Source organism: Mugil cephalus, chromosome 22, assembly GCF_022458985.1.
Source record: "Mugil cephalus isolate CIBA_MC_2020 chromosome 22, CIBA_Mcephalus_1.1, whole genome shotgun sequence".
In the NCBI taxonomy this organism is placed as follows: Eukaryota; Metazoa; Chordata; class Actinopteri; order Mugiliformes; family Mugilidae; genus Mugil; species Mugil cephalus.
The window spans coordinates 19,961,751-20,033,839 of NC_061791.1; the positions used below are offsets into that span (position 1 = coordinate 19,961,751).

General features: G+C 40.8%; 1 protein-coding gene across 4 annotated transcripts; it reads left to right on the top strand.

Moving 5' to 3' along the window:
* The first annotated feature begins 12,295 nt into the window (after positions 1-12,295).
* tmbim4 (transmembrane BAX inhibitor motif containing 4) lies at positions 12,296-49,692 on the top strand. Of its 4 annotated transcripts, none has more exons than XM_047575414.1 (8): positions 12,296-12,423; positions 13,001-13,115; positions 23,713-23,821; positions 35,379-35,484; positions 36,332-36,365; positions 36,450-36,567; positions 37,078-37,123; positions 49,175-49,692. In XM_047575414.1, the coding sequence occupies exons 2-8, from the start codon at positions 13,025-13,027 to the stop codon at positions 49,379-49,381; spliced, it is 711 nt and encodes a 236-aa protein (XP_047431370.1). In that variant the 5' UTR covers positions 12,296-12,423; positions 13,001-13,024; the 3' UTR covers positions 49,382-49,692. The 4 variants fall into 4 exon arrangements, with proteins under 4 accessions (XP_047431370.1, XP_047431371.1, XP_047431372.1 ...); XM_047575415.1 differs by having other exon boundaries at positions 12,383-12,415; XM_047575413.1 differs by lacking the exon at positions 12,296-12,423 and adding an exon at positions 12,538-12,825.
* Positions 49,693-72,089: the final 22,397 nt, after the last annotated feature.

The window sequence follows — 72,089 nt, forward strand, 5'->3', positions numbered from 1 at the left end:
CACTTTCAGCTCTGTATTTTGACACATTTTGAAAATCAAAGTGTTTTCTTGGGATCTAAAAATGGTTATCTCGCACTTATCTAGCATTAAATGTGTGGCTTTGTTGCAAAACAACATACTCTAACGTATCACTGCTGAAACCTATATATAGGTTTCAGCAGTGATACGTTAGAGGTATCACTAGGTATAATATATATTATAACTATAATATATTTGTGTGTATATAATAGGTTGTGACATCTTATCCTGTGTAATAATGAATGCTAAAGCTGGCTAGTGACTGCTGTGAACAGTTCAGCTGACGACTAGGGAAACACTTCGTGAGAGCATGGAAAGACAGCTGACAGGAGGGAACAGTCCCCACTGGGGCTACAATGGGTTAGTACCTCACTGTAGCAGTAGCCAAGGCTTTGCTAAGCCATGGACTACACGCTATATAGCTACAAATCTGAACAGCAATAAATTCCCCTGAGAGCTGGGGAAGAAGATGACTCATCATTGGCTAACACAGGACAATGAGAAGGCGAAACACTTAGTGGACACTAGTAGTTGAGATGGAGATGGGAAGAAGCAACAGGTTTGCTTGTGTGGCTGGTAGAAAGTAACCACAGTAAAGACACTCAGCATCCATCAAGGGAGGAAAAAGTGCTTAGTAGAGTGACCACAGGGACCCTGCATTGATAGTTACTTTTTAAGAAGTGTGTCAAGTCAGTTGGTTGAAGTCCAGCGACAGGAAGTAACTCACAGTTTGAACGAGAGTGCAGCCAGCTAAGCAGGGAGAAGAACAGTGGTTAGAAACCAAGGGTTAAGTGGTCAGGTGCAGATGAACCTAGGAAGTGGGAGGACGTCAATAATGACTTGACTAGTTTACTAGGTAAGCTGATGGAGAGTGAGATGGAGAAAATGGAAGATCTTATTCTGGGTTAAGGTAAGGAAAAACTTTGCGCTATTAAGAAACGGAAGAAACCAGAAGGAGAGGTAGTTAAGGTCTCACCAGGAGACCAATAGACTTATAGAGGAGAGGAGATTGCTTAAGAAGGAGCGGAAGAAAGGTACTGAGGAGGAGAAGAAATGGGAAAAGGAAAGTGCAAGCTAGAGTAGAATTCTGTGAGGATCCGTTCAGGTTTGTGAAGTTGCAATTTGGTAAGGAGAAGAATGGCAGCCTGATGGTGCTGAAGCAGGAACTGGAGGAGTATGTGGAGGAGGTACAAAAAGATTAGGAAGGGTTTACGAAGATGGCCTTCCGATCTGATATTCCACCAGCTGGGGAAATAGGTGATCAGTGCAATGACGGTCCACCAAGGTAGAAAGAGATTCAGGAAGTGGTGAGGCACCTAAGAGCCTCTTTAGCCCCGGAACCTAATGGAGTCCCTTATCGGCTGTATAAGAGTGTGCCAGATGTATTGAGATTTCTTTGGAAGTTGATGAAGGTAGTACGGAAGAAACAGGTTATTCCCAAGGCATGGTGCAGAGCAGGGGGAAGGTTTATTTGCAAAAAGAGGGGTCCTTTAGAGATAAATCAGTGTAGACCAATCAGCGTGCTTGATGTTGAGGGAAAAGTTTTCATCAGTGTTGTGGCACAGAGGTTCAATTCAATTCAATTTTATTTATATAGCACCAATAACAATACAAATCATCTCAAGACACTCTACAAAAACCAGCCTGAAACCTCCAGAGCAAGCCTGAGGGCGAAGATGGCGAGGAAAAACTCCCTTTCAACAGGACGAAACCTTAAGCAGAACCCAGCTCATATGGAGGGACATCTGCAGAAGGCCAGCCAGGTACAAACAGAGAAGATAGAGAGAAAAGAGCAGGAGAAACGAGATAAACAAACTTCTGTCATAGATAGAAGATGTAGATAAATCGAGCTGAAGAAAACACATAGAATCTAATAATACAACATATAGCTGATGGTCATATGTGACAGTTTGAGAGTATGAGAGTATTCATGGGCAGGTTGGTGAATTGTTCATCCAGGTGCGAGTGGACAACTGGAGGATGCCATGAAGTCTGAGGCAGATGTAGTTTATGGAGCTCCGCAGGTCTGATACACAGCACTCCAGGCCATGAAGGTTGAGAGGTCAGTTTCCTGACAGCCTGGTGGATGAAGCTGTCCCTCAGTCTGCTGGTCCTGGCCCGCAGACTCTGCAGTCTCCTCCCTGAAAGCACCAGACTCAGGAAGCTGTATGATGGGTGGGTGGCATCACCCGCAATGCAGAGGCTTTTGTGCATGAGCCGGGTGCAATAAATGTCCAGGAGGGATGGGAGAGAGGCACCAATTATTCTTTCAGCTGCTCTCACTGTGCACTGGACGGTCTTACGGCAAGATGCGGTACAGGCTCCATACCAAACAGTGATGTAGCTGGTCAGGATGCTCTTGATGGTGCCTCTGTAGAAGGTGCACATGAGGAATTAGAGGCGCTGTTGAGGCTTCTTGGCCAGTGATGCCATGTTGTTATCCCAAGAGAGGTTCTCTGTGACGTGCACTCCCAGGAACTTGGTGCTGCTCACCCTCTCCACAGTAGCATCGCTGATGGACAGAGGAGCATGCTGGGTGTGCGCTCACCTGAAGTCCACAACAATCTCTTTTGTCTTGTCCACATTCAGAGAGAGATTGTTGTGTGTCCACCGCATGGCCATGTGACTCATATAACTCCTGTAGTTAACCTTGTACCTGTTGCTGATGAGACCCACCACAATCGTGTCATCCGCAAAGTTGATGAGAATGTTGGAGTTGGAGTGCATTGCTGTGCAGTTGTGGGTCAGCAGGGTGAAGAGGAGGGGGCTCAAAACACATCCCTGGGGGGCCCCTGGTTCAGGGTGATGGTGCTGGATGTGTTGCTGCCAACCCATACTGCCTGTGGTCTTGCAGTCAGGAAGTCCAGCAGCCAGTTACACAGCGAGGTGTTGAGCCCCAGCCGGTCCAGGTTGTAGATCAGCTGTTGGGGGATGACTGTGGTGAATGCTGAGCTAAAGTCTATAAACAGCATTCTAACGTATGCGTCCTTAGTGTCCAGGTGTGTGAGTGCTGAGTGGAGGGCGGTGGAAATGGTGTCGTCGGTTAATCGGCTGGACCGATATGCAAACTGAAGGGGGTCCAGGGAGGGGGGAAGGGAAGACTTGATGTGATGTATGATTAGCCACTCAAAGCACTTCATCAGGATGAGGTGAGTGCTACCGTGCCAGTCATTGAAGCAGGAGGGGGGCGACTTCTTCGGGACTGGGATGATGATGATAATAGATGTGAAGACATCTGTGAGTTCAGGTACACAGTCTCTCAGTACATGACCAGGTATGTTGTCTGGGGCCGGAGCTTTGTGTGCGTTGATCCTGCTGAGGGATCTCCTTACACTGTCTGGGCTTAGCAGCAGCACCTGATCACTTGGAGGGGATGGAGTCTTGTGTGCAGGGGTGTTGTTTTCTGCCTCAAATTGAGCGAAGAAATTGTTCAGCTCATTCAGCAGGGAGGTGATATGTGGAACTGTCACAGATCTGTGCTTATAGTCCATAATGGTCTGTATTCCTCGCCACATACTCCTGGTGTCACTGGAGCTATGGATGATCCTCCTAGAGTGCTGCCTCTCTGCCTCACTGATGCCACGGGAGAGGTTGGCCCTTGCTGTCCTCAGCCCTTCCTCATCCTCAGATGACGAGTGTTTACTGACCAAGACAGCATCACGGCACCAGGCACACTGATGTAAACATAGAGCCCGCCGCCGGGGTCTTACATACCTCAACGATAGCTCTGTCTGCTCGGTAGCATGTTAGCTGGTCAAGCTGTATAGCGCCATCTGGGATGCTGCTGTTTAGTCGTATTTCACAAAAACACAGCACTCTCTCACAGTCCTTTGAATAGAATGGAGTAGTCTGATGTAGTCTAGTTTGTTGTCCAATGACCGTATGTTGACCAGAACGATAGTGGGAATCGCTGGCTTGTGTGGTCTGACTGCTAGCCTTGCTCGGATACCTCCGTGCGCACCCCTCTTCTGCTTCTTCATACACCGTGCGTGGTGCAGGAGTGGGTGTCGGTGTTGTTGAAGGCCTCCGGAGCAGACCACAGTTCCGTAGCTCCTCAACGTGAGTGGACTTTAACACCGTAAAAGTGGTTCTGCCAATGCCGAGCAGAAACCCACTGCTGGACGGACAAAAACACTTTAACAAACTTGACGAAAAACACGAATACACTATTTGGTCAGGACAGAGAACAGCCATCTTGAAAAGCATGCTATAAATAATGAGGTGGTTCCTACAGTACTAGAGAAGTCAGTGAAGAGTTTGGGAAGGTCATATGATGCAAGTCTTAGTGATAAAATGCAGTTGGAAGAATTAAGGTTCTGAAATGCTTAGCAGTTACAAGTGAGGAAAAACAGGTAGAAGAATTTCTCATGTGCTAGAAAGGGGAATATGCTTATGTTTGTACAGGAGGGAGAAATGGCCAGACCGGCGAGGATCAGGCATAGCAGAGGGCAGCTAAGGGTAGGCGGAGCCTGGGAGCTGAAGCCCAACTTAAACGAGCAGCTGATTATCTCAGCAGAGATAGTCAGCACCCGACTACGGCCGGACCTGTTGTTGTGGTCGGAACCAGAGAAAGTAGTGCATTTTATCGAGCTTACTGTCCCATGGGAAGACAGAGTTGAGGAGGCTAATGAGCGCAAGAAAGCTACATATACAAAGATGGCAGCAGAAGCTGAGCAGCCCGGTTGTGTGGTGACGGCATGACTCTGGACACTGGAACTCACTGTTAAGCCTTCTTTAGGTGTCGTTGGCCTAACTTAACAAAACATCGGTGAAGGGAGGTGGTGACTTGAAAACCCCAATGATGTGCTGTATACCACCTACTGCTGTTGGCTAGGCTAGCTGGTGTCTTCTTGTTGGTTGCCATTGGTAGCTGACGACTAGCCTACTGGCTGGCTTTTTTTTTCAGATCTTCTTTCTTAGAATGCTGAAATGGACTGGACTCTCCACTCAGCTGCTCATTAACTTTTACAGGGCCACAATCAAGAGCAGCAAGGTGGGCGGAACGAGGCCAAAGAGATACTTTTCTGGGTACTTTTTAGTACCTCCTCTGTGGTCAGTCCGAAGTAGGTGAACTGGAACCGAAAATGTGATGTAGAATGCAGCTTACTACTGATTGGTCAGAAGAAAATCACCACAATGCAGCGCCAGGTTCAAGCAACATGTTTTGGTTTTGACTAGAGAGATGAGTGTTTTTGACCAGTAGTAAGCTGCTCACTTTCAACTTTCTGCTTTCGTGTTGGTACATTTTTTTTTAAACAATGACTGGAAAAAAACAGCATTCTGGACCAACCCGGAGGCTTTTCTGTCCTTTTTGGGAGAAGAGAGTTGGACGCGGAACGACAAGGTTTTCCTGCGGATTGCGGCTGAGATGGCCAAACTTGGCTTTATCAGGACAGTAAAACAAATGAAGGAGAAGCTTAAAAAAGCCCGATTATCGGGCAGCCAAGGGGCACAACAAACCTGAGCAGTGCTGCAATCTATGGCACCTTGAACACACTACAGCTCCCCTTCAAAGGCCGCACTTAGGATTTTGTGGTCTTAAGAACAAGAGAAGCCATCTAGTATAGGGACTCCGGGGACCCCAAGATAGCATCAGGTGGAATCGAGGTCTCCATTGGCAGGAAGTGGAGTGCCAGGGAAGAGCTACTGATGGTAGAGTCTTGTGTCAGGCAGAAGTACCTATCTGGGACCACTGCAACTGGATGACCAGCCCTGGGCCCTTTTCCCAGCCACCGTGCCAGCAATACCATTGGGAAGGAGAGGCTGGAAGAAGAACAGGTCAGTGGGGCAGCTGGGCTTGGCTAACAAGAGCCAACAAGGAGACGAGGTGAGAGAAAGTGGTGTAAAGAAAGATTGCCTGGTCAAACCTCTGGTGCTATGACTTCCACCACATCCCATTTTTGGTCCATGCTCTATATGACATCTTACCAAGCCCCTCCAACCTCCACAGATGGGGCAAAATTGTGATCCCCATCTGTCCACAGTGTGGTGGGAGGGGGACCCTGAAACACCTACTCAGCAGCTGTCCTAAAGCCCTGACTGAGGGTTGCTATCAGTGAGGCCATGACCAGGTGCTTAAGACGGTTGTTGATGTGTTCAACAGAACCATTAAGAACAACAAATTCCACCCTGGGAAGAGTTCCATCAACTTCCTTAAACTTGGCGGGAATCCCCCACCATGACAGACAAGAACATCTGTGCTCTCTGCAGCCCGCGACTGGCAGCGGATGGTAGACCTAATATTTCCAGAACATATCGCACACACATAACTCTGCAGCAACCTGTTAATCTTTTCAGACTCCATTAACAATATCATCTTGTGGGAACTCACTGTGCCTTGGGCAGAGCACATTGAAGAGGCCCACGAGAGAAAGATAGGCAAGTACCAAGGATTGGTGGAGGAGTGCAGGAACCATGAGTGGCAGACACTTTGCTAAGGAATTAAAATGGGCTGCTGAGACTTTTTGGGAACTTCCCGCTACGCTACGTCATAGCTGGGTGTGTCAGGAGCAACAAAGAGAAGGGGCACATGGTCAATCACAGAAGCATCAATGAAGATGCATTACAGTGCATCAGAGAGATTTATCTTCAAACCACACATTTTTAGCTTTGGCTGATACCAAACATTACCACGGGCAGCTCCTACTAGCCGGACACTCCATTTTCAGTAAAGTTTTGCAATACCATCAAAATAGAATTGTAGTTGTCATCACTAACTAAAGCATTGGTGGTCACAAATAACAGCATCTATATGTGTTTTGGAGGGAACCTTGAAGGAAGGGGAATGGGATTTTTTAATGTTTCATGGTTTGACAATCCAGTGTATTTGTTCTGATGTGTGGAATCCTTCATAGTCTTGTTTTAACTGTACACTAAGGAAATGAAAGATCTAGTAAAAAGAAAACAAGCAGATTTAGTTGGGGCAGTGATGGCAATAGATCTACACACATTTCACTCAGTGAAAGATCCATTAATGGTTAAAAATGTCTGTTCCACGTGTCTCTGCAGCACCCTTACAAACACACTTAGGAAAACAGTGTTGTCAGGCAGAGGGTCTTGTGCTGTCATATTGAGACTGACCTGCGGAGTAACAAGTTGACTTTTACATTTATTTATGCCCACACACTGCATCCTCACTGGCCTCTGTTTTTCCATTCTGTATTTCCAATAGAATAGTCCCTGTGATGATTAAGCATTAATCCAAGCTACCATATTATATATAGTATGGCACTATTGGTTTTGTTTCCAAGAACTATATAGCAAACTAACATCACTGAACAAGCTCCCACTTGTAAGACTGTGTTCTAAGGTTCCTTTCTCCAGACACACCAAACATGTCTGTTCTCTGTGGGTTTGACCGAAGGGCTCTTCTTCCCTGTTGTCAATACTGTTCCAAGGTCAGTAGCCGGGGGTCCTGTCTGTGAGTCATGTTCCACCCCTGCTCTCACTGACTTTTGAGTAGTGCTTTTTTGGGATTTGTGGCTTTAAAATAGTTCTGCCTGTCACTTTGTCTTTGCCTTTGCCTTCATTTTATTCAAGCCACAAACAAATGCCAAGAAATCTGAACAAACAAAAACACATTGCATTACTAATATCAGAATAAGAATTATCTTTATTGCAGCATATGTACGTACATATGAGGACTTTGTTCTGGTTGTTAATATCTCTTGGAATTGATAAAGTATCTATCCATCTATCATGAAAACTGATATATCAGAAAGTGAGCATTAATTAACAAACAAGGCAAGTTAATATAACGCATTAGGCTTAAAAATTAGAGAGAATGTGCGTGTGGGGATTTTTTCAGCCTTAATTCAATTCAATTCAGTTCAGTTCATCTCATCTTCTGCTACCACTTATCCTCATTAGGGTCGCAGGGGGTTGCTGGAGCCTATCCCAGCTGTCATTGGGCAAGAGGCGGGGGTACACCCTGTACAAGTCACCACAGGGCTAACACAGAGACAAACAACCATTCGCACTCACACTCACACCTAGGATCAATTTAGATTTAGGGTCACCAATTAGCCTAACAAGCATGTCTTTGGAGGTGGGAGGAGAAAACCGACTCAGACCCAGACCTTTTTGCTGGGAGGCATCAGTGCTAACCACCAAGTCACTGTGCCGCTCCAGTTCAATTTAATTCAATTCAATTCAATTTTATACAGCATCAACATAGTACATGTCAAGACACTTTAGAAAATTAATTGTTAAAACCCTCAGAGCGAGCATTAAGGCAATGGTAGCAAGAAAAAACTAAATTTTAACAGGAAGAAAACTTGAGAAGATCCCAGCTAGGTAGAGACATAAAAGGAGAAGGGAGGAACAGAAGGAATAGGAGGAACAATCTGTTATAGAACATATCTGACTAAAGCATACGTGTAGAATCTGATGGTGACACAAATACAAGACTTAGCTTATTATGTTACATAGCAGATTGATAATGACTATAAATAATAATATTAGTTGCTGTAATGACCGGATATAGCTCAGGAGGTAGAGTGGTTGTTCAATAACCGAAAGATTGGCAGTTCTATCCCTAGTCTGTCCATTTTGTCCTTGGGCAAGACACTTAATCCAACTTGCCCCCAGGTGTATGATCCTGGTATATGATTGCGAGTTAGTGATGTTGGTGGTGGTCGGGGAGGGCATAGGCACACATTGACAGCCACGTTTCCATCAGCCTGCCCCAGGGCAGCTGTGACTACTGAGGTAGTTTACCACCACCAGGGTGTGACTGTGTGAGCGAATGAATAATGCATTCAATGTAAAGCAGCTTTGAGTGTCTATGATAAAGCTCTATATAAAATCAATGCATTATATTGTTATTATTGTTATTATTATTATTATTATTGTTATTGTTATTGTTATTGTTATTGTTATTATTTAGTTCAGTTGGTTCCTCCCAGGGAGACGCTGTAGAGTCTTATGGCCTGAGGGACAAACGACCTCCTCAAACTGTCAATGGGCCAGGACAAAGCAGCCTGGCACTGAACGAGCTTCTCTGCCCGACTATGGTGTTGTGTCCTTTGCAGAGTGCATGCACAGGAACATTTTCATAATAATAATGGATAACATGATTATAAGACTAAATGTAGTAGTAATCTAAGTAACTATTAGTAAAGGCATTATATTGTAAGGGCATAATAATCGGTAAGGGATAGGTGAATATACAGAGACATGCACATATACATACATGGTTACACAATACACATGCACATATACACAACAACAATACAACAAATAGTAATCATTTTTATTACCATTATTACAATGTGACATGTTCTTGCCAATACTGCTTTTGTTACCAATAAAAATAAGGTTAATACACCACCACTACCACAACCACAACACGACTCTGCAGGTGTGTGGATAAGAGACATAAGAGATATTCCAAGGCTTTAGATACAGGTGTCTGAATTGAGTTAAGAATGGGTTCCACATATCAGGTTGCAAATTTGTATTAGAAATCATACAAATTGTCCATCAACCAGATCATTGACCATCAAGAATCGTCGTCTTTGGCAGGCTGAACTTTTTGAGCTAAACAGTTTTCTATTTTATTGTCATATGGTTGCAGTCTTAGTCTTAATTGAATTCTAGGTGATTCTAGCGTGGCCTTCTCTGGTTTGTGATCAGTTTGAAGTTTAAACTTGCCCCCCACAAGAAGGTTCTGAAATGAATAGTGCCTTAGGAGTCAGTGAATGCCTTACATATGCTACTGGTTTATTCTAACCGTCTGCCTGTTCCTGTACTAAGACGGTTCCAAGTCCTATTGAACTTGTGTCACTTATGACTACATGCGCCAATCTTATAATAAGCTGAGCATGTTTTACTCTCTAGTACTGTTTTCATAGCCTCAAATGAGTTTTCCGTCTCTGTTGCCCACTCACATTTCTTACCTTTCCGAGTAAATCTTGTGAGTGGTTCTGAGATGTTGGCATAATTTTGTATGAATTTCATCAGAAATTCACAAGTGCCAAGAAATGAGTCTCAGGTCTTAATTCATTACTAATTGCCTCTATTCTCCAAAGATTCAGTTTTATCCCATCCTTGTCTGCAATATGTTGTAGAGCCCAATAAATAAGCAGTCTTGAATTTTAATTGAACTGCTTTATTTTATTTTAACTGATTCCCGTCCTCTAATCACTTCACATAGATATCGCAAGATGCTCTACTATACTACAGGCAGGAAGAGGTCAATGGTGAGTTGTGGATTGGCTGTCTGGGGGTGGTGTAAAGACTGGATTGGTGGGGATACTTTATTTATCCCAAGGGATTTTAAATTAAATACTAGTTGCATAAAAAAAATGGACCTATGGTAGTTCTATGCTTACTAAACTGGGTTACCCTGATATTCTGATGTCCTTTGTGTGGGTATATTTTGTTGTGTTGATTAACCTTTTTAACTCTAGACAAAGATATGTAGCCATTTTAATACATAAAAACATCTCGTTTTCTCATAACAACATCATTACAGGCCCTGGAGGAAGGCTTATTATCATAAACAGAACAATACTGTCAAGGGTGTGTAAGTTGAGGTGATGACCCAAATGCAGGACCAAAGATGAGGCACGGGGGTTCGAACAAAAAGTATTTAATGATTAAACAAAAACAAACAAAAAGTGCTATAAACAACAAAGCAGGGCTATAAATACACAAGAGGGCTCAGGGATGACAAGACACAGGTGAGACAGATCAGGGCAATGACAAGGGGCAAAAACCAATTAACAATCAAGGGACACACAAGGACACAGACATGAGAGCCAAAACTTAACAAAATAAAACAGAAAACACAACATGACACAGACAGACAAAAACCACAAGAAGGCTAGACAGACAGGAAACTAAGAAACATGAAAAAATAAAACAGGAAACTCCAAAACATGATCACAAAATAAAAGACAGACACAGAACCTTGAAAAAATGTGTCCTGGTCTGACGAATCTTGATTTCAGCTGCCACATTCGGTTCGCAGGGTCAGAATTTGGCATAAACAATATGAAAGCATGGATCCATCCTGCCTTGTATCAACGGTTCAGGCTGGTGATGGTGTAATGGTGTGGGGGATATTTTCTTGGCACAGTTTGGGCCCCTTTGTACAAACTGAGAATCTAAAATGCATTTAAATGCCACAGCCTAACCTTAGTATTGTTGCTGACTATCTCTATCCCTTTATGACCACAGTGTGTCATGATTATGTCTGTATTGTGTTTCAAGTTTCCTGTTTTATTTTATTTTTTTAAGTTTCTTTGTTTCCTGTCTGTCGTGTCTCCTTGTGTTTCTGTCATGATTATGTCTGTGTCATGTTTTGAGTTTCCTGTTTTATTTGGTTAAGTTTCTTTATTTCCTGATGTGTTTCCTCACGTGTCCTTGATTACTCATTGGTTTCTCCCTGTGTGATTGCCCTGATTTGTCTCACCTGTGTCTCGTCATCCCTCTGCCCCTGTGTGTATTTGTAGTCGTGCCTTCCCTTTAATCCATATCACGTCGTTGTGTTACTTTCATGCCATGCTTTTGTTCCCATGGTCCTGTGGTTTTTGTCCTTGAGCTATATTCATGTTCTAGTTTTGCTTTTCTTGGATTTACGTGCCCTGACTGCAGCGCCTTTTGTTACCTTATGTTGGTTTTCAGTTTGTTATTAAATACCCTTTTCCCCCGATCCCCTGCCTCATCATTTGCCATCCTGCATCTGGGTCCTCCCCTTAAAACCTACATACCTGACACAGTGTACCCATCTTCTGACGGCTACTTCCAGCAGGATAATGCACCATGTCACAAAGCTCATATCATCTCAAACTGGTTTCTTTACTGTACTCCAATGGCTTCCACAGTCACCAGATCTCAAGGCATTAGAGCACCTTTGGGATGTGGTGGAACAAGAGATTTGCGTCACAGATGTGCAGCTGACAAATCTGCAGCAACTGTGTGATGCTATCATGTCAATATGGACCAAAATCTCTGAGGAATGTTTGAACTTTGTTCAAAGTATGCCACAAAGAATTAAGTCTTTTGTTCCAGTCTTTTACTAGCAAGGTGTACCTAATAAAGTGGCCTGTGAGTGTATATTCAGTTCAGTTTATTCGGGGGGGGGGGTGCAGAATTCTTAGTAAACCCTGCAACAACATTTGTATTGGATTAAGGTCAGGACTTCTTGTTTAACCATTCTTCTAGAATGACTGGCGTGCTTGTGTTCTTTGTCTTGCTGCAAGGCCTACCTTCTTTTAAGATTGAGGTCACGGACAGAAAACCGTGTTCCGTAATGTGGACGTTTATCCTGTGGAGGGCAGTAATACCCCAAGTAACGTCAAGACTACTAAATGTTTCAGAAGAAGAAGAAAAAGCAGAAGCAGGAAGAGGAAGAAGAAGAATCGCTGTTTATTGATACCACGGTACCACGGCACCACGGTACGGAGCAAAAGATTCTGTAATAACTACAGGTTGGGTAGTAGGGTAACTATTTAGTGAACGTCGGATTCACTGTTACTAATTGGGCGGCGGAGGGGATCACTGTTACCTAGGGGTTTAAAAAAAGAAATTGAGAATTTTTAGGCCCGTGTATAGGATAGTACTATTCATGGTTAGCATGACAAAGTGACAAGGCAAATGAGTTTAAGTAAGATGTAGGGATGCTAAGATTAGGGCAAACAAAACAAACGCGGAAAGAAAACAGATTTCAAGTGAAAGAGTGCAAAGACGAAAATAAGTGTTTCTCGTGACAATTGTATTGTTAAGGACATTTAGAAGTTTTGTCTGATGCACCTAATTCCAGACGGTGGCAGCAATGCAACAACACGAATACCAAATGCGGTAAAAAAAAACAAAAAAACAAAAAAACAAAAAACAAACGTACGTGTGTGTGTGTGTGTATATATATATGTATGTATGTATATATATATATATATATATATATATATATATATATATATATATATATATATATACATATGAATAAACAAGAGCTCATTCATCTTTCTTTGTCTAGGTGAGGAAACGTCACAGTAACACGATGAGCAGTGAAAAATACCCCAGATCTTCAATTGAAGATGACTTTAACTACGGTACCAACGTGGCTACAGCGAGTATCCAGATACGTATGGGTAAGTCAAGTAATATGTCAGTGTTGACCTCGCCAGTAAGAAATTAAGATAGCTTTTTAGCTTTAATTAACCTACAGCGACATAGATAGATAGATAGATAGATAGATAGATAGATAGATAGATAGGTCAGTAAAGTGCTGGCAGAGTGAGTAAAGTGCAAACAACTTGTGTAAAAAAAAATGCTCTCCAGTGAGGGGAAAGGGACAACCGGTCTTTTCTGTGGAGTGTGTTAATCGCTTCAGTGCCTTTTTCTCTTTTCCCAGTACAGCTGGAATACCACGCTGTGATGCAATATGTAAGAAGAATGCTTTCTATAGCAGTGTGATAGAAGGCTACCAGCACCTTCTCCGTCAAGTTATTCCTCTTTAGCAGCTTCAGGAAGTGCGGCCACTGCTGAGATTTTGATAGTAGTGGTGATAAAACCATGACAGTTCATCAGAAATGAGTACTCTGAAGAATCTAAAAGTGTGGACTGTTTCCACATGGACCCCATTTTTAACAAGTGGAGGAGGTTCCGTCTGCCTCTTCCTTCTGAAGTCGAGGATCAGCTTCTTGGTCTCAGTAGTGTTCAGTTCAAGGTTTTGTTTTTGACACCACGTTGTCAGTCTCCCTTTAATATGTTTCATTTATTCACCCTCTGTAATGAGACCAATTACCCCTGTGTCATCAGAAAATGTAATGATGATATGTTGGGTGAGCTGAAGTACAGTCATAGGTATAGAGGGAACAGAGTAAAGGGCTGAGAACACAACCTTGCGGTGCTCCAGAGTCTAATGGTGGTGGAGAGGTGGGGCCCCTGTCTGACTACCTCAGAGCTGTTGGTAAGGAAGTCTCCAATCCAGGTTCAGATGGGAGTGGAGAAACCCAGGTGGAACAGCTTTTTTGTGAGGATGTTGTGACAATTGTATGTGTAGCTGTAATCCACAAAGAGAATCCTCACATAGGTTCTGCAGTGCTCCAGGTGTGCGCAGCGTGTGTTGCTATGACGATGGCATCCTCGGTGGACCTGTTTGGTCAATATGTGAACTGGTGGGAGTCGAAAGAGGCTAGAAGGCTGGATTTTATGTGAAACTAATTTCTCAAGGCATTTCACTATGGCAGGGGTCAACACTACTGGCCTGTAGTTGTTGAGGTGCTTTGGAACTGCCATTTTTGGCACAGGGATGTTCACAGGCTAACAAAAATTCCTACGTTTTTATGTAGTTTTTATCTCTGTACCTCAAAAAATGTGGCCACCAGAGAACTTTGAACACCTTTTTTTTTTGTTGTTGTTAAAAACAGAGAACTCGTCACACCAGCGTGGGAGTTTATTGTGAAACAATACACACTCATGTAAAATGAGATTTTTCACCAAAATGTAGACCGCAACCAAACCGTAGAGGTATCAAAACGCCGTTTTGTGTAACACTTGTAACACACTTGTCGTGTCTCGTAATCTTTTTTTTCTAATCTAAAGCATGGCATCTTTTAGCAAAACAAGTGAGGCGATTTAGAAATGTTCACACTTTTTTCTGGCTTCTCCCTTCATTTTAATGGGACAAATCCCTCATTTTTTTGTGGTTTATTCCCCTTAGAAAAGTCATAGCACACCTGTCCCAATCGAGATGCATGTTTTGATATCATGTCCATATCACTTCAAAGCCAATGAGTTGCATTGCCTCCCTAGAATAAACGCGGTGGAGAGTAATATAGGAGCCAATGCGTTTGCTTCCCTAGAATAAATGCGAGCATTGCATTGTCTCCCTAGAATAAATAAATGAACAAAATAAATGGTCTTTACACTGCAAAAATTAATATAAGAAATAAGTACTTGGTTTGTGCAGATATAGACTACAATTAAGTGAAATAATCTGTCAGTGCAGTAAGATAATCACACTTGGTAAGATTTCTTAAAAGAAGAAAAAATAAATACCTGCCAATCACTGGAAAGTACACATTTCATCCACATCTGCAAACCTGGAAATATATTTGTTACAAGGGTAAATATTATGCAAAATTTTAAAATGAATGTCCCACACCTTATTTAAAAGACAAAACTGAAAAGGACACAACCAGGTCTTGCGCCAGTTTATACCAACAAACTTTACTCTGGGTGAAATCTTATTACGACTTTGTAGTACTTTCCTTAGATGTTTGTTTGTACTTTTTCTGTTCATTATGTCAATTCTGTCAACCTTAAGATGTTAAATGGTCTTGCTCTTATATAGCGCTTTTCTACCTACTCAAAGTGCTTTTAACTTCAATCATACCAGTGGGAATCGCGCTTGTAATAAAAACAAACTTTCTGTATTTGACTGGAAAGGTTTTAACTTTCAGAAAGTCTTCAAAACTGTAAAGACCACCATTATCATCAAATAAGGCTGTCACAAATATTGTGTCAATCCAGCTCTCTTTGTATATGCTTTTGTTTTTAATTGTAATATGACCATTGTTCCAAAGCAGTTCCTTGTGTGGAGAAAAGTTGTGAGCATAAAATAATTTCCAAGAGAGTAAAGCTTGCTAATAAAACCTTGAGAGTTTCAGAGGCAATTTAGAGACCGTGTAGTTGCAGCTCAATAAAAAATTTAAGCCTCCTACTTTTTAAAATATATTGTGTGGAATAAAATTCCATAGTGACTCTCGTTGCTCCAAACATTTTTTAAGTCATTTAACTTTAAGGGTGGAATTTAAATGAAAAAAATTCAAAATCTCCAAACCTCCTTCTGCTGTCTCTAAACTGAGGATTTCTTTCTTAAGATGGTGGTGTCTATTTTTTCCTTTTTTTTTTTTTTTTTTTTTTTTTCTCATTTGTCTGCATTTGTCTGCATAGTTGAACACCACAGGGTGTCAACATTATATGAGGTTGATGCAGTTATATTCTTGCAGCTGAAAGCTTTATTACTTCAGTGCGTGAGTGTGACCATCACCAGCCTTCCCTGAGAACTGTCCTGTTGATCTTTATTGAGTGTAGTGACCTTGTGTGGCAGGGAGGGCAGTGCTACACCTCAGTGAATAGAGGGGGAGAACAAAGGACAGAAAAGATGTAGAAGGATGGACAGTGGAGGAGATGCATGTGGTGCTAGTAGGAACTAGTGGAGTGTAGGGTTCTGTGCTTCCCAAGTCACCTCACTCAAGTATGACTGGATACAGTCATCTCTGGAGAGATGAGAGTCCAGGGGGGTAAGGGTGTCCCAATGGAAGGAGAGAAGTCTGCCATAGGGCACGTAGTGATAGAGTGAAAACAATAATCCAGCCCTTAATAGCCGGGACTCATCAATTTTTCTTGATGTGATCCAGCACGGGCTGGCAGGTGACAACACACATGCATGTGGGCATTCCCTAAATATGAGTGAGACCATTACCAGGGCCTAGAGTCAGGTCAGAAGCCCCAGCGCCCGAGAACCTCCACCCCAGTGTGGCGACGACCAACACCCCCAGACCGACCAAGCGAGCACAAGTCGGTGCAGGCCAGAGCAGCCCCCTATACCCCCCTATACCCCCCTATACCCCCCACACCCCCCAGCCACCGCAGCCCGTCCACCCACCGCCGCCAACATCCCCCCCAAAGACCCCACCCCCCGCCCGCAGGGCAGCCATGGACACCCCTCCAGCCGAGAGGACTCCCCCAGGAGCCCAGCAAAGCCCCCGCAGACGGGCACCGGCCCAGCGCCCAACCAGGGACGGGCCATCCGAGCAGAGGGGCCAAGGTGCCAGCCCCATGCCCCTGGCGCACCCAGGCCAGGGAGACCACAGGAAGAGGGAACCCCCACCCGCCAGGGAGAGACCCCAGCCCCCCATGGAAGGGAGAGGGGAAACACCAAGCCACCACCCGAACCAGTCAATACCGGAACAACGGGGTACCCAAGGGAGCCGCCACGAACCCGTCGCCACGCAGCACCGGGAGACAAAGCCAGGCCAAGAGGACACCAGAGAACCCAGGTAGGTACCCCTACCAACCGCCGTGGGGCCACAGACCGCCAGCCCAAGATGCCCCTGCTAGCGGAGGACCAGGCCCCCCAAGCCGTGCCAAGGGATAATGAAAAGTGACAGTGTCCCTATTACTGTGCTTCCTCAGTCCCTGATGAGGAAGCAAGCCCTACACCGTGACCCTGTGACCCTGGTGTGGTGCATTAAGACAGGGGGCAAACAGGAGGGTCAGGTGGGTCAGAGGACTGCAGCACACTACTGTCCTGCAGCCTGCCCTGACCCTGACCGATCCTGGGTGGACCCCTAAGGTGAGGTGCATTAAAAACTTGGGATGGGTGTGTGTGGTGTACCTAGCCTTGGTTGTAATGGGCGACATAGTGTATGGTGGAGTGTGAGGTGAGTGCAATTTAGGAGGCAGGCAAGTGAGGGCCAAGTCCCCAGCAGCACGGCCAAGGCGCAACCGCAGCCCATGGGACCCACAGACGGGGCGAGGGCCCCCAGGACTCAGGAAGTCCCCTGACCAGACCCCGCCCCCAGCCCAGCACAGCAACCAGGATGCGACAGACCCCCAGGAAACCCCGAAGAACCAACACCGACCAGCCGAGCAATGGCATCACCTACCCCCCCATCCACCCCCCGGGGTGGCAGGGGTGCCCCCAAGGCGGACGGAGACCCCACCCCCCGCAGCTCCCCCAGCCCCAGCGCGACAGAGCGACTGGACACGCCGAGGGTGGTATTCACGCAGCCCCCCACACCCTCAGGCTCCGACCCCAAGGCGCCGGGCGTGGCCCCGACTGCCGGGGCCCCCCGGACCCCAGGAAGGCCCCCCACGGCCAGCGAGGACCCAGCCACTGGCGGAAGGAAGGAGGGGCCGGAGGAGGAGCCGGGCGGAGGGCGCCGCAGAGGGGAGGGAGAGGAGGGGACAGGGAGCCCGCCAGCCCAGACCGCCAAGGCCCACCAGGAGATCCAGGGAGAGTCGGTCACCGATACACCACGACCCCAGGAAAGTGAGCAAGCGCCGAAGCCACAGGGAACCCCAGGCAAGTCTCCAGTGCCACCCCACGTGGGGGAGAGGGAGGCCAGCCGGGTAAACCGCTCAGGGCCGGAAGTCAACCCAGGGGTGAGAAGGAGTAGGGCACCCCTAATGCTTGCTCAAGGTGTTGTGGTCCGGGGATCCTCCTTAGTGAACCTGGATGAAGAGGGCAATAAAATCTTTTCCATAACGACAGTCATCACTGTAAGAGAAATATTATTATAGCATTACAGTAAGTGGAACAGAAGTGGCAAAAGCTAGCAGGCAAAGTCAAGATGTAAATTAAGGTTGAGGGAGTCGCAGAATACAGACCATTTTTTGGCAGAGTCAACTGATTTTTTCGAGTAGCAGATATTTTCTCCAATGATATATAATCGGAAAGAAGGTTCAACCACTGGGAAATGTTTAGTGACTGTTTGTTCTTCTAGTTCATAAGGATTGTTTTCTTGGCGATGGTGAGAGCTACAAGGACAGATTGTGATAGATGGTGAGGAAGACTGATTGTTTCCAGGTCACCAATGAGGCACAAGTTAGGGGTTAATGGGATTCTGCAGTCCAAAATTAAGGCGAGTTTCTGTGTTACAAGTGACCAGAAGTGCTGTACCGGAGAACAGAGCCAGAGAGCGTGGAAATAAGAATCTGAATAGTTTTGGGTGCATTGCGTACATTTGTTGGATTGGGAGAAGCCCATTCTATACATCTTGTATTGAGTTGTGTGTGATCTGTGGAGTACTTTAAACTGGATCAGCTGATCAGCTGTTTTTGTCATTTTAAATATATTTTGGCAGATCTGAGACCAGAAATCAAAGTCTGTAGACAGGGAAAGATCGTCTTCCCATTTTGATATTGGTACATGTATTAAATGTGTGGTTGATAGCCGCTTATATATTAAAGACAGGGTTTTCTTCTTTTTCGGTGTGAGTTTTTTAATGTTGGTGACAAATTGTGGTGGCTGTATGCAGTTCTGGAGCACTGGGATTTTCTTTTTGATTGTCTTGGTCACCTGTAGGTATTGGAGGAAGTTTCCATTTCTTATTTCAAACGTATCAAATAAATCTGTGTGATTCATAAGTAAGTTCCCCTGGAAGAGGTGATGGAGGTGGGTTATTCCTTTATGCTTCCAAGTGCTGAGGTGAAGAGGGACTTTGTTATTCAAAGGGGGGTGTTCAAAGGGTTTGTATAATGAAGGAGTGTTCAATTGAATCAAATGCCTTGTAGAAGTCAGGGAAGACCATTAATGCTTCAGAATTACATAATCAGAATAGTCAATTAGATCCAATATTAATCCGATATTAGCACTAATATGACGTTTTGCCATGAAGCCATTTTGGTTTTCACTTATTATCTCTTCTAAATTATTTTTTAGCGTAAACTTAAGCTAAGATTTTATAATCTGTATTTAAAAGTGAAACCAGGTCTCCAGTTTTCTATTATTAAAGGATCTTTTCCTGGCTTAGGAATCAAGGTCATCAAGCCTTGCTTCATGGTTGCTGTCATGTCTTGTTTGTTTATACATTCATTATACATTAATAAAAGGTGATCTTTGATTATATCCCAAAAACTTAAACTTAAAACTTAAATTTAAAGAATTTCCATTTTTGAACTGAATCCATTTCTTTTCTATTAAATATATCTAAATTATATATAAATTTACACCCTCATTAATTTTTTATCATCTAATATATCATTGTTCAATTTCCAATAACCTCTAATGTTTGATTTTTCTTTAGAACCCCTCAGTTTCAGACAAAGGAGCATGAGAATGTGAGATATCTGAAAGAAACTGTAAACTCTGTGATGACATTAACTAAAAGTCAATCCTTGACCATAAACTCCTGATGGAGTTAGACCATGTATAGTCTGTGACAGTGGGTTTCATAAATCTCCACACATCTGTCAGTAGAAAATGATCACTTATGAGTGAGGTAGGTTTGAAGCTCGATAACCCTGTTAGTAGATAGTAGAATCTTTGTACTTCCCCTTTAAGATGTCCAGCTTTAAAGAAAGTTCAAAAAACATTTTCTTTTGCTTGAGTAGTTCTGTTTGGTTCATAAACATTGCAGATAATAAACAGGAAGTTGTCTACTTTCAAAACTAAAATAATCCACCGGCCTTCATTTGAAACAGTGGACTCCAGAATATCACCATTAAATCTGTTTAACAATATTGCAACTCCAGCTGAGTGATTTGAGCCATGAGAAAAATAGATTGCATCCCCCCATTGTGATTTCTACAATTTTTCATCATCAATATCTGAATGAATTTCTTGTTAGAAAACAATCAGTATTGCAACTTCTGCAAAATAAAAATACTGCCTTTCTTTTCGCGTAAGCCCCTTACATTAATAGAACACAAATTCAGTGCCTTAAAATTAAAACATTCTATATTTAACAAAATATATATCTAATGTCAGAAAAACAAATGAACTTTACACTATATCAGAGAACAAACAATAAAGTAGATACTTAAAAACCATGAACTTCAACTATAAGTACCGTTTCTCTTAATAGTGGATTTTAAACCATTTAACATTTACTGCTAGGCCTGTTTTGTACCGCTGTGTCACACTTGATAAGAGCTTTTGTAATGAGTGATTTTAACGAGTCATCTTTTTTCCTTCGATGTAAGCATTGGGACGTCGGAAACCAGCACGTTTCCCTTGCTTTCTGGCTGCTTCCACAAGAGGCCACAGCCGGCTTCTTTCCATCCTGTCAGCATGTGTTGAATCCTCCCTTTTCTTTCAAGATCAGATTTTCACGGAAGACTTTCCAGATTTTATTCCTGAAGTTTCTCATCATGAATTGGATCATGATGGGGCGTTTTGTGTCGTCACGGGGCGCTCCTACCCTGTGCACCGTGTCGACAAGAAAGCTGATTTTCTCCTTTTCCACTCGTGTGAGCGCTTCAAAAAGCTTCATGATGTCGACCCTGATGTTTTCTGCAGGTGTCTCCTTCATCCCGTACAGCCTTAGGTTCCAGCGCCGACTCGGCATCATCACTTCTCTGCTGCAGTCTGGAGACTTGATCCGATAACTCTTTCACTTGCTTCTCGTTCTTTTGAACCTGGATTTCCACACCTTTCAGCTGGTCACACACTACGGTAATAGCATCGGTGTTGCTGGACAGCTTTTGCTCAAGAGTGATGAAGCGGTTTGTTAATTCCACCACCGCTTTCAGGATGTCTTCATTTAAAGTGCCTCCAGTAACTATTTCCAAGGATCTTTGTTTTTTAGGTCCGGACTCTTTGTTGATGTTAACGGTAACGGTGTGAACAAAGTTGCGATTATATTGATCAATTAAAGAAGCTCTGTCCTTATCTCTAGCTCCTCTTTTTGTGGCCATGCTGATTTAAGCTAACTCAAATAAGCTAGAGGTTAGCAGTCACGTTGTTGTTCTTCTCTCTGTCTTTCTTTCATTTATCTTTTTTTTTTTTTTTTTTACTCACAATGCTCATTTTCTTCTCCATGTTGGTTCAGCGGTAAAAATTTTCGGTTTAATTGCCATTTTTTGTCGTGGTACAACTTAGAGCCTCGGAGCTCCTCACTACCCAACCGCCCTGCCCTATTACAGTTATTATTGTATTGCTGTAGTACAGTGATGTCATTCAGTACGTTTACATGCACGTGTATTCTTTCCTTTAATTACATTACTCTGACTAAAATCGGAGTTCTCTTTATCCGATTAAGACGCCCAGCTAATGCAATTGTAATTCAGTTTTCTCCGGCATGTATACACTTAATCGGACAACTAACAGGATAGTGCATGTGCGCATTCTCCACAACCGCTGTGCTGGCGTGTGATCCCGGAATAAAAACTTCCAAGAAAGAAGAAGGTAAACAGAGCCGGTAGAAGAACCGTCTGAGCGATAGCGTGTATCTTCTCTGCACCAGAAGTAGCGTGTACATTACGTACAAGATTAAAAAAAAAAAGTACTCTTTTTTTTTTAAATGTTGGTCTGCCACATGAACGACTCTTGTTTAGTATATGACGTAATAGGTCAACCAGAAAGCAGGCCATATTAGCATGGTTATGTTATTCAATTCTCTCCCATGAAACTGGGACAAGGACTGTAGTCAGAAAGTCGAATTTCAGGCATAGCTTGATTAAGCTGTATGTAAATGCACTGTTGGTCATGTTCAAGAAATCAGTTTGAGATGATATGAGCTTTGTGACATGGAGCATTATCCTGCTGGAAGTAGCTGGAAGAAAATGGGTACACTATGGTTATAAAGGGATGGAGATGACCCCCAGCAACAATACTATTGCTGCCCGATCCACACAGCTCTGGACCCTTCCTGCTCCTCCAACCCCAGATTGGTAACCCTTCGGGCTGGATACATGGACTGTGTTTTTCTTCTGCATTTAGGGTCTTTTGAACCGTTCTTTATTTGACCCTTCGCCTAGGACCAGGAAAGCCCCCTTTCTGATTTTATTTTTTTAGCACACTTAAGTGTTCCAAATCATCAAGCACATTTAAATGTAAAAAGTAACACAAATAAACACAAAATGCTGTTTTTAAATGAAGGTTTTTATTGTTAATCCAAACCTACATGCCCCCTGTGGCCCCCTAATCATAGTCCCTGGTTGGGCCACCCTTAATCAATCACCCTGCAATCAAGTGTTTTCCAATAACTTGCAATGAGTCTTACAGCGATGTGGAGTAATTTTGGCTCACTAATCTTTGCCACATTGCAGAGGTTGCTAACATTTAAGTCAGATGTTAATACACGTTCCAGAAAGTTCAACTTTTGTCTTGTCAGTCCACAGAGTATTTTCCCAAAGGTCAAGATGTTTTCGGCTGAACTGAGACAAGTCTTTATGTTCTTTTTCGCTCACCAATGGTTTTCATCTCGGAACTCTGTCATGCAGGCCATTTTTGTCCGGTCTCTTTCTTATGGTGGTGTAATGAATAGGGATGAACATTGTTAAGGTTTTGTCTGATACTGATACCATATTGGTATTTTTGAAACAGTGCCGGTGCTTAAAACATGAACTAGCTTACTAGCTAGACCAAGCTAGCAGAGTTAAATCAAATATCAGATGTTTACCATACATTTTTCTTATTCACTGATTTTATTCGTACATAAGACTAAGATATGCATTTTCTGTCTCTGGTTCATAAATCCACTGATCAGCCACGACATTAAAACCACAGATCGATCGATCTTTCTTTCTTTCTCTCTGTCTCTCTGTCTGTCTGTCTCTTTTGTGACAATGTAATGTTCTACTGAGGAACTGTTGGACCTGGCATTTGCGTGGGTGGATGTTACTTAGATAGGTACCTCTCGCCTACACCAGACCAGCAATGACACTGCTTAATGGCAGCAGTCATCCCCAACAGGATGCAGCCACACACACACAGTTTAGGAACAACTCAAAACACATTGACTGGAACAAACCTGATCCACAGAGGACCCTCCCCGCAAACCATGGGACCCAAAGGTTCCCATTCCCAATATCCGGTTTGCCAGAACCACAGGACACACTCAGAAAGCCCATGTCCATTCTCTGATGTGTCAAAACTATTTTGCACAAGCGAGGCCTATACAGTATCTGGTGGTTGTCAAAATGTTGTGCCTGATCGGGGTATGTGAACACATATAGATGAGAAATGGGAAACTATAATGTGGTGTCTCTTCTGCTGTCTTTGTTTATCAGACTTCCTAAGGAAGGTGTACACCCTTCTGAGCTTGCAGATCATCTTGACCACAGGCATCTCTGCTCTCTTCATGTTCTGTCAACCCATCAAAGATTTTGTCCACAGCAGGTGAGTGTTTTGGCTCATGATATTATAAAAATGAGACAAACAATCAGACAGACCTGATCAGTAAACGCCACCAGTGGAGCACACAACGGAACACACTGCATGCTTACAGACTCCTTTTTGTACTGGAAAAGTATAACCTGCAAGCAATGAAACAACATCTATTCTCTTCCCCTTCTTTTGTTTTTTGTTGAACAATTATGTGAATGTTAGAGCAGTATTTATTCTGTCTCTTTTTTTGCTTTGTTTTTGCTGCTACACTAGCTCTATTACTAATAATGCATGTGAGCTTACCATTTTAATCTCTTGCAAAGCTTACTTGATGGAGAATTGGACAGCATATATATCTAAGTTCTTTGAGCCAGAAACATGCTTGCTCTTGAACCTCCAAGAGTCTTCCGACAAAGAATGTGTCGCGTTCAGTAATTTTAAGGGTTATTTCATAACTGGGTGCTTTTTCTGAAACCAGGAGCATTTATTCCTCAGGTTGGTTCATTTGGGCTGATGTGGACACAGCAGTTGCACTCTTTTCTGGAACAGATTCACAATAGTCGTCTGGCTTGTTCTGTTGACAATGGAGTTAATATTAGCAACTCTAACAGAGGCCTTTAGATGCTGTGGTGGCTTGTCTCAGTCTCCTCAAATCATCAGTCATATGAAATCTTCTTACACTCTGACTCACTGTGGATTCCAAACTCTTTAGAGATAGTTTTGCAACTTTTTCTAGCCTGCAGAAGCACCCCTTTTTCATCCATCCTCTTAAAGCTCCTTATTTGTGTGATCATACACTTTCATAAAACATGTTGAGAAGATCAGATTTTGACAAAGACCTGATTTATTTTAGTAGTAGTAGTATTTATTCAGCCACAGTTAATACATATCAGTATAAATAAATATAGGCTGAAGCAAATAATGCTTATAAAGGCCTAACCAAGACTCTAAACCATTTAAGCTACCTTTCAAAAAATAAATAAATCATTCACATTTGTAGCTCTCAAAAATAGCCTCACAAACCATTCTTTTATAAACAAAAAATTAGTTGGACATTTTTAAATTTATACTTCCATCATTCCAAAATTTAACTCCAGTTACAGAAATACATCTCCTTTTTATGCCTTTTTTTGCTTTTGGTACAAAATATTTGCAATAATCTCTCAGAACATAGTTACTCTCCCGTGTTAAAAAGAACTTTTGTATAGGATCTGGGAGTGATTTTGATTTTGCTCTAAACATTATTTGCATTACTTTATAATGTTCATTTAATATCATGATAATTTAGAAACAATCAATTTGTGTGAGCATAATAATCAGTTTTATTGGTGATACGTATGGCTCTCTTTTGCAGTAGGACTATTGGATTTATAATTGTTTTATAGGTTGATCCCCACAATTCTATGCAGCACAACATGTAAGGTTGTATTAATAAACAATAAATTAAACGTAGTGCTTTATAATTCAATACATTTCTACATTTATGCAGGATTGCTACCGACTTAGATATTTTTCGTTCAATATAATCAATATGTTGTTTCTATGATAATTTATGATCAATTATAACACAGAGGAACTTCGTCTCAAAAACTCTTTCTGTATTTATATTCCAGATTTTTAATTCAGTATCACTACTGATTTTTTGTTGATTTCCAAAAGCCATACATTTGGTTTTCTCAATATTTAGAGACAATTTATTAACGTCAAACCAAATTTTAAGGATTTTTAACTCCCATTCAGCTTCATTCAGAAGTTCCTTTAAATTTTTACCAGAACAAAATAAATTTGTATCATCTGCAAAAATAAATAACACATTTTAACAAATCAGTAACATAATAACAATTTTATCTTTAATTTGCACACACTGATGTCTTCCTTCTAAGTAGCTTTCCAACTAAGAATTTGCAGGACCTCTTATCCTATATGTCTCAATTGTTTTTTTGCAAATCTATTGTGATCTATAGTATCAAAAGCCTTCTTTAAATCAGTATAAATACCCATTGAACATTCATTATTTTCACTTGCCGCTGCTGTTTCTTCTACCGTTTGCATCACTGCAAATGTAGTAATTCTGTTTTCTCTAAAACCATACTGATTTTCACTTAGTAACTTATGTTTATCAATGAAAGAATCCAATTGTTTCACAATTTCTCAAATATTTTTGAAAACTGAGGGAGTATGGATACTACTGCTGTGCGTAGCCAAAGTACCTACAACCACAAAATAATTATTAAAATCTTCAACAATACTTTGTAAATTGTCTACTGTAATATTTGAGGCATTACAAAAGTAATTGGGGAATTCAGATGTAAAACATATATTTCCTGTAACATTATATATTACTTTCCAAGTCCTTTGAATATTATTTTACAATCTTCCAATATCTTATTGCACTGTAAAAAAAATAATCCTAAAAAAACGGTAAATTTCTGGCAGCAGGGGCGTCATAAAATAACAGAAAATTAAGTTATCGTAAAACTACAGCTATTTTCCGTAATTTAATTAATTTGTACTTTTAATTTTTGCCTTATTTTCAGGTTTGTTTTAAAATTTAATAAGAAACATTTTCACATTTTAAAACAATTAAATTACCTAGATATATGGTAAATAAATAATAATGCTTAAATTTACAGAAATGTGCTGTTATTAGTTGGTTTTAATGACATTATTTTATGGGAAGAGATTGTATATTTGATGTAATACAACAGTATATGACACAGAATAATGAGATTCATCTTTCAAACCACGTCAAAAAACTTGCAAAACTATATATTTGGTTGGTTATATTTGGTTGTTAATTTTAGAAAACATCAAATGGTTATTTAATTGTTTTACATTGTTTTTAACGTTTAATTACAAACATTTTACATTTTAAAATAATGAAATTACCTATAAAGATGGCAAATTAACATTGTAATATGAATAATAATGCTTAAAGTTACAGAAATGTGGCCTTATTAGTTGGTTTTAATGGCATTATTTTATTTAAAAAGGCTGTAGGCTATATTAGATTAGGTATAATATATACATATATATATGTAATATAAGAGTATACAACAATAATTTGATCTTTTCAAAACATGTCCAAAAAAAAATAAATAAAAATGAGACCAAGTTGAACAAGAACAGCTACAATTTCCCATTCTCTGTATTTTTATTCAACTGTAACAGGTAACCATTATTACAGCAATATTCAAAAATCTATTCAATTAAAATGACTGGTTCTGAAACAAAAACAATAAAATTCAGCTAAACTGGTAATGAAGGAAAAAAGTTAAAAAAAAAAAAAAATAGTTGAGTTACCAATTTACATAATAGGCATCCATAACCTGGTCACCATACATTCACAACACTGATTAGAAACTTCGTCAAACCTCACTGAATGAATCCATACTCTATCCAGACAGTTGACGAGGGGTGGTGTCCATACTTGAACTACTTGTTGACCGTGGCGAAGTTGCAGTTTCTGAGCAGTAACCACCTGAAGAGAGCACAGAAAAAATTTGCTGTTATTAAATAATAAAAGCTGAAAACAGTTTAAGAGGCAGGACCAGGATAAAGGTGCAAGATACAGCCTTTTCCAACACCACAGCAGTCACACGAGTCCCACTATAGATGACACCGTTGCTTTGGGACAGACAAGCTTAAATGAACAACATATTCTTGTGGGGAACTATTGCTACTGCTGGATACAAAAGTCATATTTTCCTGTAACAAAATATCCTGTGTTTATCCCATTATCCCATCCCATCATTAGTTGTGTGTCATTTGCTACCAAATCAGAATCTAGAGAAGATAGACCCAACTGAATATACTGATTTATAAGCACACTGTCAATTCACTGCTGCTGATTGTACTATATTACAGTAAGTTACAAGTTGATTCTATTATTTTTCAACCCATCTAACCCAAAAGAGTAATTGTGTGCAACAGATGCAAATACTCACCAGAGAGGGGCATCTGGTCAGACTGTGTTACTGGACTTGTACTGGTACTGGCTCTGCTGAACTGTTGTTTGCTCTGGCTACTTGGAGGACTGTCCAAGACATGTTGTTGGCCTTATTAAAGGACAGATAGATAATATTTAAACACAAACATCACATAGCTCAATCTGCTGTATATTAATACCTAACATAATTCTATCCTCAGTAGCCATTGATATATTTTAAACTGTTCCTTTCTCAATATAATGCAGTACACCACCACTAAGACCCACTATGAAATCAATGAAGAACAAGGTGTAGTGTGTAGTCATCACCTTTTTCAAAACATCAACAAAAATGTAGAGAAGATTCTTTGAAGTATAATTCATAGTAGAACTGCTGTATTGGACTGCATTGATTAGAACAGGTGGACCTAATAAGTACATTTTGACTATGCACATTTTTTTAATGTGAAAGTTTATTCTGTACAAATTGAAACAGATACTTGTCTTTTTGAACAGTAACAGACGTTTCTTGGCTATTGTTGATTGCTGCAGCTCTAAACAAATGTTGTTCCTATTTCTCTCCGCCTGTGTCAGTTAGTTCACAAAAGCAAACGTAATGACTCACTGTTACGTGATAAGCTAACGTTAGTGTAAATAAAATAAAAAGTGGTTGGTCTGGCTGACTCCTGACACTCATAGATATATATCTATGACTAACACTGGCAGACGCCACTTGAAGACCCTGCTGGCCATACTGTTGTCATCATAGTTAGCTAAATTTCAGTTGACGACATGCTAGCGCTTTTGACGACTGAGTAAAGTTGGAGGCATGGTGGTAAATAAAGCTAATACTACTTAGCTTCAGTTTGATACTTGGTTCTCGCCTTCGTCCTTGCTCCAGCCTCGACATTAGCTACTGTTCGCTTCAAGTTTCTGTGACCAAACAGGAACAGCCTTGTTAAGCGTAATGTCAAAAACGGATGTTCAGTGTCCCAACAGCCAATGGCATGTCTTCTTCTTCTTCTTCTTCCTCTTCTCCTTCTCCAACCGTTTCTGTCGACCAATCCAAACAGTCCAAACGGTACCCGCGGTTTTCAAAGCACGCACTCCAATGACATGTCGCCTTCACGTTATTTTTCTTTTGTGTTTGTGCAGGGAGACATTGCAGCAGTAAAATGTCTCCTGATTACACGTGTTTTGTTCAGACATGCTGTGAAATACTTCAAGATGTTGTGATTTACATTGGATTTTATATAGCCTACAGTGTTAAATAGTTATTTTACTATTAATTTCTCAGTAATTTTAAATGTTTTTTTTAACTTTTTAAAAGTTTTAAAGTTGAATTTTACAGTTTATTCCATTAAATAACAGACAAATATTGTAAAATTATGATATATTTGTGAACATATTTTAACAATAAATATCTGTATTTCTAATGTTTTCTTTGTAAAATAACATAAATGTCGTGGTTTCACAGTTACAGTGATTTCATGTTATTTTTACTGACTGTAAAATCACAGTCTCTTTGTGTAAATTATATGGTATTTTAAAAATACAGAAACGATCTGTATATTATATATATATATATATATATTGTATGTTGTGTGTATGTATATATATATATATATATATACAGTGGGGGAAATAAGTATTTGATCCCCTGCTGAATTTGTAAGTTTGCCCACTTCCATAGAAATGATCAGACTCTGGTTTTTATGGTTGTTTACTGGTTATGGGTATAAACAGAATATCAATCGAAAATGCATAAAAAACACACAATCTAAAAGTTATAAATTGTTATGTATTTTATTAAGGGAAATAAGTATTTGATCCCCAAGCACAACACAAGTCAGTACTTTGTAGAGAAACCTTTGTTGGCAAGCACAGCGATGAGACGTTTCTTGTAGTTGGTCACCAGGTTTGCACACAGCGCAGGAGGGATTTTGGCCCATTCATCTTTACAGACAGTCTCTAAATCCTTCAAGTTTCTTGGCTGCCTCTTGGAAACTCGGAGCTTCAGCTCCCTCCACAGGTTTTCGATCGGGTTAAGGTCTGGAGACTGACTAGGCCACTCCATGACCTTAATATGCTTCTTCTTGAGCCACTCCTTTGTTGTCCTGGCAGTATGTTTTGGGTCATTGTCATGTTGGAAAACTCACCCACGAGGCATCTTCAGTGTTCTTGCTGAGGAAAGAAGGTTTTTGTCCAAGATGTTACAGTACATGGCTGCATTCATTGGCCCCATAATGCGGTGAAGTTGCCCTGTACCCTTTGCTGAAAAAAAGCCCCAAAACATGATGTTTCCACCTCCATGCTTAACCGTGGGTATGGTGTTCTTTGGGTCATACTCACGTTTTTTCATCCTCCAAACACGGCGGGTCGAGTTAATGCCAAATAGCTCAACTTTGGTTTCGTCAGACCACAGCACTTTCTCCCAAGCCTTCTCTGAGTCATTTAGATGTTCACTGGCAAACTTAAGGCGGGCCTGTACATGTGCCTTCTTGAGCAGGGGGACCTTGCGGGCACTGCAAGAGTTCAATCCATAACAGCGCAGTGTGTTGCCAACTGTTTTCTTGGTGACGGAGGTCCCAACTGCTTCCAGATCATTAACAAGCTCCTGCCGTGTTGTTTTAGGCTGCTCCCTCACCTTTCTCATCATCATCCTCACTCCATGAGGCGAGATTTTGCGGGGAGCTCCAGACCGAGGACAGTTGATGGTCCTTTTATGGGTCTTCCACTTGCGAATAATGGCACCAATATATGTCACCTTCTCACCAAGCCTTTTGCTGATGGTTTTGTAACCTATACCAGCCTTGTGCAGGTCTACAATCTTGTCCCTGACATCTTTTGACAGCTCTTTGGTCTTGCCCATGGTGCTGTAGAAGTTGGAATGTAAGAAACTGATTCTTAGAGCAGGTGTGCTTTATATACATGACGAGTTAAGATCAGGAGTATTGGTAATTAGTTGACTGAGCACAGCTGTGTGCCACATGCGCACCAGCCAATCTGTAGGAGCCTGAATTCTAAGTGAATTGTTGGGGATCAAATACTTATTTCCCTTAATAAAATACATAACAATTTATAACTTTTAGATTGTGTGTTTTTTATGCATTTTCGACTGATATTCTGTCTATACCCATAACCAGTAAACAACCATAAAAACCAGAGTCTGATCATTTCTATGGAAGTGGGCAAACTTACAAATTCAGCAGGGGATCAAATACTTATTTCCCCCACTGTGTATATATATATATATATATATATATATATATATATATATATATATATTAATCAGTGCAAGTAATTCATTTCAAAGGTGAGTGAGTTGTTTTCAGCATCTGGTGCCACAATAACAACAAATAATATTTACACAGTATATACAGTTTCAAGAAAAAATATGTGAACCCTTTATTTGGAGTTCTGCATAATTGGTCATAAAATGTGTTCTGATTTTCATCTCAGTCGCAACAATAGACAAACAGAGTCTGCTGAAAATAATATTGCACAAAGACTATGTTTTTGTTGAACACAATATGTTTACATTCTCAGTGCAGGGTGGAAAAAGTATGTGAACCCCTAGACTAATAACGTCTCCAAGAGGAATACGGTGTGATGAGGTTTCGAGGTGTTGGTTAAACCTGCCCTGTCCTATAATAAATGCACACCAGTTTTGAGTTTGCTGTCCTTAGGAAGCATTGTCTGATGTGAACCATACCTTGCATAAAAGAGCTCTGAAGCTGGAATGGGTTACAAAAGTCTAAAGCCTTGATGTTCATGTATCCATGGTTCATGTATCCATGGATCTGTCAGGTTCCTGATGGAGGCTGGACACACCCCCTTGACAGCATTGGAAATATAAAATTAATACATGAGGAAGAGCAGTACAAAACCATATCATTCCTGGACATAAAAATACATCAGAGATGATGCCAGCACATCGGCAGTACATCAGAACGAATGAGAGAAGGAATCTACTCACAACAACACAAGAAGAAAAAGCAGAAGAACAACAACAAAAAAAAAAAATGTAAATATTTTGTTTGTATGAAGCAGTAGGGATGAACTGCCATTTTCTTTTGATCACTGTCTTTCTCCTGTTTTATTTAGACTAGGCAGTCAAGTTTCTAAAATATCTTTTCCTTTCTTCTTTTTGAATTTAAGGTTTATGTAGTGTTTCTTGGGAGTGAGATAGCTGGATTTTTGTTTGTTGTTTTGGCCTTAGTTCACCCTGAAGCCATTGATAATGGGCATTGATAAGATTTTATTGATACCAATGCCATTATCGATTCTTCTTATCGATCCAATTCTATAGTGATTCCTTATCAATTCCTCCTGTGAATTTTTGGTCTAGAAAAAATAGGCGTTCATGGTTTTGTGTAAACAACAGCAATTTTATCAAGTTTCTGCATAAGTTGCACATTGCGCTGTTCCAATTCCTTCTGGTGAAGTGAAGCCACACTTTTGACCATTTTAATCTCTGCCATTGCGTCTTCCTTGTAGCCACTTGATGTAAATGATGTGTGGCATATCGCAGTTGGCAAACTCATTTTAGGTGCATTACTGCCACCGTCTGGACTGTTGTGTAAAGATTTGGCATGAAAAGTATTGATAAGAGGAATTGATAAGCATGAAGGCTAATGATATTGATGAATTGAACCAGTTGGAATCGTTTCTTTAAAAAAAATCAATCAATGCCCATCCCTAATTAGGACTGGACAATATATCAATATAAATAATATATCGATATAATTTTCAACGTGATATGGAATGAGATCAAATCATTTATATCGATATAGATGTCTGTTGTGTCCGTTTGTGTATTCCAGAGATGGAGTGGTTTTCGTCTTGGAGCTCTGCCATGCAGGCCATTTTTGCCCAACACTAGCCATCCGCTACAGTCAGCTGCTTTGGGAGACCCATAGACCAGCTGTGACCTGTAAGACCTCCCCCAGCAGTACAATGGAATCCCCACTCAGGGCACAATCCAGCATCTAGGGCCTCCAAAAACGTAATAGTACTCTGAATCTGTTTGCCGCATAAGCGCAGACAAAAGTCTGGACCCTTCATCCACCAAAAGGTACAGGGAACCGACTCTTTCGTCCACCTAGAAAAACCTTGGTGGTAAGCCTCACTGGTTAGTGGTTTTCCTAAGGCTACACAGCTGTTCAGTCCCAATCCCTTGAGTTCCCTTTGCATTGTACGTTTGGAAATGTTCTCATGCGTAATTTATACTACTGAGCTAAATTGAAACAGAGGCTGCTCAATAAACAATCTGTAAGGTTATCTGAGGTGGTGTGGAGGTGCCATTGTGATTTGTATTGCTGCCATTGTTGAAAGTAAAGCAGGAAGTAGAAACAAAAATTAACCCAACAAAAAAGACAATTGTGTATCGCAAAAGTGCAGTGGAAACACTTTTTTTCACAATTCCCTGTCACCAGGGCATCATGTGAGCAGTTCATTTGTAGTCCGTCTTCCTCAAAGAGAAGTCTCGTGTGACGAGAATTTAAGAGAATAATGGGATATCATGAGATGAGACTTTACAAGAGTTACAACAAAACACCTTTCAATGGAAACATGTACAAAGTGCAATTGTCCTTGTGTCCTCTTAACACAACACACAATGTTTCTGATGAAGTAGTGTCTGATCATGTTCCTGCAATAAAAACAAAGTAAATGATAACTGACTTCAGACAGACAACACTCAACATTAAGGCAGTGTTATACACGATGAAGACGTTCAGACTATTGAGTCTTACAAATCTTGAAACAGGATTTGACTGTCATCTGAGGTTTGAGATTGGCACTCTTGGGTCATGGCAATCCAAACTTAATGTAACTTATTGTGTGGTATTCAAGTGAACTGATATGGTGAAATTGTTTTACTTTGACAGTCTCACTTCTGGTCACTGAAGCAGTAAAACTGAATCCACCTGGAGTGCCCACTGAGCTCCTGTGACAGAACCGTAGAGCTCAGTTTTTCTCTCTCTTTTCCTCTCTTCTCTTTGCCACTCTCCATATATTGTGTTTTCATTTATTCTATTTTTAATAAATGCTTGAATATATGGACTGGTTTGTGCAGTGTTGCACAGGACTGCATGTTGCCAACCTATACTGTGTAGAACTCTAAATCATTCAATCTGTACTACCGATTTGGTAATTTGATGAGAGTTGTAATTTAACTATTAATCAGATTTCCAAATTAATAGTTAAGACTGTTTTATTTATTTTTACTTTTAACCAGAGTCATGACTATTGATTATTGCCAATAACCAATATTTGCCCCAGAGAATCTGGGATGAAAAAGTTGAAGTTGAAAAAAGAAAACACACACACATACTCTCTCTCTCTCTCTCTCTCTCTCTCTCTCTCTCTCTCTCTCTCTCTCTCTCTCTCTTTTCCAGTTATTTATTGCAATTCAAGTCATGCAAGCCCAATGAATAGCTTGAAATGGTACAAAGGTAAGTACTGAACAGCCAGAGGTTATATAAAAAAGGTTTTGTTACCCAAAACTGAAAAATAATGTACATTTCAGAATTATACAAAAAGGCCTTTTTCCAGGGAACATGAAGTGGGTTAACAATTTAAAGCTGTTCTGCAGCAATGGAGGTTGAATCAGCCTTGAAAGCTGGTGCTACTTATTCCTACAGGTTTTCCAACTTTTCTGGATTACTTACAACCTGTCTGCATAAAAAGCAGTGTTGGAACACACTGTGGTACCAGACCCTCATGTGCATCAGGTGAACAGTACTTCACTGCAGAAAGTAGTGTGTTGCTACAAAAATGGTGAGAAAAAGGCAATTAACAACGGAAGAGAGAGAGAGACACTTAAGAATGTAGGTCTTTCCTACAGGGAAATTGCAAAGAAAGTCAAGGTGTCAGTGAGTACAGTTTTCTTCACCATCAAAAGGCACTCAGAAACTGGAGGAAACTCTGACAGACCCAAAGCCACAACTGAATCAGAAGACAAGTTTCTGAGAATTAATAGCTTGCGTGATAGGCGGCTCACAGGACAACAGCTTCAAGCACAGCTTAATAGTAGTCGTAGTAAACAAGTCTCCGTTTCGACCGTGAAGAGGAGACTTTGAGCTGCAGGTTTGACAGGACGAGTTGCAGCAAGAAAGACATTGCTAAGATGTCAGAATAAGACAAAGAGGCTCTCCTGGGCCACAAAACACCGTCACTGGACTACTGAAGCCTGGAAGAAGGTATCATGGACTGATGAATGAAAATTTCAAATCTTTGTTTCATCATAGAGGATCTTTGTACGCCGCCGAGTAGGCGAGCAGATGGTTCCACAGTGTGTGACATCAACTGTCAAACATGGAGGAGGAAGTGTAATGGTCTGGGGCTGTTTTGCTGGGTCCAGGGTCGTTGACTTGTACAGAGTGACCCAAAACGGCTACCACAGCATTCTGCAGCTCCATGCAATACCCTCCGAAAAAAAAATGGAAAAAGTGTGATGTTCTAAAACTTTTGTGTCGGTGTGTGTCCGTGCATCCGTGCGTGCAAGTTTTTAAATGACTGTGCCCTTAGATAGAAACGGGCAACTTCTGTTTATTATCGATTCTATTGTAATACTCAAGTGCAAATTAATGTTGTTGTTGTTGACCAAATTATCTAACTCTCTCATTTATTTTTCAGTCCTGCTGTGGTTATGGTTTCGGCTCTGCTTTCTCTGGTTCTTTTGCTGATGCTGGCCATATATAGGCAGCAACATCCATTCAATCTCTACCTGCTACTAGCATTTGTAAGCTTTCCTGTTTTTTTGACTACATTTACTACATTTAGTTTGCCTGTGGGTAACTGTTAACTGTTAAGATGGTTGCACAACCACAATAAATACTGTCCAGCGGTACAAGTAATGGGATAGTATGCAATTGTACAACTTTACTTTATTTCCTTATTCACCACTTTAATTTTGTGATATTAAATTGGATCTGGGCATCCCTGTTAAAAACAAACAAACAAAAAAAGCAGGACTTTTGATGTTAACACATTTCGGCAGAAAGTAATCTAAATTTAAATACATTCTGCACTAAACCTACTTACAATTAAACAGTTATTGTGAGTATGTTGCACTGTATAATAATTACACTTATATAATAAATAAAAATAAAAGAATAATTTTGTGTATGATGTGGTGCATTTAGGAATTCATTTAAACTGAGTTAACATCACAAAAGATTAGCATACAACAGTGATTAACTTGTTATATTATGTGTGACAAAGAGACTCTGTTTTTAGCTGACAAACTCCAAAACTAGATGTACATCATGGGCTCTTGTATGCTTTCAATGAAGGAGTAGGACAAAGGAATGTTAATGAGTTAGTTCTGCAGCTCAAAAAAAGCACACCTGAGGTATGATAAGAGTCTGTGATATGTAATCTGCCAATGTCTTGTGTTGGTCATTTTGTATCTGTGCAGTAAACTCCGACAGCCTGTAATCAGCGCTGGCGCTGTTCATTTTCCTCAGAGTTTTCCTGCCAATATGGTGGTGTCAACACCACACCATGTTTTATAACAGGATTTTCTATTCTTTTTATATCCACTGCACAGTAGACAGTATGTGCTGCTAATTATATGATTTTTACAGACTCTGCTGGAAGCAGTTTCCATGGCAACAGCTTGTAAGTTATTTTTTGAAAATCAGTTTTTACCCATTGAGTCTATTGGCAAGCTTGCATTAAGTTTTTTTTTTTTTCTGTCCACAGTGACCTTCTATGAATACTCTACAGTACTGCAAGCCTTGTTTTTGACCTGTGCTGTATTTATTGGACTAACAGCCTACACCTTTCAGTCAAAGAGAGACCTGAGCAAAATGGGAGCATGGTGAGTGCTTGTTTGTTATGATGTCTCAGGACTAGTTCTTTAGATATATTTTCCGACCGTGTCGGAAATCAAATATGCAATCCAATCACTATGCAGATATACCCACATCGTTGGGTTTGGAAAGTTACATGAAACAAACAATTCAGACACACCCATATGATAATGCCAAATGTTTTTGTATATTCTTTGTGTATTTTTTCATAATTTCTAATTCTGGAAATTTTTTTATTACACTTTTTTATTTTACTTTAATCTCATTTTATCTTTTTTGTGTTTACTTTTATATGAAACGAAGCTACGGTGACAAAGTAATTTCCCTTGCGGATCATTAAAATCTGTCTTAGTCTAACTCTAATGTATGGAGCCAGGCAGGCTGGATAGGATAGGATATCCTCGGATAGCACTGGCAAGACAGATTATGTTTTGCCAAAGTTGCTTGCTGCAACCATCAGACTGATGGCTCCCACTACAGAAAAAACAAGTGATACAGGATCTGTTCTGTCCTATCAGGCTTTTCACCTGCCTGTGGATCCTCATCATAGCAAGCTTCATGAGGGTGAGTGGAATTGCCTATCATTGTGTGTATTACATAAAAAGAGAAAAAGGCTCTTATTAATATAGCCTAGATAATTTTGATATATTTTTGTTTATTTTGGAGCGAAAATGCCAAATGTGGTACATATATAATTATTCACTAATACACAGGACGAGATGTTACAATCCCTTGTGCCATGATCTGAGGCAAAACTCCTTTAGAAGCCTGGTTCAAACTGGAGAACTGGCAGCAGACCAGCGGTCAGCTACTAACTAGCCTAGCCAGCAGCTTATAATATAGTTTATAATATTAAGAAGAAATATTTCTGGTTTACTTTTTGCCTAGGCTGCTTCCCTACCACAAAGTTCCTTGTACTATTTTCACACTGGGCACTTCACATTATTGAAATCGCAAATGACTCACTGTGCAAATGAGAACTGAGATGTGGGAAGAATGACTTTTAGTTATATTCATCAAACATCTTCACACCTGGGGAAGTCTTCCAGGTTTATTCAATTAAATTTTATCTTTATACTGTCATAACAATACAAATTGTCTTAAGACATATTACAAAACCTGTCTCGAATCCATTAGAGCAAGCACAAAGACGACAATGGCAAGGAAAAAGTCCCTTGTATAGATGGATAGAAAGAGATGCTTTATTCATTCCTACACACAGCAGCCTAGGCCTATAGCAGCACAACTAAGGGATGGTTCAGTGTTAACTGAGCCAGGCCTACCGTAACCTTTATTGAAGAGGATAGTCTTAAGACTGACCTTAAACATTGACAGTGTATTTGCCTGCAAAATCCAAACTGTTTTCTGCACTTTGAGATCTATTAAGATGATGTGGTACAATGAGGTCTTTACCAGGGGTAGACTTTGAAGTGCCTTGTGGATGGGGATTTTAATATTTTATTCTAGATTTTACTAGGAGCTAGTGAAAAGACACATATCATTAAACACCCCCTCACGTTGGCTTGGTGCAATGTAGGATGAACATAACATCATCAGTTAGGATCTTCTGAGATGGAGAGAAAATGCAAAGGAAGTGCAGAGAAACTGAGTAAAAAAGGAGCCTTCATCAGTTCCCGTGGCTGATGACGGTGGTGGTTCTGGCAGTGGAACATGTAGTAGGACCTGTGATAAGCTGGACTTCTTATTTGGATAAAATGATAAAATGTCAATAAAATAATTTTAGCCAATGTTCTATGGGCAAGTTAGTTTGTATTCTAAAACCAAGTGAAGTTAGCTAATGTCCTTACTGCTAGTGGAGAAAGAAACTGTGTCCACTGACTAGATGAGAAAATTTGGTGGCACAGTCGTTAGTTGACTCACAGTAACAAGCTCCTGGGTTCAAGTCCCCGTAGTGTTGATCAAACTGTTACTTTAACCAATCAAACTTTGAGTTGAGGACGTCAGCATATTCACACCCTTTGATTGGTTAGTCAGAGAGAGAGTGTGCTAGCCAGTGCTAGCAAACTGCACCTGTTGTGAGCTGGACAAGCAAAAATATAGTTGTGTTGATTTAATCAAATCAGACTTTATTTATGTAGCACTTTTCCTATGAAAAATGCAACCCAAAGTGCTTCACACAAATAAAAACATAAGACATTACAAAATGAACCTAAATCAAGAGCTCCCACCCACACTGTATATACTAGGGGTGCAGATTCATCCACTACATCATTGAATCGATTTATTTTCGTACGATCCAACTACATCGATCTGTGCTTGGCAAGTTGGCTGCCCAGACGACATACATTGATCCAATATCGAGATAAAAGGTAATCAACAAATTGTATCGATACTAGGAAATAATGCATTAGTTTAAGCACGTCAGACGATCTGCTTAGAGTATTTACTTGAGAAACCCTGTAAAACTGGACAAACAAAATTTACAAATTGGTTTTATATACCGAAAACACCGTCATACAAATATACGTTAGCTTCCGTATAACATCAATGGCAAAATTAATGTATATGCTAATACTAACATTCGTCTTCATGTATCCTTGCCTCTCCGCCTATTTCCAGCAGTGACACACAGTGACCTGAGCAAAAAGAAAACAACTCGATGAAACGTCGGATAATTTAACGTGCAGCGTCGGTCACCACAATCATGTGATACTGTCAACAGACCAGCGTGTAGTGAGAACGTTAGCGCTCAAAAGAAGAGATAATAACCAGAAACGTGCATTTGGTGTTAAACTTCTGGGCCATAATAACCTCAGACCCATAAGCAAACCGACACACATATGTGCACGCACACACTACACATTCGCAGGCATACACCAAAAGTTGTTGACAAGACACGGCAGGACACTGAGGCTTGAAGCAAGGAGGACGCTACCTTTGTGGGGGCCCGTTCACACATACACTACCGGTCAAAGATTTTAAAACACCCTACTTTTTCCAGTTATTTGCAATAAGACCTGGATCCTTCCAGTGGCACTGACACCCTGTGACTCCTGCATGTGACGCTCACTGGCATTCACTGACACCTTGTGACTCCTCCCTGACACTCGCTGGCACCTACTGACACACTGTGACTTCATGTCAGGATCTTGTCAGTGGCACTGACGCCTTGTGACCACTCGGGTAAATCCTGACACTGATGTTGAGGCCTTGGCTCGACTGACACTGACGCCCCGTGTCAGGCTGGCAATGGCTGCCTCTCTTTCAAGAGATAACGTTGCTCTTTCTGCATTTGAAAAGGTTTATCAAGCGTGTCTTTATCTGGATCAATGTTGTCCCAGAACAAAAATTTCCTTCTAGTAAGTGTCTATACCAAATTTTACACTACAGATCTATTTAAAATCTCTAAATAGCTATTCTTCTTCTTATTATTATTATTGTTGTTGTTATTGTTGTTATTTTTATTATTATAGTTTTGATCTACCAGTGTTGCTCAAAGCAAAGAAAAAAATAGTCTTTTTTTTTTAGGGGACAGTAGTGACAAAGTTCAAGGGGGAGTTTGACACTGTTCTCCCACAGAGGTCGACACCTGCTGGTCTTTGAAGGGAGATGGGGAACCGCAAACTGGAGAAACAGTAAAACAGAGCACACTATTTGCTACTTCTTAGGTTGCTTTTTTACATTACAGGTGCTTGTGTCAATTTGGGGGGACTCCTCTTCCCACCCTAAAACTAAAGTTTACAAATTCTTTTTCTGAACAAAAGCTTTTGATAATCAAGTAAAGACATCATCACTATATACTACAAAGGCTCACTGAAGCTTACATCTTTGCTGCATATTGCATATGTAATTGCATATGACATATTGCATTGTTTTTTTTGTTTTTTTTTTTCATTTGCAGCAACTTAGTTTTGAACAACAAACTACTCTGAATGAGTAAAATGACCATTTCTGCTTCAGTCAACTGGATTTTAATTACGATTTTAATTGAAATCACCCACGTTTTTAGGCAATTAACATATTAATTCATTCTGAAAGAAAACAACAAAAATAATGACGTTACCTAGCTGTAAGCATATGCCACAAAAAAGTTAACTGCCTTAACATTTTTAAAAGCATATTATCAAATCTACAAAAGCTTCATAGTGTTGTTTAGTTTGCAATGTCATATATTATAAAACTTTTGTAAACAGTCTGTAAAACTACAATAAAGATCCTCCAATGTAGTGCTCATTAAACATACACATTAACATTGTTAACAGTTATTAAAAATGATACACTCAACGAATTTTGAAGTACCTGAAGAAACAGATCAATCCTAAAAGGTTTTTACTGATCCTGGGTGCAGCCCAATTTGGGAGGGAGGGGGTGAGTACCCATCCTGACATAGTAATGGTCTTTTCAATAAAAGCACCACCCCCAACAAGCAAGCCACTTTACCAATTCCCCTGACACCATACAGTTTCAGAATCACATCATGGCAGGTAAGGAACAATAACTTTCTACCTAAATGCTGTAAAAATGTTAATTTATTGTTGTCCTTTTTTTTCCAATTAAAGAAATCTAAGCAACATATTGCATTGCTATTGTTAACCAATTGAACCAGCAAATTGAACTCTTGTGTTTGGATTTGCATGATGATGTTGCTTTAATAAATAAATTAACCAAATGTTTAGCCAATTAACAGATTATTTCATTATTTTACTAGAGCATTAAAGAATGTTAATTCTTAAGTTTTGAAAAACTGTTCAAATAAGGGCATTTCCTAGAAAATATGCCACAACAGTCTTCATAGCCTCATCATAATTTTAAACGCATGGTATCAAATGTACAAAAGCCACATACTGTCTGTCATGTCCCATTGCAGCCCTTTTACATAAGGCTAGTGGATACATTTTAGACTGCTTTCATAAAAAATATTTTCAATGCATAAAGTCAGCATAATAATCATCCCTGGGGTCAATTTGGATGTATTTAGTGTTTATAATTAAAAATGTATTGTTTTTTGGTTTCATATTTCATGACTTTTCCTAATTTGATCAGGACAACTGATATAAAACGATATTTTTTCAGTGTGCTGATCACATATTGCATGCATTGGTGTTCCCCTGGGGTCAGTTTGACCCCAAGCTGGGGTTAGTTGTGTAAAGCTTGTCTGTGTGTGACCTAACAACCCCACACTTGCAGGTCTAGAGTTGATACTTAACAGGAGAGTGGACAGACAGATTTTGACTGTGGTCGCACCAAACAAAACAAACCCAACATTTAAGTGCCATGTAATGATACCACCCACTTATAAATAATCTGACCATGATTGTTATTCCTACAATACACTACCACTAGTACCTTTTTCATAAATGTTCAGACCATTATGACATCCATAGTTATGAAGAAATCAAATAATGTTAGCTAAGTTACTATGCTGGATCCTAACCTAAATGATGGTAATGGTTATATACAGTGTAGACAAATACACTACAGAGTTCAAGAAGTGGGTTTTGGTGGTTGTGTAAACATTTTTGCAGTGTCACCAGTAAGAATATCATAGAGTCAACAGGGGTTCAGAACGTACTGACTGACCAACAGATAAAGGTATGAATAGTATGAATACACTACAAAAATATATTAGGAATGAAGTACCATATCTACCCCAAAAACTGTCATTTGTGGAATTAGGAGTGAATCATGATTGATCATGAATATTTTTAAAATGTAGTCTTTCATAAAGGTCAAATTTCATCAGCTCGTTGGTGCAGGAACAACGCCTTCAAGGGAACAGCTAGTGAGGACCAGCTTCAAGTCATGACAGACCTTGACAATGAGGAGGACGAGGAGGAGGATGGCGAGGAGGTCATACCAGCACAACAGATGTTTATGTTTTGGTTCCAATACAAAACTTTTGAAGTGTTTTGTCAAGAATTCATTGACAAGGGCTACAAGGTGGATGCCTGCTTCGAAGACCATAGTGGCTGAGGTGTTCTGTGTGCATACTGTGTAAATATCTTATCCCATTCTCTTTTTGTAACCCTTTATCCTAAATATGGTGGCGGGTCCTGGAGCCTATCCAAGCTAATTTGTAAATATGAAAATACAAATAAAATGAAATAAAATAAAATTAACGTTGGATCATATTGTCCAGTATCCATGATGTGGTTTGAACAACAAAACAAAACGGAGGCAAGGTGCGCAACCTGAGTGCCACGGAGTGTTTGTCACATATAAATAGATCTATATAAGAATAAATCAATGTAAGCTTGACCAAATGCAAAGAGAGTGACAGTCTGTCAACAGAGTGGCTCAGCCGTCACAATAGGAATAGAGGAGTTGATTGTCATTACTGTTAATGTTTGTCTTAAGTATAATGATAATAATAACAATAATAACGAAATATAATAATAGGTGCAGAATAACATATTACAGTTTGATATGACAAAAGTAATAAATAAATACATTAGTGGCGTTCATCGTTAATCTGTATTGAATATAAACGTGCAAACGAAACGGAACCGGGTCTTTCCGTTCCCAGTTGCTTTTTCATTTTATCGAATCTTATTGAAAGACAACACGAAGAAAGAAGATGCGCTTGATAAACTGTCAACTGCAGAAAGAGCGATGGCACGGGGCACCAGTGTTAGTCGAGCCAAGGCGTCAGCATCAGGATTTACCCTAGTGGTCACAAGGCGTCAGTGCCACTGACAAGATCCTGACATGTGGTCACAGTGTGTCAGTAGGTGCCAGTGAGCGTCAGGGAGGTTGCCAGTGTGCGTTGCATGCAGGAGTCACAGTGTGTCAGTAGGTGCCAGCGAGCGTCAGGGAGGAGTCAGAAGATGTCAGTGATTGCCAGTGAGTGTCACATGCAGGAGTCACAGGGTGTCAGTGCCACTGGAAAGATCCAGGTGTCTCTTGTTATTTGTTGCAGTTCAAGTCATGCAAGCCCAATGATTAGCTTAAAATGGTACAAAGGTGAGTATTGAACAGCCAGAGGTTAAAGAAAAAAGGTTTGGTCACCCAAAACTGAAAAATAATGTACATTTCAGAATTAAACAAAAAGGCCTTTTATCAGGGAACCAAAGTGGGTTAACAATTTAAAACTTCTACAGCAATGAAGGTTGAATCAGCCTTGAAAGCTGGTGCTACTTATTCCTACATGTGTTCCAACTTTTCTGGATTACTTACTTCTACCCCTCTGTCTGCATAAAAGTAGTGTAGGAACACACTTACCAGACCCTCATGTGCATCAGGTGAACAGTACTGTACTGCAGAAAGTAGTGTGTTGCTACAAAAATGGCTAGAAAAAGGCAATTAACAATGGAAGAGAGACAGACCATCATAACACCTATCTTTCCTACAGGGAAATTGCAAAGAAAGTCAAGATGTCAGTGAGTACAGTTTTCTTCACCATCAAAAGGCACTCAGAAACTTGAGGAAACTCTGACAGGAAGCGGTCTGACAGACCCAAAGCCACAACTGAATCAGAAGACAAGTTTCTGAGAGTTAATAGCTTGCGTGATAGGCGGCTCACAGGACAACAGCTTCAAGCACAGCTTAATAGTAGTTGTAGTAAACAAATCTCCATTTCGACTGTGAAGAGAAGACTTTGAGCTGCAGGTTTGACAGGACGAGTTGCAGCAAGAAAGACATTGTTAAGATGTCAGAATAAGACAAAGAGGCTCTCCTGGGCCACGAAACACCACCATTGGACTACTGAAGACTGGAAGAAGGTATAATGGACTGATGAATCAATATTTCAAATCTTTGGTTCGTCACACAGGATCTTTGTACGCCGTCGAGTAGGCGAGCAGATGGTTCCACAGTGTGTGACATCAACTGTCAAACATGGAGGAGGAAGTGTGATGGTCTGGGGCTGTTTTGCTGGATCCAGGGTTGGTGACTTGTACAGAGTGAGCGGCACCCTGAACCAAAACGGCTACCACAGCATTGTGCAGCGCCATGCAGTACCCTCTGGTATGCGCCTAGTTGGTCAGGGGTTCATCCAGCAAGATAATGACCCAAAACACAAGTCCAAGCTATGTCAGAACTACCTCAGGAAAAAAGAACAAGATGGTAAGCTTGAAAACATGGAGTGGCCAGCACATTCTCCAGACTTAAACCCCATCGAGCTGGTTTGGGATTAACAGGACACAAGAGTGAAAGCCAAGCAACCTACAAGTGCCACACATTTATGGAAACCTCTGCAACAGACTTGGGAAGAACTTTATAAAGCATATTTGATTTGTATTGTAGAAAGAATGCCACAAGTGTGTTCAGCTGTTATATCTGCCAAAGGTGGCTACTTTGATGAGTTGAAAGTTTAGAATACATTTTGGTCTATAAATTGATTCCATGATTTCTTGTTCAACTCAAATTGCGTGTGCAATGCCACAATAAACTGAATAATTTTCAGTAAAAATCTGGAACAAGTGTGGTGTTCTAAAACTTTTGACCGGTAGTGTAAAGTGCGGAGCATCCAACCACCCAAGCGGAGGGAACCCAACGGATGGCACCCAAACAGGCCCACTGGCAGGCCCCCATGACTAAACAGTGGAGAAGTAAAAGACTAAAATAGCAAGATGTGGTAAGATGTTAAAATAAATAAGTTAAAACACCCTTTACCTGGTAAAAAATAGGTTATAAAAGTAAATACATCAACCATGTAAAAGTAAGCCATGTAAAACACATAACATAAATAAAAATAAAGAATCAAGAAGAATTAAAATAATCAAATGTGATAAAATAGAATTAATAAGAATTAAAATTATAGCGATAATTGGACTTTTCTATATCAGGTACTTGAAAAATGTGGACATAATGACAAAGCCGTCAGATGTATTAAAACAATTTACCAAACTCCAACTGCAAGGATAAGAATAAACGGCAGTCTGACTGAGAGCTTAACTTTACAACGATCTGCTAGACGGGGCTGTTGTCTTTCACCTAACTTGTTTGCAATCTTCATAGTCTCTGGCACAAGCAATCAGGCTGAATGAAGATCTTAAAGGAATAAAGGTTGGGGGAGAAGAACACACCATTGGACTTTTTGCTGATGATGTGACTTAATGATTTGTTCACCAAGTAAACCAGTACACTGCAGGTCTCGAGTCAGCCTCAGTGTCAGTACCAACACAGAGGCCGAGATGCCGGAAGCCCCGCCAGTTGTAAGAGCATTTGTAAGGAATCAATTTAACGAATCATTTTAATGAACTGATTCTAACTGTGGATCCCATCACTACACCCTAAAGCCCCACATCCTCGCCTTTACCTAGGTGACCAGTTAATTCTGTGGATTCTGGACTTTCTTAACAATGGATCAACAATTCAGTGCAATTTCATTTATATAGCATCAATAACAATGCATATCGTCTCAAGATGCTTTACAAAATCTACTTCAAACCTCCAGAGCAAGTCAGTGGCAAGGAAAAACTCCTTTTTTAACAGGAAGAAACAAAGCCGAGACCAAGTCATTAATCAGGGACTTCTCTGATATCTCTGCTGTTAATGCTGCTGACCCCTGTCCCATACATTTATGTTACAACAACCCACACCAACACACACTCCTCTACCACACACACACAACACAGGTAACTTTGTGATTACAGTTACACGCGTATGCGCACCCTTCTCATGCACACACGCGCACTACTCTCTCAGACTGGTTGCTATGGCAACATAATTCTGAGTCACCCAAACCGCCAAAACATTATGGAAATCTCAGCCATGGGTTTGATTCCCATGTTGACAGAGATGGTATCGCTGGCAGTAGCCCCCCGTGGCCCTTTCAAAATTTCCCAAAGAGAATTTTCTAGTTTCTGTTTTCATTTGCATTTTACTCATACAGTCATGTTTACATCCATGATAAAACATTTTGTTCATGCAATGGTGGAAAAAAGTTTTCAGACCCCCTTAAAATTTTACACAATCTCAAATATTATCATGAAATATTTGTGGAAAAATCTTTATTGTGTTTCAAAAGACGTGGCTGCGTTAGACAGACAAACAAATACAAATTGCTTATTTTGTTTGTTTACAAGATGAATTAAATTCTTGACAGTTTTAATATGTCAGTTCTCAACATTATCAGAGTCAACAAATAACAGAGAATATGTTCAAAACTGAACAAAAAATAAATGAACCTTCACATCATGAAATGAATATTTAGTACTCCTGCCATGAGCATGCAGTAGAGTTTTAATCCTGGCTGACATGTTCCCCACAAGCCTTTCACACTGTTGAGAGGTAATGCGATTCTTTTTGAATTACTACCTTTAATTCTTCTAAATTCTTTAGTTTACGCTTTGAAACAGACCTTTTGATAATCCACCACAGATTTTCTGCCCCCCACACATTAGCAGGAGGAAGATAAAGCTGGAAACTCGACTCATCTGACCACAAAATCTTCTTCCAGTTCCTGACTTTCCAGTTCTTGTGTGCTTGTGCCCAGCAATGTTGGCCTAACCTCTGTCTCTCATTGATCCGGGGCTTCTTGACAGCCTTGTAGGACCTTAAGCCATGATCTAAAAGTCGACCGCATACAGTGCAAGTGGCACACTGGATACCAGTTTGTTTTGACCACTGCTATTGGAGCTCCTGTGAGGTCATTTGGCAGTTTTCCCTGCACATGCGGAACAGGATGCAGTCATTTCTTGCTGAAGAAACCCTTGGATGCCCAGATCTTGGTTTGTCTTCCAAGCTGTCGGTTCGTCCAAATTTGTTGGAGTGTATCCAACTGCTAAAGGACTGCATCTACACTTCCTGGTGATCTGGCGGCAGCTGTACCCTTCCTGGCTGAGAATCTGTATCTTCAGGCGTGTTTCCTATGTTAGGTTCCTTGTTTTAGCCATTTCTGTATCTGAAGAATTTTCAAATGTACTGGCTTTATATAAGGACTAAGCATGGCAACAGAAAAATGTGTCTCTTCATAAAAAGCACGGCCTTCATTAATGGATCAGTGGTAGGGCTGGGCGATATACCCATATAATATATATATATATATACACATATATATGGAATTGGAGATATGGAATTGGACCATATCGCATATATCGATATACGTAGCTCAAATTTGCGCTGTGATTCTTGTTCCGGGCAAGCTGCTGAGCCGGAGCTCTCTGCACTGTTCCCCGTGCCCCTGCCCCTCCTCTTTCACGCACAGTGGGGGGAGAGGCTGGAGCAGACACTCCGGCAGTCTTCAACAAACATGGAAGAAGAAACAATGTCTGCGGAGCGTGCCGAGGAAGAATTGGTTGGTACAAGAAAAGTAATGGCTCAGTAATATGGAGATGGTTCGGATTCAAAGTATCTGATGAGCAACAAAATGATGCTGTATGTAATAGGCCATTTATAGTTGTCAAAATGTTGATGCTTTTCCCATATAAATATATTTATTTCAGAAGATGTTTGGCCTTTTTTACTTTATGGGCTATTCTTATTTAAGATATATTTTTCATTTAGATGTGCAATTCATGGAGCTTTGATTTCAAAAAAGGTACTCCTGTACTCCAGTATTTATGTTTACATTTTATTGTTCTTTGAACAGCTGAGCGTTATTTTATCGGGCCTGTTTAAATAAAACTACTTGTGACATGTCATATTTGGCTTTGACTGTGATTAAACATTTTCTCTCACTTTGCGATAAAAATATCGGGATATATATTGTATATCGTTATTCAGCCTAAATATATTGGGATATGACTTTTGGTCCATATCGACCAGCCCTAATCACCGGTAACAAAATGACCCAATCCTCAAACTTTCTTCTGTATTTTAATGGAACCAATCAATTCAATTCAAACCAATCAAAGTTTTGAATCGGTGTTTTAGGATTTGTTTTGTATTTTTCCTGTGACTTGTCATGACCTGGCTCAAAGGCAATGACAAATACTGAAAGTCACAGTGCCAAAATATGTTAAATAAAGAAAGAACTAAAGAAAAAAATACAAGTATGAGATGTGTTAGTCTGTATCATCAGTAATGTACAGGTGAGTGTGTGGAATATGAAGTGTGTGGTGTTGTATAGACAAACTAAACAGAACGACAAACAAAATATGCAAATGCTGGTGAGAGAGCCACCGAACCAAGCAGCGACGAACCAAGGTGAGAATCATCATCCATTCCATGCGGGCCCAGGTGCTCGCAATGAGTAATTATCTGGGTGGATCAGCTGATCACCTTGGAAGAAAACATTGTTATATACCATTGGTCAGTTATCCCAAGTGGACAGCAGGGGCCGTAACAGACTGTACTAAAAGAAATTGCACTTGAAGAGGTGGGGTGTCTGAAAACTTTTTTTTTTCCACAACTGTATATTGTATTGTTCTATTCTTTTGTTTTTGTTCCTTAAAAGTATCTTGTACTTGTATGTTATGCTGCTCACTGCGCCTTAAATTGCCTCCTCGGGACAAATAAGATTTTCTGAATCAGAATTGCTTGTAATTTTGGGTGCATTACAAAAATAGGCAACAGAGTATTTGAAGGAGTAAGTGAAACTCTGACAGTTACAGTACTATTTGAACAATCTGAGCAATTACCCAGTACAGGTGAAGATTAGGGTCTTTCACCTACAGTACATGTGGGCTTTTAACGAAAAACACTGGAATTGCTTACAGTCATTCCGCCCCTATCAGATGTTGCTCACATCACTGTCTCTGTTCTTTCTAGTTTTTCTTCAACACTAATAGTACGGAATTGGTCCTGGCTGGTGCTGGGGCACTTGTCTTCTGTGGCTTCATCATCTATGATACCAACATGCTGATGAAGCAGCTCTCCCCTGAGGAACACATCTTGGCCTCCATCAACCTCTACCTGGACATTGTCAACCTCTTCCTGCATATCCTGCGTGTTCTTGACTATATGAAGAAGCACTGAGAGCTGTAGCATCACAGCCAACGGCTTTACTAGTACTGTACTAACATATTGTTGTCAATTCTAAAATCCTCGCATCCTCAAAATTCACGTTATGCCTGTGCTGGGATTACTGCCTCTTTGTGTGAGTGTTAAACTACAGAGTAGCATTTTAGTGATGTAATAATAATGATAATGATGCCAACACCCTCTGTGTTTAATGTATCTAATGTGCTTGGTAATTAGTAGTTTCTGGCTGCATTGCATATTCCTTTAATGAAAGCTTTAAGTGCAATATCTGTGATTGTACACATTAAAATTTATGTTGGATATTAGTTTGTTTCTCAAGGACTATCTTTATCTGGACTATCAAAGACTATCTCAAGGACTATCTATTTATTCTGGTTCTTTTTTTAAATTATAAATCTTCATTAGTGCATAATCAGACGCTGCAGTCTCGACATTGTTAACACACTGGAGAATGAACATCATTTGTCGTGTTGCAACTAGTTGCACTAATGGAGCATCCCAGTTATAGTTGGCATATGAGAAATTGTTCTATTTATTAGGTTGTTGTGAATAACTCTTTTGTTTCTTGATTTAAAGAATCTCGGAGCAGTTTGGGGAGTTTTGGGTGACAGCCTTAGGGAAGTTGCAGAGAAGTGTGTAAGACTACAACTCTTCGTCCTGGCCTCAATTCTGGGTTGGCATGGTTTTGGAAGACTAATAAAATCGTCCAGATTCCTATGTAAGAGCTGTACCCACCACAGTGCAATGGATGTCATCTACCCTAATCAGACCAGGCTTTCCTCGCCTAGGGGAGGTTTTATTATTTGCCACAGGGATAGACAGAGTTCCATGGAATTTCTCCACATACATTGAGAAGAAAATCATGTTTTCCCAAAGGCTAGGTTGTGCACTGATTATTAAGACTCCTCTTCACTGAACTTATGAGGACTTAAGTGAAAGAATGATTTCAGGAATTGTCCAATCCCCACATTTTGGAGCAGCTTCAGATGTGAATATGTTGATGTGAAAGTTTTTTTTTCTCTCACTTCATCATTTTTTAAATTATTTTTTCTTAAGAAAAACAACTAAAGCACTTACAGATAAGGGCAACAGTTGGTGCAGGACATTGAACAATATAGAAGGTTATATGCTATGTCTGGGCTGTGTTGTGTGTGAATGTATGTTTATAAATGAGAGATTAAATGATAAAAACAAAATGAAACAAGGACATAAAAACAAAAAGTTCAGTCGGGTAGACCACTGAGGGCCAGAAATCTACCCAGGGGTGTAAAAGAGGAGTGCACCCCTAATGCATGCTTCAAGGTGTTGTGTTCCGGAGATCCGACATTGTGAACCCGGGTGTGGAGGGCAGTAAAATATTTTCCATAACCGTTATCTCATCTCACCTTCCGTACCGCTTAATCCTGCACTAGGGTCGCGGGGGTTGCTGGAGCCTATCCCAGCTGGCATCGGGTGAGAGGCGGGGTACACCCTGGACAAGTCGCCAGCCTATCGCAGATAACAGGTATCACTGTAGAGAAATATTAATATTGCATTGCAATGAGTAAAGCAAATGGCATAAGATAGCAGGCAAAGTCGAGATGTAAATTAAGGTTGAGGGAGTCGCAGAATACAGACGATTTTTTTGCAAACAGAGTCAACTGGTTTTTATGGGTAACAGATATTTTCTCCATAATATATATTCTGAAAGAAGGTTCAACCATTGAGAAATGTTTAGTGACTGTTTGCTCTTCAGTTCATTAGGATTGTTTTCTTGGCGATGGTGAGAGCTAAGAGGACAGGATGTGATAGATGGTGAGATAGACTGATTGTTTCCAGGTTACCAATGAGGCACAAGTTAGGGGCTAATGGGATTCTGCAGTCCAAAATTAAGGCGAGCTTCTGTGTTAATAATGACCAGAAGTGCTGTACCGGAGAACAGAGCCAGAGAGCGTCGAAATAGGGATCTGAATAGTTTTGGGTGCATTGCGTGCATATGTTGGATTGGGAGAAGCCCATTCTATGCATCTTGTATTGAGTTGTGTGTGATCTGTGGATTTCTTTGAACTGGATCAGCTGTAAATTCGATTTTTAAATACATTTTGGCAGATCTGGGTCCAGAAATCAAAGTCCGTAGACAGGGACAGATCTGCTTCCAATTTTAATACTGGTAGGTGTATAGAATGGGTGATTGATAGCAACTTATATATAATATTAATAACATAATTTTGGTGATGAATTGTGGAGGCTGTATGCTATCCTGGAGCATTGGAATTTTCTTCCTAATTGTCTTGATCACCTGTAGGTATTAGAGGAAGTTCCCATTTCTTATTTCAAATGTCTCAAATAAATCTGTGTGATTCATAAGTAAGTTTCCCTGTAAGAGGTGATGAAGGTGGGTGATTCTTTTGATGAAGAGGGACGTTGTTATTTACAGTCAGAGTTGTGCCAAATGAGGGAGAACCTACAGGATTCCAGTTGGGAGCCTGGCCTCTAGACTTTTCCACTAAGCAGATAGGGTGGAGGGAATAATAGGGTTTTTGAAGCAGTTGTGACGCTTAAGGGTGATTGCATGCATATGTTGTGGCAGTCAGCCTGTTCTATTACAAATTGTAATCTGCCTCTGGGTTTATCCGATTGGTGTATTGCATGTATTGCAGCCCTTTTGCTAGGTAGTAATTCATAAAGTTAGGTGCATCTAGTCCTCCTTCCATTTTTTATTTTTTTTTTGAAGGGTGGCAAGGCTAATTTTTGCCTGTTTGTTTTTTGAGTAAAATTTGGTGACTGCAGAATCTAAGTTCTGGAACCATTTTGCTGTGGGTTTCAATGGGATCATGGAGAATAGATAATTAATTTGTGGTAAAATTTTCATTTTAACTGTTGCTATGCGTCCCATCAGAGAGATGGGAAGATTGGTCCAGCGCCTCAGGTCATCACAGATTTTCTACAGGAGTAAATCAAAGTTCAGTTGTGCTAACTATAGTTTAGGTGAGATATTTATGCCCATGAATTATACAGTGCAGAGACCAAGTGGATAAATGACTCTCCAATGCCGAAATTTTTTAAGGGTGGCAAAGAGGAAAGTCCAGATAACTTTGTCAAAGGCTTTCTCAGCATCAAGTGATAAAACAATGCCTTCTGTGTTTCTACACTGCAACATGCTAATCAGGTTAAGGTGGAGGGACACCGGTGCATGATCACTAATTAGAATAGGATGTATAACTGGTGTTGATTCTTTGTACAATAGATTTGTTGACAGAAAAAAGTCAGTTCTAGTTCTAGAAAAAGAGTGGTGCACTGGGGAAAAGAGGGTGTCTTTCTTCTTTGTTGGGTATTTGATTCTCCAACCATCGCAAAGTCCAAACTTATCCATATATTCATTGTGGACTTTGGCTGATTTTGATTTTTTTTGTGTGTACTGAGTTATGGGACCAATCTATTGAGGGATTCAGGACTGTGTTATAGACCCCTCCTCCTCGGGCTCCGAGCCAGTAGATGCAGTGAAAGGAGATGTTGTTTACCGTCTCCGTTGGCAGTTTGAGAGTGGTGGTCATGGCAACAAAAGTCTGTTAGAGCATCTCCAGCAGCAGTATATTGACCAGGAGACTGGTCGATATTAAACGATCAGTCTCCTGAGGAAACAGAAACAGCTCTGATTTTTTTTTATATCTCAAGTCTACAGTATGGCTGCAACCCTAAGTTGTTCACTACATTCTTGTACTCCTGTTCCTGTCCATCCCTTATAAACCCCACAATTGCAGTGAAACTTCTGCACACGACACACGCGAACATTACATATAAAATTAAAAAATATACTATTGTCCCTATGGTTGTTGTTTGAAATGCTGGTCTGCCGCATGAACGACTCTTGTTTATTATGTGATGCAATAGGTCAACCGGAAAGCGAGCCGTATTAATGTGGTATTAACCCACTGAAAACACACATATCATATCTAGTGTGGAGGAGGAGGACATGTTCCCATCAGTTATTCGATTTTCTTACGCAGTGTAAGAAAATCGGATGTAAACTGGGACAAGGACTGTAGTCAGAAGGTCTAATTTTGAGCATAGCTCAATTAAGCAAGTGGTTTAAGTGTTGGCAAGATTTATGAACATAACCAAAGCACAATGGGGCCCTGCAAAGACGGTATATGTGATCTCATTTAATTTGCAATTTCATTAACTGATGAGCCTTTAATAAAAGTCAGCTGTGAAAGGGAATCAAACCTAGCAACATTGTTCCAAGTCTATGATTTTCAAGTTCCAGTCTAACACATGGTGGTCAGTTCAGTTGTTTACATAATGTGAACTACATTCCATGAGTATGGAATAGTGGATCCTTCCCCTCTAGTAGAAAACATCTATTGTATTCACACAAAACTGTTCAAGTGCCGTAAGCAGAGCTATTTTTTTTTTCACTTGAGAATCTTTAGTTTTTTTCTTAGACTTAAAAAAAAATATAACAGCAAAAATAAAAACACAGAATAGGATGAGGACACTTAAAAAACACAAGATACATGGGTATTTAAGGTGCAGTACAAGATGATTGCAGTAGTACTGATGATATGATGGTAATGTTACTGTAACTAAAACAGTATATGATAGTAGTATAGTATATATAGTATATAATATAATAATACCAGTATTATAACAGTTTATAGCACTAATAATGGCAGCAGCAACAGTTTGTAATAATAATACTAAGAAATGTGTCATATGTGCGAGGTGAGCATATGTACATAACTACAATATATAACATGTACACATGTATTAATGAATGTATATATATGTGTGTATATATACACAGATACACAAGATATTATATAATATGATATATAGTATAGGTATAATATATGCATATAAGTACTTGACTATACAAGATATACTTTTTTTTATTTATTTGTTGGACAGTACAGTACAGACAATACAGATATGAACAACAAAGATATGAACAATGTGTATTTGTGTGTGCGTAGTTAATACAATAATAAAGAAAAGAAAGTAATAATGATAATAAATAAAACAGACAAAACAAACAGACATATACAAAACAATTAATAATTATAGTGATAATAAATTCAAAAATTAAGGATAGTGGGAGATAGTGGAGGGGGAGGAGGAAGGATAGGGAAGATAAAGTCTGATTTATTTATTCATTCTATTTTTTATTAATTTTAATGAATAAAAATGTGGTGTCTTGGGCCCCTACTGATGAACCACTGTGAACCATATACAAGATATATTTGAAGTGCACAGGTAACAAAAGTTGACAGGTAGATTTAGTGCAGTTCTATGATGGTAGCTCTGACAAAGGTAGATGAGTTGTGAAGTCTTATTGCAATTGGGAGGAGCGATTTCCTGTATCATTCCTTATAGCAGCAGGGTTGAATGAACGAATGAATGTTGCTGAAGCTTCTCGTTAGCTTGCCAGTGTTTTGTGAAGGTGTTGAGAGGGATATATATGTATATATATGTATTGAAATATATCTCCGACATTCTAATTAGAACTTGTTTTTATGTAAGATTACATCATTGAGTGTAGAGTAACAGAGCTGTAAGTGGCCTACCGTACCTGTTTGAGAGAAATTTGAGGATATTTTCCTAATGTAACTTTAAACTTATGGTCTTGCTCTTGCTCTTATATAGCACTTTTCCACCTAGGTACTCAAAGCGCTTTTACAGTCAGAGACACATCCACCCATTCGCTCACACAAGCACACACACATTCACACACCACTGCCAGTTGCACTGGGAGTGACTGGGGATTCAGTCTTGCTCAAGGACACTTCGGCATATGGCACACTCGGAAGCACAAATTAAACATTTTTGCTGTGATAGTGTGTCATTCTTAGTTGTGATATGGAACATGTTGATGACAATTATGTAATGTAAATATAAGTAGCCTACATCAAATCATATATGATATCCAAATTAAATTATAAGTTTAATATATGGATATAAAATGAGCTACACATTTGACCAATAGCCGTAGGACCAGTGTAGGGAAAATAACCAGTACAGTGCAACAGTCAGTGCTTTTACATGCAGAGCTTAATCGAGCTATGCTCAAAATTCGACTTTCTGACTACAGTCCTTGTCCCAGTTTACATGCAGCACAAGAAAATCGAATAACTGATGGGAACATGTCCTCCTCCTCCACACTAGGTGGCGATATGTGTGTTTTCAGCGGGTTATACCACATTAATATGGCTCGCTTTGCGGTTGACCTATTACGTCATATAATAAATAAGAATCGTTCATGCGGCAGACCGGCATTCCAAACAACAACCATAGGGATAATAGTAAATTTTTTTAATCTTGTACATAATGTTCACGCTACTTCTGGTGCAGGTAACATGCGCGCAGACCAGCATTTCAAACAACAACCATAGAGACAATAGTATATTTTTTAATCTTGTATGTAATGTTCGTGCTACTTCTAGTGCAGATAAGTTGCGAACTATCCTTTAGGCGGTTCTTCTAGCGACTCCATTTATGTTCTTCTTCTGCAACCTGTTTTCTTGGATGTTTTTGTTTGAGGGTCATCTGCCAGCGCACTGGTTGTGAAGCATGCGCACATGCATTATCCAATTGAAAACTGCGGTTACCGTACACATGCCGGAGAAACTCTACTTCCAATCACATTATCTGGGTGTCTCAATCGGATAATGAGAACTCCGATTTTTTTTTTCAGTGTAACATGTTTACATGCACTTAAGTTCTCTTGTTATAGTCCGATTAAGGCAATAATTTGTTCTTTTCACGTGCACGTAAACGCACTGAATGATGCTAATACACCCTTACAAGCAACCAGGGAGTATACGCTCTGAGAGACACTTGCCACCAATTTCCCCAGCAGGAAAGGCTATTTAATTCAATTCAATTCAATTCAATTCAATTCAGTTTTATTTATATAGCGCCAATAACAATACAAATTGTCTCAAGACGCTTCACAAATACCAGCCTGCAACCTCCAGAGCAAGACTGAGGGCGACGGTGGCAAGGAAAAATTCCCTTTTAACAGGAAGAAACCTTGAGCAGAACCCAGCTCATATGGAGGGACCCATCTGTCGAAGGCCAGCCAGGTAGAAACGGAGAAGAAAGAGTGAAAAGAAGAGCAGGAGAAACAAGATAAACAAACTTCTGTCATAGATACATACATCAAGCTGAAGGAAACACCTAGGATCTAGTAATATAACACATACCTGATGATCTGTGAGACAGTTTGTGAGTATAACAGGAATAAATTATTGAAACTATTGAAATCATCACAACCCCAGCCACATCCTCCCATTTCTTAAAATTAAAATATTTAAGTCAAAGTAGTGGTATCTCAGTCACAGATGGGTCCTTAGACATTATGAAGTGCTTGAAAGGTTGGTGACATTAACAGACTTTGAGTGCAGCAACCAGCAGGTCAGTCTTGATCCCACCTCCCTAACACCCTGAACAGTTTCTTTGCACGCTTCAATACACCTAGCTTTGAAGAAACTAGGCCTCTCCGACAGAAGGGTTAGGGTTAGGAAATAACAACATCAACCTCTTGTGCAGCTTCACCAAATCAGCTCTACCCTGAGGAGGATTAACATCAACAAAGCCGCAGGACGTAATAAAGTGGCAGGCCAGGAGAGGTCCGAGGAAATGTGGATGCCCAGGAACTTTATACTGTCCACAAGCTCCGCCGCCTCCCCGTCTATACAAAGAGGATCGTGTTCAGTCTTCCTGGACTTTCCTGTAATCCACTATAACCTCCTTGCTCTTGGTGATGTTCAGCAGCAGGTTATTCCTTGAACCACACTGCGTTAGATTGTGGACATCTTCTCTGTAGTGGGTCTCATCGTTGTTAGTTATGAGACCCACAACGTTGGTACTGTGTTTGTGGAGTGGATGGCCATGCAGCCATGTGTGAAGAGGGTGAAGAGGGCTGGGCTGAGCACACAGCCTTATGGCATGCCAGTGCTGAGGATCAGTGAGGCAGATGTGGACTTCCCTATCCTCACCACCTGGGGCCTGTTGGTGAGGAAGTCACTGATCCAGGAGCAGAGTGATGTCAATAGTCCAAGGTTGTGGAATAGTGACTCTGTTTACCTTCTTCTTCTGTGACCGTCTTTCTTGGATGTTTTTGTTCCAGGGTCACATGTCATCGCAGTGGTTATGGAGCATGTGCACATGCATTATCTGATTGAAAACTGTGGTTACCGTATACATGCCGGGGAACATCGAATTCCAATCGCATTATCTAGGTGTCTTAATCAGATAATGAGTCATTTTAATTGGAGTAATATGTTTATATGCACTTAAGTTCTCCTGTTATAGTCTGATTAAGGCAATAATTCATTTTTTACTACAAGTCCAAACAACAGCTGCCTCATACCTGGGAAGCCCTGCATCTCTACCTGCATTAAAAAGGCCCCACTCTCCCCCTGACAGTCAGCATGGAAGGCCATTCAAGATGGAGGAGACTCTGACAAGTGCTTATACTCCCCTTCCAACACCTGCTGCCAATAGACCCCAAATTGGAAGTTTGAGGAATCCCAGAAATCCTTGCCTAGCTCCGTCCTTCAGTCCCAGACAAATTTGTCCAATTAGAAGATAGTCCAGAACGTTACAGTGCATGGCAGCCATCATTTGTCAACGCTATAACTGACCTGGATCTCTCATCCAATGAAGAACTAGACCTTGGGATGGCTTGGGAAAGAGTCAGGGAGCCAAGAGAGGGAGTGAAGAGGATACATGCAGTTCACATCAACAACCCTGAAGCAGCTTTCAGCCTGGGCCAGGCCTCTGAAATTATTGACTGTGCCCTCTACAAAAAGTACAGTTTTCCTAAAATCTCCAACAAAGACTACATTAAACATTGGGGACCTCTTGATGGAGAAGTTAGCCTATGCACTGCAGGAGAAATGGGTTTCCCATGGACCAAGATACAAAGATGAAAATGGTGACTGTTTTTCCTCAATTTTTACATTTAACTGGTTTCATTTGCTATGAAGCTTGAATCAGGAACGACCCCAGTTTTACTATCTCCATAAGCAAGATGGAAAAAAAACTCAGAATGGAAAAGTCGAATAGCAGGTATTCTCATGCAAGAACTTTCATCTTTTCGGAAACCAGATGTTTCCCAGGTTGAGGATCCAGGAGGGGGCACTCCTGACAAAAGGGACTAAAAACCTGCCAGTTGCACAACAAACCTCACCTCCTCAGAAGATGCAGAGGCTTCAGAGAAAAATCCCTTGAGGAGAGGACAGCTTTCCTCAAGGGAAGTGGAATATGTTTTTGGAATATTCTTCAACTTCCCACCTAGCCAAGGACTGCAAGGTGTTTAAAGTGCAGGGAGTGTGGCAGTGAACGTCAAAAATGGCAATGCACCCTAGTATGACCCTTCCTCAATACAAGGGTTCAAGTCCATCAGACTATGGCAGGGAGGAGGAAAGAGTTGTAACCACTGGTGATTCCCAATGCACAGATGTTTGTGGTGAAGGCCAAGTAGGCAGACGTGCTCAAAGATTTGCCACGTTACAGTCCATCCTAAGGGCCTTTCCAGGCTGGCCCTTTCCAGCCTGAGGTCTTTGACATGTTCAACATTCAGAGTTGTGAGATTCCCTAATCACTCAGGACCTGTACTGATCAAGCTGACATGTTTGGAAGGAGAGCAGCGGGTTTTCAAGTGGAATCATTGGACGGCACCATGAGTTTTGCCCTACCAGAGCTTATAGAGTGTAACCAGATTCTAGACAACAGGTCTGAAATCCCAACCCCTGAAGCAGCCCTTTGCCATCCCCATCTGAAGATAATGGCAGCCATTAGCAGATGGCCTACCTCAGGGTGACAGATGGAGAAAGCTAAATCCATGTTGGATCAATCATTGGGAAGGAGAAGTTAGGTCTATGGTCTAAGCCTACAGTACCTCGACTGGAATTATGAGCAACAGTTCTAGCCATGGAACTCATTCAAGAGGAAACTGATTTCATGCCAAACAGTGTCAATTTCTATTGTGACAGCAAAGTTATTCTGGGCTACATGTACAATAAGACTAAATGATTCTATTTGCACATAACCGAGTCCAGCACATTAATCAGTCAACAGCAACTCAACAATGGATTTATACACCCAGCGAACACAATCCAGCAGACCTTGTCGCAAGATCAGTACGAACTTCTCAACTAGGAAAGCCAACCTGGTTTTCTGGACTAGACTTTCTTTACAAGGCTGACAAAAGTCCCAAAATGTTTGGATTTTATGAACTGGTCGATCCTGATGCTGACAAGGAAGTGTGACCGGAACTGATGAGTTTCAAGATGCAGGTTCACACCAAAGGACTCACTGCTGACCGCTTGAAGCGATTCTCGTATTGGATTTCATTTGTAGCTTTCCTAATTCACATTTTGCGTACTTATCAGACCGTCAATCAATCCAAGTGTCATAAGGGTTGGCATTACTGTGCTGTTGTCCGCACTCCAGAAGAGCTTAATCAAGCAGAGCAGGTCATCAGGTCAGCCCAAGCAGAATCTTACCAGGACAAAATTACAGCACTTCTCAGTGGGACTACCATTTCAAAGCACAGCTCTCTTTACAGACTGCACCCCATCATGGAGAGAGGTTTTCAAGGCGGAGAAGGCGCCTGTGAGCAGTGGAGAGAGAAATACTGCCATCTTGTCCAGAGACAATCATGTCTCCATGCTGTTGGTTCATCATTACTACAACCAACGGAAACATCAAGATTGCCAGTTTACAGAGGGAGCCCTTAACAGCTTGTTACCTCCATCCTGCACACTTGTGTCATTTGCCATAAACTACAGGGCAAGATGGAAGAACAAATGATGGCAGATTTACCTTCTGAGCACATACGTATGGATGCTCAGAAGGTTCAGAAGTCAATGAAAACAAGTACAGAAACTTGCAGACTTGTTTTGGACACGTTGGAGATGTATTTCCCAACCCTTCAGGCTAGGGAAAAATGGCACATCAGCGACCGCAACCTGATAGTGGGTGAAGTTTTGCTTTTTAACGATGATCAGGTCCAGGTGAGTGGGAAATGACCCTGGTCACTTCCACAATCCAAAGTGAAGATGGGAAGATACGCAAGGTTGAGCTCAGGATGACCGATAAATGTACCCCAAGATTTTTTTTGTGAGACCGATCTCCCAAGTGATTCTTTTGTTGCCAGGAGAAGATGAAAAAGATGGATAATTCAGTAGTGGCCCTGAGAAACCAGGCAGGAGTGTAATGCCCTCCAAGCAGGTAGGCAGACTCTACAGCCATTAGAAAGTGAGAGGACAGGAAATGAGTTGACAGGAGGTTTTAAAACAGATAGGCTGTAGTAGCCATGTCTTTTTTCAATGCCATGCTTCAGTAATTTTACTTTTATTGGAATAATCAAATCAAATTAAACTTTATTTACATAACACCCTTCATGCAATAACAGATAATGAAACACAAAGTGCTTCACAAATAAAAACATAAAATATTACAAGAAACTAATCAAGAACATACCCACTCCCTCCCCACCCACACACACACACACACACACACACACCCCACACATAAGTACACACATTACACAGACACACCCATATACAATGTAAGAGCTGTTGAGACATGGCAGGGCACTGAGGCTTAAGACAATGAGGATGTTCCTTTAGGGGGGCCCGTCCATGCAACCAAAGGGGTGCCGCTGCGAGGCTCACCCCGACCCGGGCAGAGAGGTGGGCCCCACACCTAAGTGTAGGGAGTCCAACCACCCAGGTGAAGGGGCTGAAGGGACCCACAGGACCGCGCCCCAAGCGTGGCAGCCCCCCACAAGGAAACACTGGAGAATTAAAAGACTAAAACAGTAAGATGTGGTAGGGAAAGAATAAATAAATAAAATAATAAAATGAATAGATAAAATAAGTAAATAAAATGAAAAAAGCAAGTAATACAAATATATTATCTAAATAAGTAAGTACTAAGAAGAGTGAAGTAAAAGTATTAAAATGCATGAAAAACACTAGTGACTCTAATAAGAATATGTATAATAAAATATGATATAAAAAATAAATTAAATAAAATCATGTAAAAGCAATAATTAAAGAGATGAGTCTTGTATCAACAGTCTCTGCAGCCCTGAGATTCTCTGGCAGGCTGTTCCACAGTCGGGGGCCATAATAACTGAATGCCACCTCCCCGTGTGTCCTAGCTGTCTAACTTGTGGTATTGTTAAAAGGCCGGTGCCAGAGGACTTCAGGGTTCGTGAGGGTTGATATGGTAAAAGCAAGTCAGACAGATAAGAAGGCCCAAGACCATTAAGACATTTAAAAACTACTAAAAGAACCTTAAAATTGATCCTGAAATGCACGGGGAGCCAATGCAGCAATTTTAAAACTGGTGTAATGTGCTCTCGCCCTCTGGTCCTTGTCAGCACACGAGCGGCTGAATTCTGTAGTAATTGTAAATGCTCTTTTTAGGAAGCCCAGAGAGCAGAGCATTACAATAATCCAGACGACAGGAGATAAAAGCATGCATCAGCAACTCCGTGTTAGCCTGAGAGAGAAACGGGTGGAGTCTGGCTCTATTCTTAAGATGGTAAAAACATATCTTTGTTACATTTTTGATGTGCGGAATAAAAGTTAGCTCAGAGTCTAAAATCACGCCCAGATTTTTAACAGATTGTGATACCTTAAAATCCTGTAGTTTTGGTAAAATGTTCTCTCTCTGGCGTTCAGGACCAATGACTAAAACCTCTGTTTTGTCCTGGTTGAGCTGTAGGAGATTCTCTGCCATCCATGACTTAATATCTAAAATACAGTTTAAAAGGGCATCAATTGGCCCTGTGTCATCAGGAGACACGGCGTTATACAGCTGTATATCATCAGCATAACTATGAAAGTTGATGCTGTGTCCCCTGATGACTTCCCCAAGAGGAAACATGTAGAGATTAAAAAGAGTTGGCCCTAAAATTTACCCTTGGGGCACCCCACACTTAATGTAGTGGCACACACAGATTTTGATTTAAAGCCACTTGGAGTATTAACAGTGGCTGGTACGGCTGGCTTGACTCGTATATGTTACTGTACTGTTACATTATAAAAAGTACATTTTTATCCTTTTTTTTTTGTTGTTGTTTTTTTTTGTTTTTTACAGTTCACAGAGTCACATAAGAGTCTTTTATAAGTCCTTTTCATATACAAGACACAGTTTTTCAACAGGTCTTTCCAAGGATTTTGTCTTAACCAACACTCTGCGCACGAGTCCTTTTGCGTCTGGAAGGGTTTGGATGACACGACCTAAGACCCGAGAATTTCTTGGTGCAGAGTCGTCAACAATCATTACTATGTCTCCAGGGCTGAGGTTCTGTTTCACTTGGGTCCATTTTTGACGCTCCTGTAGAAGAGGAAGATATTCACGTACCCAGCGCTTCCACAACATGTCGGCTAAGTACTGTACCTGCTTCCATCTTCTGCGTGAATACTTCTTTCTTAAACAGTCCAGATCTCAGATCATCAGATGATGTTGTGATTGGTCTGTCATTTAATATTGCTTCGATTTCACACATCAGTGTCTGCAGGGATCCATCATCAACTGTTTGTTCTTTAAGTATAGACTTTAGGAGTTTCCTCACAGACCGTATTTGCCTTTCCCAAATACCTCCAAAGTGCGAGCCTGTAGGAGGATTAAACATCCACTCTACTTCCTTTTGACGAAGTGTGTCTTGTATTTTGGCTTGATTCCAATGTTGTATGGCATCATGAAGCTCTCGTTCTGCAGCAACAAAGTTGGTGCCGTTGTCTGAACGAATTATGGATACCCCACCTCTCCTGCACATGAATCTTCTGATTGCATTCAAGCATGAGTCGGTGTCCAATGTATGGGCAATCTCTATATGTACGGCTCTTGTTGTCAGACATATGAATAATACTCTGTATCTCTTCACAATTGAACGTCCTCTTTTAACCAACAATGGTCCAAAATAGTCTGCGCCAACATGTGTGAATGGTGGCTTGTCTGGCTGAAGTCTGTCTTTGGGCAAGTCGGCCATCTTTTGTTCCTTTCCCCTTGATCTGACCTTTCTGCAGATGACACATCTTGACAGAAATTTCCTTACAGTGGAATTTGCAGTGGGGATCCAAAACCTTTGACGCAGCTGGGATAACATATAGTTTCTTCCGCAGTGTCCAATCTTTTCATGGGTATCTCTCAGTATCAGAGTGGTGATGTGAGAGTCTTTAGGTATAATAACTGGGTGCATGGCCTCTGCTGGCATACAAGATTTCCTGAGCCGGCCTCCAACTCTTGACACTCCATCTTGAAGTATTGGATCCAGTTTAGACAGAAGGCTGCTTTTCTTTAGGTTATGGCTTCCTTTTTTCAAACTTGAGATTTCATCTTGAAACTTTTGGGTTTGACAGAAACGGATTATTTCATGCTCTGCTCTTTTTATACTGTATCTTCGACAGTTAGAGCTTGTTTACCTGCTGTTGCTTTGTAGGTTTGTATTTGCTCTTTGGCCTGTTGTCTCTCTTGGCCTGTTTGGGACTGGCTGTCTTTCTTTAGCAGATCCATTTTCTTTTTCCTTATTTGCATGAGTATTTCCTTGAGCTTGAGTATCCATGCCACCGCTTTTGTTAATTTATACCAGCTAGACTAATGGTGGATGAGTTTGTTCACAGGTTCTGTGCTTTCAGCTGTACTGATGAGATTAGTGGTAACTGACTTTCTCACCTCGATGTCATCCTCTTTAATTTCCAGCTGTTTTGGTTTCTCTGGCTCTTGCAAAAATTATGGACCTTGAATCCAACTAAGGTTGCTCATTAGCTTGGCTGCTGTTTGGCCTCTGGATGCACAGTCTGCTGGGTTTGCTGCTGTATTGACGTAGTTCCATTGTGCTGGCTTGGTCTATTCCCGAATAGTGAAAATCCTATTGGCAACAAAAGTCTTGAACCTACGTGTGTTGTTCTCAATGTACTTCAAGACCGTTGTACTGTCTGTCCAGTATGCTGATTCCTGTAGATCCATTTGAACTTCTTTTTTCAGCATCTTGTCTATGTTCACAGCTACTACTGCTGCTGTTAACTCCATTCGTGGGATTGTTATTTGCTTTAAGGGTGCAACCCTTGAATTTCCAAGCATAAATGCACAGTGTACTCGTCCTTCATTATTTGTTAATCTGAGATATGATACAGTCCTGTATCCACTCTCGCTTGCATCTGCGAAATGATGAAGTTGGGCTGTCACAACATCTCCGAATCCTGCAGGCTTTAAACATCTTCTTACAGTGAATGTATACAGTTGCTTCAAATCATTTAGCCATGCAAATCACTTCTGAGCAAGCTTGTCTGGAACGCGCTCATCCCAAGTGAGTTTTTCTTTGATCAGCTAATGTAACAGTGTTTTTGCAGAGAGGGTGAATGGAGACAGAAACCCTAGAGCAGACCTGGGCATTTTACGGCCCGCGGGCCGCATACGGCCCTTTGGGCATTCCCGTCTGGCCCGCGGTATGTCAGTCATAAGCACAGATGAACAACTATTTATGCTGTACATGCAATACAACTGTGTTGCTTTTATTTTGAGCCATGATGTGTTATTTACGTCATCGCACTGTTAGTTTGTCAATTCTTCAAAAAGTAAGATTGAAACAGCTTCTTGCCATCTATTAACCCCCAAAGCCTGAACAGATCGCTGGCATCCGTCAAAGCGGCCGATTTTGAATTACCGTAAGTCACAGTGGTTTGCACTATTGATAATATTCATTGTGACTGAACACTGGTTAGTTGTGCTTTTGCCTGGAAGAGCTTCATGACATCTCAAGGGTATAACTAACCTTGTTTTTACCAACAAATTCCTCCAAACAACTCTCTCTTGCTGGGGCTCCGTGATCGTTGCTCTCCAACCTGCAGCCGACAGCATTGGTGCGTCATCATTATCGTAATGGCAGCGTTTTTTCTAGAAAGCGCAACTTAAATATTCTCCATCGGGGAGTTACGGTAATTCAAATACAGCAAGCTTCTCTTTGTGGGCAGACGGACATTCAGGTCTTAAAGGGTTAAACATTTATAGAGATTTATTGAGATACAGAAAATAATTCATGTAGCTATATGATCCACTGAAGTTTTCCAAAGAGGACAAAGTTTCCAACATTCCAATGCGTTATATCCAAAACTACAGATCCATTGTGTTTGATTTTCCACTTCAACCTACACCAAAACTCTGTTTACAGAATATTCTTATGTTTCTGATTACCAGTAGCAGCTTATCAACATATATAATTTACTGGTCTTTACAATGGGAGAAAATTAATATTGAGCAGAATAAAGTTCAAGTTATCATTTGGTTTGGCCCTCCAACACTGTTCAGGTTTTTCATGCGGCCCCCTGTAGAAATTAATTGCCCAGCCCTGCCCTAGAGCAGGCATGTCAAACATACGGCCCGCGGGCCGGACCCGGCCCGTTGGGTCATTTAATCCGGCCCGGCATAAATTTCTGAGTATGTCAAAAAAAGAAGCGAGTCTCTAGCTAATTTCTATTAAAAGTTGTGATTTTTTAAAATAAATACAAACCAAATGCTCCCTCCGGCCGCTAGAGGGCAGTAAATGTGTAAAAGCGCTCACGTCAAGCATGCGGCACTGACACGAGTTAGTCACAGGAAATAAACATTCGCAACGTGATGTGTCCAAGTAAAAATAAACCGGCAATCTTGCTTCACCATTCACCACTACTAAACAAGTTATCGGTCAACACACCCTTCCCAAAATGGCACTGTCAAAAAAAAAGAAGAGTGGACACGGAGTGCAGAGTTTTCCAGGAGACATGGACCGAGAAGTATTTATTCACAGAAGTGAATGCAAAACCAGTGTGCTTGGTATGTAATCAGCAAGTTGCAGTGTTCAAAGAGTTTAATATTCGGCGCCACTCATCATAAAGACAAGTATGTCATATTAAAGACAATTAATATTGTGCAGTATATTCTCAACTTCAGTAGGCCCAGCCTAGTAGTTTGATCTGATGTAGTCTAATCCTATTGCCCATGCACTGCTATAACTTATTTATTTATTTATTTATTTTATTTTATTTTGTATTTCTTTTTTCATTTATTTCAAAGCAGTATGACAATTAAGGCGAAAATATTTTTTTTTTATAGCTCCCACTTGACTTTGTTTAGTGTGGTGATTTGGTTCAGGTGTAAAACTGCATTCACTCAACTGTTAAAATAAACCAGTTGTTAACACATTCACGGCCCAACATGAAAAATAATTTTTTTCCCATTGGTTTTGAATAAATGTGTTGTGCTTAGAAAAGATCCCTTGTTATCCGTGATTATAATATGTAGGGTAGGCTACAAATGTAGGCTGAATGATAAAGCATAGTACTGAAAAACAAAGCTAAATATTTGGAGTTGACATTCTTTTGCTGATCCGGCCCACCTGAGAACAGAAAGTCTGGATCCGGCCCCAGAGCCAAACTGAGTTTGACATGCCTGCCCTAGAGGATCGTAAATGGAACTCACTGTAGATAAGATCCCTATTCTCGTGACCGGTTTATCCTGTACTATGATTCTGAACCTGAATGAGTCTGTTTCTATGCACCACAGAACTCCAAGCGCTCTTTCAAGTGGAAGTGCATCTTTACTCAAGTCCACTGCTCGTACCTCCTTGGCTCTCTCATCTTCTGGCACACATGCCAAAAACTCTCTGCTGTTACTTATCCACTTGGTTAAGTTGAATCCTCCTGAAGAACACAACGCTTTGAGTTCTTTGTACAAGGAGATTGCTTGAGCTGCATGCTTGACGGACTTTAAGCAGTCATCGATGTAGAAGTTGTTGAGGATAGTGTCCACAGCCTCTGGTGATGCTTTGATGCAGTTGTCTTGTGCTGTCCTTCTTAAAGCATAGTTTGCACACGCTGGGGAGGATGTAGCACCAAACAAGTGCACAGTCATTTTAAATTCCTCCATGTCCTGTTCAATATCTCCCTCAGGCCACCACAGGAAGCGCATGAGGTCTGTGTCTTGTTCAGGGAAGACACAGATCTACCTGGTACCTACCTGGTAATACATCACTTCTATGTCTGCCATAATAGCAACTTCCTCCTCCCTGAAGTGCGTTAACACTCCTACCAGGGAGTTTGCAAGATCTGTGCCCTGCAGAGTTTAGCTGGTTTCATGGGACTCTGACAGCATATCCCTTTTTAATCATATCCTTCATGAAGTCACTGTACTCTTGATGGAAAACAGGATTCCTTTTGAATTTCCTTTTAAGTGCAAGAGTTCTTTGTACTGCAACACTGTGATTGTTGGGCATTGTGACACCAGCTTTCTTCTTTGGTAGCCCTATGACATAATGACCATCAGCCTGATATGTAGTGTCTGTTGATCATGGGCTGCGTGACATTTCCATCTTGTCATAACACAGGCGTTCTGGAAAATCATGATTGTATTGCTGTAACAAAAGCTGCTCCACATTCTCCACTGCTATGCGGTTTACTGTAGCTTGTGAATATCCACAGTTCTCTGAGTCAGTGCTTGTGTGAGCTCTCAGTGGACCATTGACTGTCCATCTGAGAACAGTTTTGATGGTGTATGGCCCATTGCCTCTGCTGTTGATCACATGCCATGGCTCTAATGCTTTGTGCATGTTGCTCCCGATGAGAAGTCCAACATCTGCATTGATACTAGGTATTCTGACTTCGCTGAAATAATGCCACTTTATAATGTCTTCCTGTGTTGGAATGTTTTCTGTTGCCACTGGGATGCTTTTTTGTGTATAAACTTGGGGCAAATCGATGAAGTTGTTGCTATCGATGCTGCTGACTTCCAGATCTGTGAGCAGATAGCTTTCCACGTGATGCTTAGGGCTCATCGTTTTCAGCTCCAGTTCAGTACGTCTGCCCTAAAGGTTCAACTGTCTGGCAAGTGTGTCTGTGCAAAATCTTGCAGAGCTACCTGGGTCCATAAAAGCATAGGTCTCCACCACCTTGTTGCCTTTCTTTGACTTCACACGCACTGGTACGATTGAGAGAATGCAGTCATCTCCGGCCCCGGTATATGCACTTGTTTCGATGTTGGGTGCTGCTGACATGCTTGAAACTGCAGAGTGGGTGACAGCATCATTTTGCACCTTTGCCTCTGTTGTATTTACCTTGCTGGAACTCTCTTGCTTTTCAAAATGTAACATACTAGGATGTTTCAGAGCACAAACACCACATGTCATTCTTTTCTTACAGTCTTTACTCACATGTCCTTTAGTTAAGCATCCAAAACATAATCCTGCTTTCCTGAGGAAGCCAATTTTCTCCTTATGTGAACTTCCTATCATCTTTTGACACTCCTCCAGAGTGTGATGTCTTTCGCAGAATAAACATGGTTTACTGAAAGCACTGTTGGGACGAGTCACTTCAGCCTTTGTCTTTTGCACAGTAAATCCTTCAGTTGTAACTGGAGTAGCATTAGTGACAAAGCAACTTCCCCTTTTTCCTTCTGGTTTTGTGCATCACTTGCTGTCGAGCTTTCCTTTGTCCTTCTTTTCATCTGCTGTTCCCTCTAGCAGGTTGCCGAACAGTGGATCCATGACAACTTTAGCTTGCTTGTCCACAAACTTGACAAGATCAGCAAATTTAACTCTGCTCCCTCAATGCTCGTGTATCTCAAATGCCTGGGCCCGCCACCTCTCCATTAGCTTGTATGGCAACTTTGATACCACAACCCTCAAGTTAGTGGGATTGTCCAGCTCGTCCATGTATTCAACATACTCCATAGTGTTGCGGCAGCTCAGGAGAAACAACGAGAAAGCTCTTAGCGCTTTGCCATCTTCTGACTTGATTTTAGGCCACTTAAATGCCTTTTCCATTAAAGCAGAAGCAATTTTAATCTCATTTCCATAATGTTCATGCAGGAGTCTCAGAACTTGACCATATCCTTGGCTTGATGGCATGTGCTGGCAACTCTTTACCAAGTCTCTTGATTCGCCCCTTGTGTATTGCTCCAAAAAATACAATTTTTCTGCAACATTGTCAGTTCTGGAGTCAATAGCATGATTAAATGCCTTCATGAAGGATCGAAATTCAAGTGGATCACCATGAAACAAAGGAATGTCTCTTTGAGGCAAGCATGACGACCGTTGATTCTCCACAAGCAACTCTGTAACATCAGTTTGACGTTTCATCACTCTGTACAACTCGTTCATGTCCGTATTCTGCTGCCGTGGCTCAGCTGCTGGTGGAAAGCTTTGTCTCTGTTCAGCACGTACCTTTGGTCTAGTTGCAGGTGGATTCATTGAAAACATTGATCTCTCTCTGTATTTCAGTCTGTGTGGTGATGTCTCATACCTGCATGATGTTTCATACCTGGGTAGACCATCATCATCATCCTGCTGAACTGCCTGCGATGCTGCAGTGGCACCCAGCTATTGCTGAGGTGATTCATAATCTGCATATATTTTGAGTCGTGCAGCAGAAGCTGCCAGCTCTGTTTCAATCTCCAATTGTTCTTTGTCCGCCTTAAGCTGGGCTTCTTTCATATCAAGTGCCTACCTTTTCTTTAATGATGATGCCTTTGCAATGAGTGCTGCTCTTTTAGCCTCCTCTTTCAAGCGTATTGTAGTAGCAGAAGATGCTGCTGAACTTGTGAGACTGCTGCATCTGGATGATTTGCTGGGTTTACGTTTTTCAGACACATTTGAAATACTGTCCATGGGAGTTATGTTTTTTCCGCTTGTCTCTACCAAATCGTCATGACGTTTTTCAGCAATCCATTTCTCCACTTTCATCATAAAATCTTTGCAGGTGGCTCTTTTGGGCTCAAACCACAAATTTTGGTCAGATCCACTTTCTTCTTCTTTCAAATAAAGTGTCACTGAATGATTAAGTCCAAGGAATTCCTCAAACAACTTGTAGTAACTCCTCATTTCCTTCTGGTCAATATGTGTCACATTATTCTCATCTTCCATCAGACGCTCTATTTGGTTTGATTTTGCAGTTAACTGCCTTAACTTTGACCTTCTTGCAGTAACACACTGATGCAGTTTCTCCTCATTACCTTTTTCTGTAGGCACGATCGCTTTCCTGTGGTCCTCTTCGGTAACTGCAGTTTCCTCGTCGCTGCTTTGCAGCTCCGCCATTGCCGTCTGATACGAGGTTTCAATAATACCGTGATGATCTTCGGTGTCGGAAACAACACATTAACCACTCAGCTTTAACAAGAAGATGGATTCTTTACACAGCTGACAGATCGGAGCCTTTCAGTATTCCCACGTCTTGTCTTCCGTAGCAATCGACTCCCGGCTCCGTCTAATTCCTGAAAATCTGTGGCGGCGACGTGATCCAGGTCGATTTCAAACAAAAGGTTTTTGACTTATGTAGTGGCACACACAGATTTCGATTTAAAGCCACTTGGAGTATTAACAGTGGCTGGTACGGCTCGCTTGACTCGTATATGTTACTGTACTGTTCCTGGTGTGCTTCCTCACAAAGCACATCAGATTGCAGTCTGTCGATTTATTTTCTCAATGCAGATCCAGACATTCCATTAACACATATCCAAGCTTCTCTTGGTTCTCTTGACACAGCTGTCCGTTATATTTATACAGTATCAGCAACGTCTGAAATTTCACGGTCAAAAAAACTTTTTAACTCGTACTCCACTTAGCACACTGCTAAAACCACTTCACCTGTGCAGGTACTTCCTCTATATGCATTGCTCATGGGCAGGGCCTAACCACTGCGCATGAGCCACGCCTACTTCAGGTAAATTCATAATAGAAAACACTAAAATCTGCAATAAACTTTAGCACAAATTGGCTCCTACACTTAATTTCATGCGTTCTGAAGGAACAGTTATCCATACTTACAAAGAAATGTCGATCTGTGAGATAGGAGTTGAACCAGTTAAAAACAGTACCACAGGTACTGAGCAGCTTTTCACTCATCAGAAAAGGCTGAATGGTGTTAAAGGCGCTGGAGAAATCAAAGAACATGATCCTGCACAGATGCAGGGGATCCAGGGATGGACCATGATGGACTCAGTCCGTGGAACAGAAATTAGCAGCTTTCTGTTGCATGGACCAGTCCAAAATGTATGTAAAGCCAATGATTGATGTGGTACTAATAAAAATATGTATTACAGGACCCAGAGACTGTGCAGCCTCAAAAGCAGGGTGGTAACATTGTGAGTATATGCTGAAGTAAATCTACATGATGCACAAATACTACTAATTGACATTTCTTCTACAGAATTCGCAGACTGTAAGAGTTCTGTACGGTATGCGGAACACCTACAGAAACAGAGCTGGCAGAACTCAAAATTCAGACAGAAAAATGAAATCTGTAATTTTATCTAAGAAAAAACATGTCATTTTTTCTTTTACCATGAATGTAAGGTATGCAATTGATTTGAGAGGTGGAATTTTAAAATATGAATATGAGTAGTGCTAGACAAAATCCACATACACAGAAAAAAGTACCACACCAAATTATTTATTGGCAAAAATTCTAAATTCCGCATTTAAGTTTAGCAATATATTGCTCTCTGACCAATTGGCTAGCAATGTTGTCTGTGAAGAATTTGATGGACCTATATGTTGCACCCGTCAGCCGTAATTGAGACCGTCTTTGCAAATCGAGGAGCCTTTAAAAGTAAAAGTCTAATCAACTGTAATGATACATATATTAATCAAACCTCTCACAGAACTTGGACAAGCAGTCTTTATTAGTATTGCAATACAACATTAGGCCTGACAGTAATAAGACCAAATTAA

What these genes read in the sequence shown, in the direction of transcription:
- tmbim4 (XM_047575413.1), top strand. Translation starts at nt 12,772, where the DNA reads ATGCACCTAATTCCAGACGGTGGCAGCAATGCAACAACACGAATACCA. An exon ending in CAACACGAATACCAAATGCG is followed by an intron (nt 12,826 to 13,000) that starts GTAAAAAAAAAC and finishes TTCTTTGTCTAG; the next exon opens with GTGAGGAAACGTCACAGTAA. An exon ending in TCATAGCAAGCTTCATGAGG is followed by an intron (nt 37,124 to 49,174) that starts GTGAGTGGAATT and finishes TGTTCTTTCTAG; the next exon opens with TTTTTCTTCAACACTAATAG.